General features: G+C 40.2%; 1 protein-coding gene across 7 annotated transcripts; it reads right to left on the reverse strand.

The window, feature by feature from the left end:
• Positions 1 to 12,428: 12,428 nt before the first annotated feature.
• On the reverse strand, positions 12,429 to 55,811 carry DOK5 (docking protein 5). 7 transcript variants are annotated; one of them, XM_082773144.1, is made up of 9 exons: positions 55,150 to 55,811; positions 34,030 to 34,137; positions 23,081 to 23,195; positions 22,861 to 22,980; positions 21,925 to 22,114; positions 20,487 to 20,622; positions 15,037 to 15,099; positions 14,687 to 14,822; positions 12,429 to 13,063 (listed from the first exon to the last, which is right to left on the reverse strand). In XM_082773144.1, the coding sequence occupies exons 1-9, from the start codon at positions 55,213 to 55,215 to the stop codon at positions 12,996 to 12,998; spliced, it is 1,002 nt and encodes a 333-aa protein (XP_082629270.1). In that variant the 5' UTR covers positions 55,216 to 55,811; the 3' UTR covers positions 12,429 to 12,995. The 7 variants fall into 7 exon arrangements, with proteins under 7 accessions (XP_082629270.1, XP_082629269.1, XP_082629268.1 ...); XM_082773143.1 differs by having other exon boundaries at positions 14,687 to 14,807; positions 22,861 to 23,001; XM_082773142.1 differs by having other exon boundaries at positions 22,861 to 23,001.
• Positions 55,812 to 72,089: the final 16,278 nt, after the last annotated feature.

Genomic DNA, 72,089 nt, shown 5'->3' on the forward strand with positions numbered 1-72,089 from the left:
TACCATCAAAGGACAGCTTAAAAGCACATTTCAGCAGGACCTTGCCAGTTGCCAGTAAGCGATAAAGAAAATAAGATCTATCTAGACCTTCCAATTCTTAAATATAACACTGTTTGTGAAAAATGACAGCACATGGTGGGAAAACAAGTGATACTGCAATATTTCAGCCAGAAAACTCCACTATCATTCGGGCAAGAAAAAAACCTTCTGGCTTTCTTTCACTCCGAGGTAGCTGACTCATTCTTTATTTTAAAGAAAACAATTTGAGTTGCCAGTTAGTCTAGTTTGTGTTTTTAACAGGTGTGTGGCATAGCACGTTGGCTAGCTGCCACCGCTGAGGCTGGCTTGGTCTCTGTGAAGTTCCCACTTTGCTGGACAGAGGGGTAGGAACGTGGTTCTGACAGGCAATTATAAAATAAGATAATTTTTACTGCTCTTGGATTTAGCGCTTGAATGTGTGCAGAGCCCCTTTCTTCCTTTTTTTCATAGGAAAAAATAATTGTAAAGTGCCATATAAAGGGAGAGCATGAGAGAGGAAGGAGCACTCACTGCTACCGCTGCTGAAGCCACAGAGCTCGGTGAGATGCCTGGTGTTGGGTACTCACCTCCCATTTCCATCCTTTCCTCAATTTTCCTATGGAAACAAGCTAGCCAAGAGTTAGGAACTGCCAAAGGAATGCCTTTGTAGGGTCTGATTTCCCACATTCAGTCTTTGATCTTCAAACCAGATCAGTAAGGACAGGTCACTGAAAAGCCCCAAAGCTCAGACGCTCCCGATGCCAGCACTCCCAGTTACCGAGATGGTCATTAAAACGTTAATGCTGTGTGGTTCACCTGCCTTCATCCCATTTCTCTTTACCCTAATCAGGATTTGGCACTTAGACAATTAAAGTACTTCCAGCTCCAGCTGACAGTTTCCTTTCAGAGGGCATCGGGAGAGTTATAAAAGAAATGTTCCCTTGCAGAAAGAACCAAAACAAGCCGAGTTCGAATGTGTTGCAATGTCAAAAAGTATGTTCTGCTTCATTCAGCAGCAAGAGAGCTCAAACTTGCCTGAACAGGAAAGCTGGCACAATTATCTGTTTGAGTAACTCTCCGACTTCTTCGACTCAGGCTTTTCACATAGGAAAAATAAAAGCACGTAAATCTGATAAACGAACCGCTCCGTCTGGAGGAAGAGCGGCTCTTCATTTCCCATCAAGATGTTGTTATGAAGCACTATGAAAACACGCTATACCATGTCGGAGACAAAGTTAGTTGGGATTTTGGAAGAGCAACTGTTCATTGGCCTGTTTGCAAGCTGCAGAACTGATGAAAAGTAAAATGCAAGAACACAAATTATAAAGTGATGATGGTTTGGGTCTTATTGCAGTTAAAACAAACAAACTCTGCTAAATGACTTCTTCCTAATGACATTCATTAGAAAGTGCTTTGGATCAGGTTATTCTCTCTAGTGAGAGGGAAATAAGGAGATGTCAGAGTTTAGGAAGCTAGAAAAGGAACAGTGCAATCTGCAGGAAACCGCACGAAGAGGCAGCAGACACCTCACACACAGCCTGTACATTTCAGCTCCTGGCTTTCTCCCAGGAATTGTCTGCTGGTTTGTACAGTATTTCCCTGCCCACAGAAGCAGCAGCCAGGTTTCCTATCCTATACACATTTGTGTAGCAAAACAGTGCTTGATGCAACTTAGCGCAAGCCAAAAGTTGATTTAACCTGCAGCTGCTTCTAATAACTCCAAGCAGTCAAAGAGCAGAGGTTGCACATTGCTGGGGGGGGAACTAACAGAGGCATCCAAAGGATCCAGATGGCAGCTTTGCTGGTGAGCCATCACAGTAGTAGCTACAAAAACAAAACAAAACAAAACAAACAAAAAAAGGAATTAAAAGAATTAAAGAAAAAAAAGCTTGCTCATATTTTATGGTCATAACACAACTTGTCTTCAGCTATATACTTACTATACCACTTTCGCTACAAGTTTCAGTCCTTGATTATGTCCAGCTTTCTTAGACGAGTTTTGAATGATTTCCCTCTCCCTTTCCGACCAGTCTATTTTTGTCTTCCTTCTCATTTGCAATAGGTCTGGATGACATATTGCTCCTGGGAACAGAAGCAGCGTCCCAGCTCAACACTAGAAATCAATACAATTAGGAGATGCTATAAATCTAGTTTTCTGTGAAAAGCGGGGAATGTATTTTGCGTTCTAAATAGGTAAAGCTTTCCCACATTTTGTAAAGCAGGTGAACTCACATCTGCAAGTACCTGCTGGGTACCAGGGTTTGCACTCTGGACTCACGGAGTAGAAAAGGTTCAGACAAATGAACATATGTCAACAGCAGAAGCAGTGCTCACAGTCTTTCATCAACAATGATTCTTCTGAATAAATAAATAAGTACTATTAATAAAAAGGCAGCATTACTTTTCAGAATCACCTAACCTTGACCAAACAAATTAAATAGCACAGCGATATAATCAAATAATATATTAAAAACTCTTACCAGCCTATTAGTAGACTCAAACATTAAAAATAGCTCTGTGAACCTTCCTCCCCTAAGATTTTCTTTCTTTATTTCTACTGGACTTGGATTTCTTGACTCATTTTATGCATTTCAGACCTAATGTTCACACTGACATTAGCAATGACAGCCGGTAATAATGCCATTGTCATTGGATGCTGACTTCCTGTAATCCCAGGAGTGCTAATAACTGCTTGCCTGAGCCAAGCCCGGCGATATCAATGGGGAGGATTCCTGCCACCTTCAGTAGCTCCGTTGTTCACTTTCCCAGTTTAAGGTTGAATCAAGAGGTGACTATTGCAAATAACACAAACATCACCTGGGCTTGCTCAAATGTCAGGTTTTATTTTGGGCTCTGCAGCACCAGGAGGGAGCCTGGAGGAACTCTGACACTGAAGGCAACCTTTCCTTATGTAATCTGCTATACTCTCTGATTTAAATACTGGCTTCTCAGTAGAACAACATGCTGCCACAGGAGGATCCCTGGGGGAAAGAAGACACGCAAAAGAGCCAAACAATTTTGTACAAATGCATCTACTTAATGGGTCCTTAATTCCAGTTATCTTACAGGTAACAATTGTTTTCCAGCCAAATTCTCCCCAGCTGACAAGAGAAAGTCTTGTCAAAAATAAAACAGCATAAGCCTGTCTGGTTAGAAGTTAATGAACAATCCTATTGTTTGGCAAAAATAAAGTGACACTTAAAAAAAAAAAAAATCCATAACTTGAGTAAAACTTAAATCCAAAAATGCTTTTGATAGCAAATCAGAGGCAAAGATTTTCCATGTCAGAATATGCCCTTGAATTTTAACACATGCCTTCTCTTTGTTTCACTTTGGATTCAGACAAGGATTCACACCACAACCCAACGATCTTCATAAGCCAAAATAGCTGAGCACCAACACCAAAGGAAATTGTCTGCCTTTATTTACTCCTGCTTCTATTTTGGGGTTCTCTGTGCCAGCAGCCCTGGAATGAAGATGACCTGGGAACTAAATTCAAGTTAAACGGACCTAACAATAACCTGCCAAGATGAAACAGTCCCCAAACCCAAGTGCAGTCTTAAGTAGATCAGATTTCTGTTGGAGAAGACCAAATACCAATGGCCAGAGACAGAATGTGGGGCAGAAACAGAGATTTACATCAAGGTACAGCCCTTTTTATTTATTTTTTCCCAGCACCCAAGTGAATGTGTTTTGGGATTGGAATATTCTTAATATCTGGCAGCACATCAGCATTGTAGGAGCCTGGTTGCAATAGAAACCTGAGTTGTAGGTACCTAGGATGTCCTATAGGAAAAATTTATAGGAAAAACCAGTCAGCTGGTACCAGATCAGGCACTGTTGGGAAAGTGGTGGCTTTCAACACCAAAATCCAGAGTTATTGAGTGAATCCTATCTGCCTTAACAACATTGACTGAACCAGAACATACATGTAACATTTGGTTGTGTGTAAACCCATCATTTTTTTGGTGGTTGGTTGGTTGTGTTTTTCTTTTTGTTATAGGCACCACCTTTAAGGATGGTGTATTCTATTTTCCTTGCTACAAATATATGGGTAAGCATGAGAAAATTAATTCATATGCATTGGTGAACTGTACAGCTTCAGTCTGTGCACCTGGTTCTGCGACAAATGATGGCACTCTTCAACAGAGAGCACTGAGCAGTTAAAGAAATAAAACAAAAGCAATCAGAGAGCTTCAAATCTTCCAAAATAATTAAACTCTAATTAAGCATTCTGTTCTCGCTTTGATCCATAGATCATGCAATTTAAGCAATTTTCCACAAGGATTTGACAGTCACGTATGGCAAAGGAAAAGCAACTTTTGATTGATTGTTTCACTCTGTAAGCAAGTAAATTGAATAATACATGGGATAAACAAATACTATAAATAACAGCCCCCTCAGAACAAATCCAAACAGAATTTTTATTCTATATATCACCGCTTTAGGGCAATATATTGGCAAGGCAAGGGCCCTTGCCTTTATCGATCCTTATTGGCCAACTGTAAGAGGTCAGCAAAGGCCTGTTACAGAAATACTTCTTTTCTTACAAATATTTGTTACCTTTGCAGAGTAGAGACAAGGCTAGACCATGCTGGAGAATTGCCACAGCTTTTGGGAAGGAGGATGACTCAATGTCTCTTAAAATGATACATTCTGCATTTCTTTGGTCTGATACTGAAAAAACCTTCTGTAAAACTTGTGAGTGTCTCAGGGAAGAAAGAAAATAGCAATAATGTGCAGTTAGCTCAGGTCAAAGCATGTCACCCGACAGTATTTTTAGTAAAGCACGCCTCTGCCTGGGTGGTACACCAAATCAGACTTCTTTTCCAGCTAAAAAAATGCTGCTTTGAGGGACCCACATGTGGCTTTATGTGGGCATCACTCCACCACAGCTACCCTTGCTCCTCCTCACTGCCTATGTCCTGGAGTGTGCCAGCGTCCCAGCACACTGAGCTTCTCTGGGACTATGCCAGTGCACTTAAAAGGCACATGGAACTCTGTCCTAGTCTTCATTTCAGAACTAATACAGGAAGAAAAAGACAAATTACTTGGTGGCACTGAGGGGACCCCAGAGCTCTCCAGCACCTCTAGCCATGATAGGCCCCTCTGGTTCCCTGTCTTTCACAGCTGGTAGAGGAGCTGTAAATCTCACTCTGCTGCCTTTTCCATTCCTGCACTGCAGAAATATATTTATGTGTTGCATTTATGCTAAATGTAGGTATACTTTAATTTTGCTAAATGTGCCAAAAATAGAGATCATACATCATTAACACTGTGTGGCTTTCAGATGAGTCATTACATGTTTATGGAGAAATAAATATTTATGCAACTATTTACTTCAGTTTTATGGACGATATATTCCAAAAGGATGCATCGCCTTCAGCACAAAAGGTTTTCTATATCATTTGGTCTGTAGATATTTTATCTCATTCTGTAAAATTAAGCACTCTGTTCAGTCAAACAGAAAGATACAATAAATAAAATTTGCAAGTGAATTTATCTTTGTCATCACTCTTCTGTTTTGTAATATCTTTTTATCCAGTGATCTCAAAACATGGGCAGTATCTTATAAGAAGCTATAATTTCACACAAACGTAATTGCATGCACTACATATAGACAGTCCATCCACCTCTGCAGTAGAGCATGCCAGATTTTTTAAGTTCACAACAGAATATAAAAGTATAGGACAGGAGGTTAGGGAAAGTCAACCTGGAAAAAATGAGAGAGAAGATTGAGGCAGTTTAAGGGGGATTTTAAGTGTGGCTAGGGTGCAATTCTCTTCCAAAAAAGTACCAAAAGTACCTTAATGAGCACAGGTAATTAGTCTCTTTTTTTATGCCTCCTCTAAAGTATAATTTGCCTGATAGGAGCAGAGGTCCTCTTCACACTGCTTTATGGGGTCCTTCCTGTATTGTTTCTGAGCACGGCATGGCTGTTCCTACACGGTCATTTTGGGGACTCCTGCCCACAGACGTGCCATTCCCATTTTTACAATATGGAAGGGAAACCAAGCAGGACACCCAGGTCATACTGGAAATAGAGCCTGAGCTGTAAACAAACCCATCAAGATAACGCTATTTTCCTCACCTGCAGTTATAAAAACCTTCACTTGCGCTGTAACCTGTACCTGAAACACAAGGGTAGGGTAAGTCACCCACATCCCCTGTTTTCTCTGCTCAGGCATGAGGAATTTGCTCAGAAATATGCTGTTCCTCTTGCAGTGAGGTGGATTTCAGCAAGCTTTAAAGATGTCCCACTGCAGCTGGGTGGCTATGACCTAGGTGGGGTGGGTGCAGCAGCACCCGGCCATGGATGCTGCAGAAGGTGAAGAGCACAGACTGGAGGTCACACCTTGTGCTGCCCTCCAAAGGCACATCCACATTCAGATAGCGCATCTGACCTTGTGTGGGAAAAATAAATAAATAAATAAATAAAATAAAATAATAAGATAGTACCAGAAAGCAGGAATAATTTAATAAGAAAACAAGCAAGCAAACCAACAGCCTTCCACCTCAGCCCCTTTAGTGAGATGCAGCAGGAGCTGAAAGCAGAGGGTTGGGGCTCATTTCCAGGCTCTGATTTCTTGAATTGACATAAGTGGCAGGAGAAATCCAAGCAAATTCAGTTGTTCATCAGCTTCGTCCACCCTCGGTTTCCCTGGGCAAAACCTGTCAGGAAAGGTTTCAGTCGTGCAGCCCAAACACCTGCCTCGGGCCAGCAGCAAAGTGCAAACCGCAATGCCCCTCAGCCCTGCTCACCTGCTGCACGAAGGGCACCAGCAATGCTTGTGAAAGCATTTTTAGTCACGGTTATTGCTTGTACAAAGAACTCAGAGCTCTCCCGCATGTTTCCATAAGGTTTAAGCTACAGAGAATATTATTTAGAACAATCACCTCGCTTCTACTGCTGTGCAAGCAACGCGTGCACAGGCTCGGTGGGGAAGAAACGCTGGAAAGTGGCACCAGAAGGACCACGAACGGACGAGGACGAGCTACGGGCTCGGGGGGAGGCAGCAGGAGGAGCCCCGCGGCCTCCCCGGCCTTTGCCGGGGCAAGGCTGGCACCCGGCGGCCGCGGCGGGCATCGCACCCTTTGGTGCTGCGCCGGGGTGCAGTTTTTTCCTCACATCTGGTAATTCCCCCGGTCGTGTGTGGCTTAATTAACAGCCGAAATTAATCTCACCAGAGATTAAATTCTGTATTTCGTTTTATTTATTTATTTACTTACTTGCTTATTTATTTAATTACTTACTTACTTTATTTACTTACTTACTTACTTATTTATTTATTTTTAGCCAGCTTGATGCATGATGAACTCCTTACACCTTTAATTTCTAGGGTTTCCAGGGTATTCAAAAGACAGACAGCAGGAAAAAATATTCACACACAAAGCCAGCCATCCAAAAATAATGTCTCAGCAGTTAATTCCCTCTTACAGGCTTGTCAAGAAACAGAACAACACATAGGCTAAATACTGAAGAGAAAGCCACAACAGCAAACTTCCTGGCAAGTTTATTTGCTGGCATTTGTAAATCCACAGAGAAAGTGTAGTGCAATCAATACAGCTGAGGCCCGAGTTCTAATTAGAGCCTTCTGTTTGAAAACAGGTTTTCTTTAAACACTCCATGGCTAGGGGTAGTGATAGAATATTCCCTAAAAATAAGAAAATGGTTCATTAGTGTTCCTGGAAACAGAAGATCAATCTGCCCTTGTGAAAGTTAATGAATACGCAGAAATATCACATCACGACCCCTGATCTCAGCGCCTGAGGCACCACTGTTATTATGCACTATCCAGGATTGCTCAGCAACAGGACTCAGATACAACACTTATTGCATTAATTTCATCTGTGTGATTATTTAAATTAATGACATTCTGGCTGCGAGTCACAAACTTCAAGAGATGTTCATCTGCTTAAATATTAATTAATCATGCTTTTCTGCTGTAAGGTGTGATAAGGGTAAGCAGAATTAAATGCTAACAGTTTTAATAACAAATATCAGCAACAGCCCAAACACACACACAAAAAAACAAAGCTGCTTCGCTCAGAGGAGTGCTGAAACAACTCACTTAAACCCCTACCCCCCCCCCCCCCCCCCCATCCTTCCTCAAGGAATCAAAAAATGTATTGTTAAATCTTGGTCAAGAAAAAAAAAGTATAAGATCTCCTACATAAAGAAAATGGAAAAAAATGCATTATGATGAAAATACCCACTTATTTTTTTATTATTTTTTAAAGCCCCAGGCCTCAGCGCTATCCCCAGACACAACCAGCTTATCAAGCATGAAGCTGCCTGAAATGCAAAGACACAGTTCCAAAAATATGGCCTTGAGTAGCCAGAATGCTACTTGCTGTTGCTCCATGGGATGGCCAGAAACACTGGCAGAGCCAAGGAAATCACACAGTTTCTTCCCTTAATGAGGGGGCAGCAGCCAAAAGTGTCCCACCAGCACCCATCCTTCCCAGGTTGTCCTTCCTTGGCTGTGCAGGGCAGCCTGGGGCAGGCTGGAGGTGCCCCTCTGCACGGCCACAGCACATCTGCTTCCATCCAAAAAGTTCACACAAGGGACCAGCTGTTTGTTTCAACAGTGGCTTAAAGCAGGCTCTTGGGAATTCTGGACCATGCTACTGGACATCCCCTGGCTAGTCATTTCAAACAGTTTCAAAAACAACAATAAAAACAACAACAATAAACACATTCTAGGGCTTCTACTCCACGATTCAGAAAACTGAACGATACTGCAAAAAAGCTGGTATGATATCTGCATATCCAAAGTAATAGGAAAGCCAGCCATTTCCAGTTGCTGCTTACAGATGAAGTTCAAGTACCTGTTCAAAAAGACTTTAGCAACCACAGTCTAGTGAAGTACCAAAGAGGGAAAAATAAAAAAAAAAAAGTATTGCCAATTCAAGAAAATATGATAACTAACTTAAGGGATCTCTACAATCCTTTTGAAGAGATCTTACCTTGCATTGGGCTTTCCTCCAAAGACAGAAATCAGCCTCAACCTTCTGTTAATATCTAAATAGTTGAGGAGCCCCCCAGCTAGAACTGTTGGGCAAGGATGCCATGGGGATGGGAACCATGGTGTGCTATAAGGTGGCTGGGCCAGGCTGTTCATCTAGCTCAAAGGCCTCGATTGACACCATGTCCCTCTGTAACATGAAATGGAGAGGGCGTCATCCATCCCATTTCTGTAGCAGCACAGCAATGAGCAGTACTTCCCACTGCCCTCTATGCTATTTTAGATAACAGCATTTGCATTCTGTTACCTGTAATGTCTAAGAAAAAGCAATGCAATTTGAAGTCTTGACATGATGTGTTTTTTCATTTCCCCTAATGTACTTGATTCCAAGATTAGCCTTTTAAGATCATTACCCGCCAAGTTCTGCTGCAGCAGCCTGGACTGTCTCCATCTACCACTGTGCTATTATCTGCTTGCTGGTTCTTACCTGCTCAGAAGACAGAGGAACTTTTCTTAGGATGGATTTGAAAAGTGGGGTAAGCAGCTCTACACTTGCTTTTCAGCTTCTGAAACATTTCTTTTAGTCCTGAAACATTTCTTCCTTCTCCACTATTATAACTTGAAGACCGGTCACTGGTCTTTTGTGGGATTAAAGGGATGGGAGAAGACGACACTCCTACCTGGTCTTTGAAATTGCACAGCATTCCTTGGAGTTGTATGAATGGGACAGTTTATAGAGAGCCAAAAAGCTGCTCTCTAGGATGATTTTGCAGAACACTTTTGCACCTTTGAAACATTTATCTAGGAAGATCTGTGCACATTTGAGAAAGAACAGGGTTGAAGGATACAAAAGGGCATGCTGGAATTTGGTGGAGCAATTGAAGCTACTTTGCAAAATTAGGCAAAAGTTAGAGAAAAATCCAGAGCTTTCCATGCACTAATCCTTGAATCCATGGTAACTCTGAGGCCCACGGCTCTACAAACTGATTTGCAGCATATTTTCTGATGTATGTCTCTGAAGAGTGCAGCTTGGTTACCTGGAAGATTTCCACTCCAGTTCTGCATCCATCTTCACCAGGACACCAGGTACCACTGGCACCCACCGCACACATGATGGCACAAACACAACTGCTGTAAAGTCTCAACAATTCCAAATACAGTGAAAACCTTTCCTGCACCAGAAAGCCAGTGATGATAGGAGTAGAAAACTGGCTTCCTTTCTTCAGCTAATGACCTTGCTAACTAAGCAAGGCAGTAATGATGCCAAGATTAACGTCAGTACAACAAATCAAAATGAATTTCTTGATATCGCATCATACACAAAGCAATCCAAAGCAAAGTTACTTCTAGGACTTCCCCCCCATCCTTCACCAACAGTTTCATTAGAAAGAATAATATCAGAGCTGGTTGATTTAATGATCCTTCATTTAAAGGGCAAAGTTAATGTGTTTTTTTGTTGTTGTTTTCTTCACAATTTGACTGTTCACCAGTTGAAGTCTTAGTGTATCAATCACAGCATGAGTGAGAGGTGAATAAAAGCATTTACTGAACTGTCATATCCATGATAAAACAAAAGATGGTGAGATGGTGTTGCTGTCAGCTCTAAAAGGAATACATTAGCAGGAGCAAACCTGAAAAATAAAGACCTATTAGTCGTAATATGCCTTTCAGTCACTTCTTTATGTTAGCAGCTCAGCTTTGAAATAAAGTCAACATAATCCTTATTCACAAATTAAGCTTATCTTTGCACTAAGGTGTAAAGCAATAATTTGTGTTTTGTTTTTTGTTTTTGTTTTTGTTTTCTGTCTAGAAAGACATTTACCTTCACTACACTTATTGGTTTGCTTTTCTGAAAGGCTCCCTCACCTTCGGTTCTTTAATGACAACCCTTTTAGATGTAATAAACTCATCTATAATGAGTTTATTAAACTGATTCACTGATATTAAGCCCATGCCAGTTAAAATTAAAAAAAAAATAAACAAACACTTACTAGAGTGACTGCTTACATCAGGACACTGTAATAAACAGAAAAGCTGAATCGACTTGGAAACATTTGTTCCTTCATTATTCCCAGTGCACATGTAAGTTTAATAAAGAAAGCTAAAGATATTGTATAGCACACAGCAAAACCAAGAGCTGAACTATCCCCAAGTGTCAGCACTGTACCAGGGCTATTTGTAGCAGCTGAGCAGGTTAGCTCGGGACCAACCACCACACATGGCTCCAGCTGAGACCTTGCAAGGCTTAATAGAGCTGAAGAATTATTTCAGCTGTCTTGAAGGCTAAATGCTTTTACATTCCCTTATGACGTCTACATGTTCTGCAGCAACATAGTCTTGTTGCCTCATGTTCCATTTGCAGTCTGCTGTAACACTTCACTTCCTAAAGTGCTGCTGCCTTGGTTTTCTTTCTGTTATGTATTTGGGTAGTCAGTTTGCCTTGCACCTGTCCCTATGGAATTTCTCCAATTTGTCCAGATCATTTTGAATTCAGTCTGGATGTCCTTTTTCTCCAACATTGAAAGCATTTCTCTGAAACTAAGTCTACTTCATGCATGTCATGATCAACACCCCATACTCCCAGTCTGCTTCATATTCAGAATTATGAATATCTTCAGCCAAGCTTAAGATATTTGCTGTTTTCACTCAAACCATAAGACCTCTGTCATAGGAAAAAATCAGCTTGTCCTGAACCATTTCACTCTCTACAAATCTTCTTCAGTCACTGTGTTTTCTTCCAGGATATCAGCTGAAAGAATAACTGCAAACATTGTACATACCTAAAAAAACGCAACCATCATTAGAATTTTATCTCATTTTTTCATTTTAAAATATGCAGAGACCAAACTCCCCAGACAGGCAACCGAAATAAGACCTAGTCCTTAAGCTTATAAAGTGAGCAGCAATAACATGGTTAGAGATGATCAGCTCAACTTCAAACCTGACAAGGCATTCTTAACTCAAAAGCCTTTTAACAAAATGATTTAACTATGCTCAGCTGAATGCAGTATTTCACTTGTATTCAGGATAATCATAGCTTTCTATCTACAGCTGCTACATGTTTCTGACCATCTTGTACAGCATCCAGCAGTCAACTAAGCTATTTCTGAACATATTTTTCCTGTTAAACGAAGATGCCAGTGCCAATCTATAAAAGTAGTACCTAACATGGATGCTGTCACAAACCAGAAAAATGTTTTCTGCCACAAAGTGATTTGTGGCATTGTGAGATTGTTGAATCATTGCTCTATTTCAGCAGCCCCAGCCCCCTCCCCCCAGTTGATAGTGTTGCCTCAGGTAGGAGGGGAACCCAAGGCAACCCACTGCCCCCCTTCATGCTCTCTCCTAGTGCCCCAGTGCCCACACAGTAGCCCTGTTCATGAGGTTGACAGTGACAAGAAGTGCTGTACTACAGATTAAGTCGGAATTATTTTTATTTTAAACATTTACAGAGATGGAAATAAATACAGGAAGTAGAAGATAAAGTGTGTGCTTTCAAAAGAAATCAATCAAGTTTCCATCAGGCTTCAAACAGGGAAAAAAAAAAATGTATCCAATAGCTGCTCAAAACTGGCCACTATTTCAAAGGTCAGGGGTTATGCTGAATGGTAATGTTAATAACTGAAGATAAGCATTACAACAGACAAGGATGACAGCTGACATCAGGGAACCAACAGCCGTAACAGACAAAATGGAACCACACCACAACAGGAGAGTCTCATATTTACAACATACTTATACAAAAAACATTTGGAAATATTTAGGGAGTGACTTCTCTGTCCAGCTGTAAGATACAAAAGAAACACTGGAGGGCCTGATGGTTGCATTCCCCTCCTCAGTATCTACAGAATCATTTTAACTTTTGACAAAGTTTGAAAAAAAAAATTGTACTGCAAGAATTTTTCATCCAACTTGAACTTTTCATTGTTTCTATCCTTGCTTGTCATCAGTGTCATCCATCAGGGCAGTTTGTCAGAAGACAGAGTTTGTAAAGTTCTTCGCAGTCCTTTATCGATGGTCTGATCTGTAGGTCGGAAAAGTGTCCGTCCGATGAAGCTTCACTGGGCTAGAAACATCTTGTCCAAGTCAGATGCAAAAAACAGAACACTCAGTAAGGCAGAGGTATCGTACTCAGCACTTTATAAAGGACTATGTGAAGTACGGATTATGGTCTTTTAATTATACTTATCCCTGCTTTCCCTCCTGCAGAACCAGAAGTTGTACAATTTTTTATTTATTTATTTATTTATTTTAAGTTGACTGCATGTTGAATGAAAAGCATACTTTATTAACTTTTTTTTTCTTTTTTTTTTTTTTGGGGGGGGGGGGGTACATCAGAAAAGGGAAAAAGAGCCAATTCAAAAATCATCAGTTCCAACTTAGGTAGAATAAAGTTTCTGCTTACAAAATTTCAGGTGCCTCTACCTTCCAGGGAGTAAAATGTTTCAAAAATTATGTAACTCGGTGTAAGAATTATTTTATGTTCAATATTTATTTCTCCAATAATTGAACCATTTCAAAATTTTGGCAACCTAATCTAATTAGAGATGTTAAGGCTACCATGTCACTGCTGAATGAGACAATGACTTCAGTGTCTTTCCTAATTACAATAAGGTCTGCATGGCTTCCTCTCCACACACCCCCCGAGGGCCAGGGTTTTTCAAAGACTTTTACCACATTCTCATGACTAGAATCCCCAAGGATCCCTTTTTAGTTTAACAAGCAAGCTATTTTTCTAAACACAAAACAAGTGGTTTGTACCCATACAATCTATTTATCTTGTGTCAACACAGTGCTGAATTATTGTATTAATAAAGAACTCTATAGTAAGGCACAGTAAGACCAATCCCCTGATTGTGTCAGAGTGCTGTAAGTAGTTTTCTTCTTGTGTGTCACAGGCTGCCTCCAGCAGGTCATCTTCCCATGCCCTAATTTGTTGAACAAATTTGAACAGGCATATAAGTGCTGCTTTTATTATTCATTCCTCCATCTGAAACGTGTGGGATGTTTGGCTTTTTATGTGCTGCCTGCCCCCTCTAGTGTTCAAAACAGGAAAAGGAAAAAAAATATATGGTTGGCTTTTACTTTGCAGATTTTTTGAAAAATTAGAGGATAAGAATGTAATACGGCCACATACGGCAGGGATGACAAAGCCTGCCATTTTTAATCACAATTTCTGATATTTCATGTTCCAGAGGTTCTGACCTTTAGAGTCTCCAGCTTTATTTAAAAGACTAAATATCTAAGATTCATTATTCCTTGATAAACTCCTAATGTCTGAGGGGCTAACAAAAAAAGAAGCAAAAAAAAAAATCCTCCAAAAGATTTCCACAGTGTGCTGCCTGTCCCACTTCTATTAAGTGTTCAGTCTGTTTCCTGCTGGCTTTTCCACATAACTGCCTGTGCGCCCCTCACTGGCCACCCTGTAACAGTAATGTCTCCTTGGTTATCCGAAAAAAAGGTCATAAAATTTGTCAAATCAAGGCTCCCTCCCCAACAGGAACTGAGATGAGCATGTCCTGATAATAACAAGTCATCCATCTCAAGGTTGGACTTGTGCTTCCCTCCATCTGCTAGACAGCAGTGGCAACTGGCTTCAACTGAGCACGAATGTTTCATGGGATGGAAAGCTGCTGAAACGCTTCAACAGTGTTTTTATCTGATCTGTGCCTTGACCCTGTCCAGTCCCAGCCCCTTACCTTGCAGGCCGTAGAGCTGGCCAGTGCTGTGCTGTCGCGTGATGTGCTGCCAGTAGGCACTGCGGGGCAAGGGCACCATGGTGCTGAGGGACACGGCTCGCTCGCTCATCTTCATCTGAAGCTGCAAAGCAGTAAACTGATGTGAAGGAGACAGTTGTGCTTATCACACATCCTCAGAGAAAAGGCACAACCACACCCTGTAAAGATTTCTAAGGATGTTGTCAACACAGCCTCTCCCTCCATCCATCAGCCCACCCTATACCAGCAGCAGTGACTAACCCGGGTTAGTCTCCACGGGCACACAGCACTCGGGTTAGGAGGCCACGCTATTATTGCGCACCAAAGCTCACCTTTGTGCTCCCCTGGTCCTGCGCTAGCACTGCTTCCCCTGAGGGGAGTTTTAACTCAAGCAGCTGAAACAGAAACGGGGAGTCAGTGGAAGATAGGAAAGTACTCCCCCTTCAGCAACAAAGCCATCGGAGGGTCTCCCAACTACTTCCCAACTTTCCAAAGCTAAGTACAACCTTAGCACACCTAGAACCTGATTACACATATTTCGTGTGAATTCATTAACACACATATGCAAACTGACGAAAATGTTTGGATTTTATCATAAGCTTCACAGTACAGCTAAAATTCTCTTTCCAAAGCTCTAGCAAACATTAGTTCAAATATACCAAATCTATACTTGCCTTTGTCTAATTTATAAAGATGCTTTTTACAAAAAGAGCAAGCTTTTTCATTTTAGTTTCACAAGACCTGAGGTGAAAGAATCTCTTACAAGAATTTCAGCATATTTTGGAGCAAAAACAAACAAGTGAACCAAGCACAGAGAGGAGGCAGATAAGAGACATCATTGAAGTGAGCCATTTTGAAGTTCTTCAGAGGTGCCAGCAACCCTCAACCTCCTCTCTGTATTGTGGATGCTGTGCCTGTGATATCAAGGTAAAATACATGAAAACGAAAGCAAACCCAGACCAACCCTTGCTCTTAAAACACCCACCTCCAAGTCAGTAGGATGCAAGTCCCTGCACAATGCAAGTTTCCACCTACGCCACACAGTGTATTTATCACAGCTCCTTCACTGAAGGCCCGGCACCGCCTGCCGGTGTCACCACACACAGCAGCACCACGGAAACAAACAACAACCTCCTACTGGAGCAGAACCAGCAGAGCATTGTGAGGCTGGCATTTCTTAATTGGAGATGCTTCTTGGGTGGTTCGACTTACTGGTGAGTTGAGCAACAAGCTAAGGCAGTTTGAGCAACATGTCTGCTCTCAGGAGAGGAGCAAAAAAACAAAAGGATATCTTCAGAGGAAAAGGAGACGCAGCTAGGGAAAGAAGATAAAAGACATAGAAAAGGGCCAGAAGAGGTGCCCCTCCTGAACTCAGTCAGCATGGGAAAAAATTAAAAAACTTGCAGCTGGAGAAAAGATGCTATGTCCTGAATACACGGCACTTCATCAAAACACCTCGGACTGTGAGCTAAAGCAGTTTAAATGATGATTGATTTCATTCTCACAATTAACCTACTGTATCTCTGTGGCAACTGAAGAAGTAGGAATAGCTTGATAATGACCTGGCTTTATTCCTTGGAAGCACCCACCACCGTAAGCTGGTCAAAACCTGCCAGAATTGATATGCTGGAACACGCACAAGCACTGGCTGCAAGCAGAGGACCAAATGAGACATGTAACTCCACATATCATTAATATAACAAATAATTTGTTAACTGGAGGGCACCTAATCCATAGTCTCTCACCCTCTTCCTCCCAGGGGATGGTGCTGAAATGGTATCAGGATCCCCAAAGCGGTTCAGATGCAACTCCTTCCACACATGTCAAGGATCAAATTATGCCAAGTCATGCTTAAACCAAAGGAGAAGCAAAGAGGCAAGAAGCAGTGAGGGCCAACACAAAGCCACCTCAGAGCTCTACTGGCTACGAACAATCCATGGAGAAAGGGGATGGAGAAGCTGCACACCCAAGCAGCAGCAACCAGGGCTGAAAACAGCCAGGGAACTGCGATGCCACCTCTTGGCACCTGAGTGAGAGATGTGCTGAGCTACACTAAGGCAGCTCACTGGGGCTGGGTCAGGTGCTGTTCGTTCCCACAAGTCCCACATAAGTCCCAGGGAGGGAAGAATAAGTATCTTCCTTTTGTGTCCTGCTTTAGCAAGCAGCAAAGCTAGCATGAGACACACACTTTTCTTTAAAAGAAAGGAAAAAAAAAAAAAAAAAAAAGGAATTAAAGAAAGAGAAAGAAAAAAGTTTTTTCTCTCAAGATGGAATACACAATTCTCAAAGACTTTGCAGGGCATGTTGTTTTTAAGCAATGTGCACTATGTAAACCTTCATCTTGGGACACCCACATGGAGAGTGTTGCTATGTTTTTGAGGTGATTTTCTTCCTAATGAAGTAAATTTATTAATACTATTAATACTCAACAGTAATTAAAATAAACAGCTTCAGAAATTAAAGGGCACTAACACATCGCTGTTGTTTTGAGTGGCTTTCTTTTACTGTTTTACGCTATTAGCCAGTATTCTTTCACTCCAGAAGTTAATGAGCACCTTTTCCACTCCTAATTATCAATCTCTCTGGAAATGGTCAGAGAGGATAGCAGGCCCTAGCCAAGACTGACGCACTCGTACATCAGATGGATCTAGCACAAAGCGCACTCCTCGGTTCTAGAGAGGGGAAGAGTCAGCCAAAGCTGCCAGTAAACTGGCTGATAATATCTTTCTCTGAAGCGCTGAGCTTTAGCTGCCAAAACGGAGAGGTTCACTGTTATTACTTCTTAGCGAGATGTCAGGCTGTAATGTCTTTTTCTAAAGCAACCTAAACCGCGACCAGGCAGAGATGACAGCAGTCAAGTCACAGCACTACTCCTGTCAGTTTTCATGGCAACCAAATATTCATGACAATATGTCTACAATTTGAATAGATATTTTAATTTTATTGTCTGGCAGTGCAAAAGCGAAGGGAAAGGAACAGTTGGGCGAGGTGAGTTACCACTGACCAGAACGGCTTCTTGCATCGCTAAGCAGAGCCAGCTCTTTTTTGCCTTTAAAAGAGAAAAGGGAGATCTCTGAATTTGCTGAAAAGGAAAATAAATAACACCCACTTGTGAATGTGTGCCAGACTCCAGTCAGCATATGCTCAAACCTCACCAGAAAGCCACAGCACATGAATAGAAAGTGTCAGGCCAAGACTCTCAGCTGAGGAACCCCTATCACATCAATTTTCCACGTGCGTTTCAGCAGCCAGAGTCTGTTATAGTCACAAACTGAACTATAAAGCAAGTGACTGCTAGGGAGGTGACAGACACATTATAGCCCACACTCTCAACAGTACTTGGCAGCTTTATTTGCTCTATCAGCATGGGACATTCAACTCCCATTTCTTGCACAGGCTCCAGGAGCCCTCAGGTAGCTTAATACGATCTTCACCTCCATCTCAGATGATCACATCAGTGGTAGCAGAGGCCAGGATTTCAGCTTAAAACAGAAGATGCTCAGTGAAGACTTAATTTCTCACCACCAGTCTTCTACCTTTTACTTTTCTTTACCCTTTCAGTAAACAGTAGCTCAAGCTTCACTAATACAAAATTTCACACAGGGTTAATAATTCTTAGAGATAAAAACAATGTAAGACAGCTCAGACAGCTGAGCATGAAGTGCAAATATCTAAAATAAACTCCTTTTTGATGTTTTCAAACAATTAAAATACAGGGGAAATAAATCAATTTGAATGATGAAGATGACCTTTACAAAGTATTTTGTAAATTGCAAAAGTAGCTACCTGATTTGTACACTGATATAATGGTCCTCTGTCCAAAGCCATAAATCTGAGTATCCTTGAAACCCAAAGAAGGGACTAAGTCTTGCTGAGCATTTTGGAATCAGACACTTCTACGACAGACTTGGGAAACTCATGTTCAGGGGCATATGGACTCATCTGAAACAACTATATTCAGCTACTAAATTACAAGACTTTCAGTTCGACAGGAATATGTTCTTATTCCCCATTTAGTGCTCTAGTGTATATAAAACTAGATTTAGGGGGGTGGGGGTTGGACACAATATTCATGAAAAAGCTTTTTGAGGTTGTACAGCTGCTCTCTATTGAAACTATCCATCTGTTGACTGTATTGGCACTTGTATATCGGAAATTTTTACTGCACAGCATCAGACACCACATATTAAAAGATGCTATTACACAAATGTAAAACCACCATATATGAAATTGCCCAAAAACCCATCCATTTCAGGAGGCTACAATTAATTAATTTCTCTCTTCTTTGGAACTGAAATTGTACTCTCAACAGGTTGTACTGCTGCTGGTGTGCTACAGATGTTTGCTAGCTAGGCTGACCTAGGCTAGGTTAATTTTAATCTGCTTAAATTAATTACTAACGAGTGTTCATCATCTACTTATCTGTCTCACATTAGATAATTTTAGATAGTCTTGAATAAAATTTGCCTTCTCTAACTGGAAGTAGAAAATTCTTTGTTTTAAACAGAAGTCAGAGATAGCAAAAATGGCGTTAGATGATACTTTACCAGGAAAGGGAAAAATAACAGCAATGCTGGCTGCAGATCACCTGCTAGCTTTAACATTTTTTACTGAAAAAAAAAAGCAATGTGTCAAGCTTCTTCCTAGTAAGCCTGGAAGGGTTGAAAAACTTACGAGTTCCACAAGTTGTAATGACATTTTCTGCTTTATCTCCACTGAGTCATCTGGTTAATACTGAGATAACTCATCATTACAACTTATCCCTGAAACCAAGATATTAGTAGAATTACTAAAAGGATTAGACATGGATGTGGTTTTGTTCATAAAAATGGAAAGACATAATTCTTATTGCAGATTACATAAATCTATTACTACTGCCTGGAATAGAGATGTTGTTTATGGCCAGGTTCTTGCACAGTTTTCCATTCTGGGCATTTTATACATTCCAGAAAGTCTAATCATCAGGATACTAGTTTTACTGTCAGAGTCAACCTGTGAGCCCTGACATGCAGAGACCAATTGTGATACGTCATTTACAAAAGATCCCTTTTGATTCTACAGGTTTCATGAGAAAACAAAGAAATGAAATGGTAATATCTGGAAACACGTAAGGTACAAGTGCCATAAAACTGCCATTCTTCAATGGAATGTTTTTGGAGATCCCACACCATCTCAGTTCTCAGTCCATATGTTAGTTTGCATCTTACACTCCTACATCTCCTAGCAGTAATGAGTGTTATAAAATGAGTTTTAGACACAAAAACCATTTGCGGAAAACAGACATCCACTGAGGGATCAGACAAACACGTCTAGTCCTCCCCCACAGTTTAATCTGAACCATATGACTCTTTCCAAATCATCCTTCAAGTGTAGACATAAATAACAAATGAAAAACTGAGCATGAGCCATAACATTTTGCAAATAGATTGATGATAAATGTTTCCAAACAACAAACTCATGATGGTGATTAATTAAAAGAATATAGCGAGAATGCCGACTATGCTGACAGGAGCTTATCATATCTGAACTAAGTCACACTTATTTACAGTTTTCCAAATGCAAAAATCATGGACTAAGTTCCCCTATTGTTCAGATTCTTGAAAAGCAATCCCAGTTATATATACTGGCCTAAACATAATAATCAAGAGAATTTATTAAGAACAATAGTCAGACTGCTTACTATCTGTGAATCAAAAGACAAAGTCACAGTGAAGAAACACCATTCACTGGTGCCCAGTGCAGAATAACAGTGCAGAATAACAAACATGGTGAGCAGCCATACCATTGAATTTTTCACGCTTTGTAACAGGCGCTCATGTTGTTCTGCTATGGCCAGAGCAGCCGAGTGAACCTTCTGATAGATTGCTTCGCCATCTCGTGTCTGAAAGATAAATAGTCCTTCTCCTGTGTCACACATTCTGCCAAAGCAAGAACAGACGGGATCCAAATGTGAGATTTTCACTTGCTCACGGTGATCTCAACTTTACCTTGCGGCTCTAGAAGCGTTATTGCACAAGCGGTAGGAAAGCAAAAGGTTGTTAAAATATGGAACAAAGTTATCTATATGGGCTTTAACAGCCCTAGTCCAACCTCACTGTTTTAATCCATACTGGTATTACTCCTCTCAAACACAGACTCAGGTGAGTATCACTAATTTCTCAAAAGTGCTTAGCCTCTAGAGAGTTCATGCACAACACCCAGGTTTATAAATTTTAGACTAAAAGGTGGGATTAATTTGCCTTCTTTCCCTTTCAGACTTTTAATATTGCCTGTAATGAGTTTTGCAGTTTTGCCTTCCACTTGAGACCCTAGATACATTATCCTTAGCATCCCAATTGCATTGTCTTGCAATGACTAATGCATGATCAATGAATTAGAAACATCATATCCTTTTTCCTGAGAGAACAAAGTTCTGCAGCAATACAGAGTATAGGCATTTAAATGTCTTTTCTCTCTCCAGATAAGTTAATTGTAGGATGAGATTCTCTTTTACTATTACAATTCTTTAATTTGCTTACTTAAAATAATGCAAACCCTTTGAAAGAATTTGGTAGTTTAGTTCAATGAACCGATGCTCCAACTTCAGCCACACAAAGACTTCAGCTCATTAAACATAAGCTGCAGGAAGCAACAGAAAACAGCATCTCTAGAACAAGGAACCGCATTCAAATTTCTTATAAACCCATTTGTCAATTAGATAGAAAACAGGAATCCCTTCTCCATTACTTTATTTTGCTTCTGGGAAACAACTTGGAAACACTAGTCTACCCTTCAAATGCTTATCTTTGCACAGAACTGCTTAAAACCTGTAATTCCGTGCCCAAAGGCCCATGTTGTACAAATTCTGGAATGATGTTCACCTTTTCTTCACAAACCTGTATATCCGATCCACTGTGTCTTATACAACTCTTGATTTAAGAACAAGCCTATACATAATATACAGTGCTGTCAGCCTCCACCTGGCATCCCCTGGGATAGCACAGCTCTCCCACCCCATCATCAGGCACATTTGTTAAGCCATTTCTTCCATTCAAGGTGCAACCTGGATTTAAGAGCTATTTTTATTTGTTTCAAATATTAGTATTAAAACCTTTATTTTAACAGAAGGTACACAACCAGCCCTTTGTCTGAAGATAAGCTCCCACATCCTTTGACAGCCTTCAGAAGCTGTCCAGAGCACCACCAAGGAAAGGAACACACTACAGCAAACACACACCTACCTCCCTGCTTCAAACGTGAACCAAGATGGGTCCCGCCCGTAGCGTCGGAGGGCACTTAATGGCCAAGAGATGAGTTTTAGTCTGGGATTCTGGATGTCCCAAAGACAGATATTCTCAAATGTTATCTGCAAGGTACATTCCCCATGCACATCTAAATTAGGGGATGGCATCAAATACACATTGAATCTCTCTGGGAGAAAAACAAAAGGTTAGTCTAAAATCCCTGCCCATTAACTGTGCAAGTCATTAAAGGAATTTCCTACTTTCCACCTCTATTACAAGATTTTATTTCCACTTTGAACAATTAATTCAAAAACAAAGACTCAATTCCTTCCAATAACTCAATAAACTCTACATTTGGAGCAGTTAGAATGCTACACTTCAAGGGCATCAAACATTTGGTCATGCGTTGAGATACAAAAGAACTACACCATCATGATCTTGATATTTGCAAACAATATAACTGTGTGCATGAATAAATATATTCCAAATGCTTTTGCGCATATAATTAGTTAATTTGCATAGGAAAGTGAAGTAGCCATGGGCTCAGCTTCTGCATGCAATTATTATTATTATTTATTATTCACTTTACAAAGTTGATAAATGGCCTCAGTCAGAGACTGAAAGTGTTGTACAGACATGATACAAGGAAACACAACAAAAAGACAGTCTCCATCTCCAAAATCAGCTAACTTGTTTCAGAAATAAAAGCGTTATTCCAAAATAATTCTAAAACCCTGAATTGCAGCACTTAATCACCATGCTCATTATCTCTGGCAGTAATAAATATATATATATATATATAAACAGGAATAGTTAGGAAAAACAATTTTTGGTACCAATTTATTTTGAATGTTCACATGCACAATCCAAAAGACTTAAAAATAATGCAATTAAAGATTTAAAAGGTCAGTATTTTATATTTTATGTACCTACCACTCTGCTCCCTCTCCACTCCTGATGCCAGCAAGTCAGGCTCTCCAAGACTAATGTCATTAATCCGTGTTCCAAGACACTCCATCTGCAGTACCTTGCACCACTCATCTGCCTCAAGTTCTGTATAAATGCCCAGAAAATCTGTGTGTAGGTATAATACATTTATGATTTCACAATTAATGCTCTTACGTTTTCTTATGTGCATTGCCATTTTACCCACCTGACTCACAAGCAAAGGTTTTGGAGGTGTCATCATTAAAATAAATCCCAACAGCATGTTTCTTTGTGCTTTTTGGCATTCGTGAAATATTCTTCACATTATTGAGCTCTGTGACCTGAAAATAAACACAATTTGGACATTTATGGGGACCTTAAAATATATATATCCATTATTGACTGGAGAAGCTGAAATAAAGAATTAAACCAAGTTGCATAGGATGGAGAAAGAGACGGAGCATGAACATGCCTACGATTGCTGTTAAAGAAATGTATCCTTGATATGAATCACCTCAGGCAATCAACTTGAAGACCCTGGATGCTGAAGCAGCCATATTCTTGAGTCCTTCCCTATCTGCAAGTAAGCTTCAGTGCAATCCAATCTAAAAAGAATTTAAGCCAAGAGGCAGGTAGAATCAAGTAAGACATGAGAAAGACCAATCAGTTGTAACAAAAGAAAAAAAGAGTTCAAGACAGAAATCTAACACATTCACCCATTTGGAGAAGCAAATCCAATTCCAGGACAGCTTTCATCATGGAGGTCAAAACTGGTGAAAAGCTGTTGTCTAAACTATTTTTGATGGGTAGGTTGATTATTTGTTAGAATGGTCCACTAAAAAAAGTTGTAGTATTTAGAAAGCTTTTTATCTTCAAAGATTCACAAAATAAATTCACAGAATTGTCAACACAGATTTCTGTTAATTGGTTGCCAAAAACTGATTGGAAAAATATCTTTCACTCCAACAAAAATGAACACACATATATAGAGAGAGAGGGTATACAGCTTTAACGAATACCTACTATGGTTTCTTCACATTTCTCTAACGTTCAGTTTTCACACTCACCCCCATAAATAACATTCCTAAGTTTGACTGAGGATAAATTCTTCTTTATTTTAATTCTTTATAATATGAAGGCTAATACTCCAACATGGAATCAGGAAGTTATATTTAAATATTCATTATTAGAAAATGTTTTTCTGATTCTTTTACATGTTAAGGACTGAAGAGAGTAGGAATTTAACAAAAACGTTCCCAAAGCTGTAACCTGCAACTTTAAAACTTCATTACTTTGGTCTCAGTAGTCCTGAGGTGGAAGATACAGGAACTGCAAAGAGATATCAGTGTTGTAGAGTCCAGCAAAAGAGACTGTTCCTCTAAAGGACCTTGGGTTAACCAACACACCCATTGCATCTCTCTGGCCCTTCATCCTCACGTCACTTTCTCCTTAGAGTCCATTTATTGCTTTTTCCTTTCAGCACAGGAGTACAGACAGTTAAAACTCACAGTTTGAAGAAAGACCTGAAAAGGTAATCTGTGTATGGAAGGGACGGCAGTCAGTAAGCAACCTATCCCCAAAATAAAAATAAGCAACACACCCATGTCCCCAAATTCACTCTGTGTGCAGTAGCAAAAGGAATAACAAATGAAAGAAACATTCTGTAGGGAACACACCAACCTTCTCCATAGCTGCCAAATTTAGAATTCAGGTTTTTCTAGCCTCCAGGCTCAAAATTTTGAGAAGTTCAAAATTTTGAGAAGTGTCAAAACTGAAAACTTCTTGATTGTACTTAATTTCGCATGAGAATTTTTTTTACTCTTCCAGGAAATCCTATGATGGAAGTACATCCTCCAGTGCTAACAAGACACTGACAAACTCATTGCTAAATATGACAAATCTGCCATAGCTTATTCCCATCATACTCAGGCACATGACAGGTCAAGCACAAATTGCCAGCTGCCAGGTTCAGCTCTCACGTCCTTCTCATTTGCCAAGAAAATATGCAAATACAAGAGAAAAAAAAATGTCTTTTTCATTGAGGACAGTAACTACTCTGACATTTATACTGAACACATTCACATTTTCTGCAAGTGGACACACTAATTAAATTGGTACCAGTGACAAAGTATGTATGAATACAAAAGTTAGCAAAAACAGAATTTGGCCACACATTTTGGTAACAAATCATTTAATTACCTAGGATTTGTCCTAATTGAAAGCTCATTTCTTAAAAATCAGTTGCCTAACACTTCTGCTGCTGGATATTGCAGTAATCGTCTCTAGTGTGATGAATCCTAAAGATGCAGCTGTGGGGCTCAGGGAGCTGAAGAAAGGTTTATACCAGAGGGGAAGCAGAAAACTGCTTCGCTTTGCAATCTCAGGAAACAGAAGTCCTTTGGGCAGCTAGGAGGCTCAGAAGAACCAGCTGGTTCTCCTACATGGTACATCAGCTCCTGGGGCTATGCAGGGCATGTTGCCCCTCAGCCCCAGGCAGCCTGGCCAGGGAGGCAAAGCACACTGGGCTGCGTGGGATGTTGCTGGCTCTTGCACAGCACTGGGAAAGGACAAACAAACCAACCAACCAGTATCACTAATGACCCTATCTTCAGCCTGAGTCATACACTTCCGGGCCAGATGACAGCAGCTCAAAATACTGCTGGGAACACGAGAAGGACAAGATTAGAGCCTTTGCTGTTAGTGGATACTAAAGGAGCGTCATTTCTGATCCCAGCTTCTTTTACTAGGGCTCCACCCCAGTCTCCAGCTCACACCTACATACCCAAAGATTCCTGGCCTTGCGCACCTTTGCTTATGTCTGTGTCATACCCATGTGCAATGCAACATCTCTGAACCCAACCACCAGGACTGAGATTTTCTCCTGCCAGTATCTCGTATACCTGCATCTGCCCTCTGGTCTATGGCTTCACATCAACAGCTGCTGGTCATTCCAATTTGGCCATTCCAATAAGATCTCAGCATATGGAGTAGAACAGAAGCCACAGCCATACCTAGCAACCAAAATTTTTCTTTTGCTTTAGTTCTCCCAGTCAAGAAAACCTTACCATATCACACAGCAGCTCCTCCTTCACCCCATAGCCCACAACAGCAGTCATTTCTCCTCTTCCTGTGTGAGGAAAGTCAATTTATGCTACAATCACTTCAGGGGACCACTAAGGAGTTATGCATAACTCAAGGTGAATAGAAGCACGAGGGCAGATGTCTTGACCAGAAGACAGTGTAATACCCAACTGGATTTTCCTTTAGAAATGACTAAATATAGAATTGTGAATATAATGGCCTCACTGTTTTGGAGCCGAGAATAGCCATATTTTTAGCCTTCTTATAAAATGCTCTGACAGGCTAGGTAGTTACAAATAAGTACTTTCCTACAGTAATCTCAAAGGCAGAGTAATATATTCCAATAGAGATTTTCCAAGACACAGCTCATGCTTGAAATCCCAAAGTTCATCCTTCTGAACACAAAAATTTATTTTCATTTGATTATGCCTTCTCCTACACTTGCTCTGTACTCCCTCTAACCACGCTGTGTTATGAGGCAGACAATGCAGATTACTGGAGACATTACTTATCTTACACATTGCCTTCACAGTATTCACAGAGGTCTATTTTGCTTTTCCGAGGTATCAACCAGCAGTTTATTCATCTTTCTAAGGGAAAACTGTCCCTATGTCAACATGATGGCAGGGGATGGAAACAGAGAGCCCACGAGCGTGCCGCTGACTGTGGTGTCAGTGCAGGCCCAACTCAGACTGGGGTGCTTGTCCCTGGCCTGCAGAGTGCAAGTTTGGGGAAAGAAGAAAGGCCGCAGAGACACGACCGAAGCCATAGCCTGAAAAACAGCTAAATTATATATGGAATTTTTCAATGTTGTTACAAGGCTCTAACTCAAGACTCTTCCTCATCACTTTGTCCCTGCCTCCAAGTACTATGTGCTGGGATAGGTGAGGAGGCAAAGGAGACCAACCCAGTCTAAGTCCACACACTACAGACAGGTGTGGTAAGTTGGTGCCTCCAGGAATCACCTCATGTACTATGTGAACACAGAGTGACTGTACTGAAAAGCACTGCTGCCATGTACCACAAACACGTTCCTCCTGAGAGCTCTGGCTCACAGCCTAGTCAAATAAAATTGCAGGTGATTGCATCCCTTGAGTGATATCTTGAAGATGTACTGAAATCAATAGTGTTGTGTCATTAATTTCACTTATCATCAAATCATTTGTAACTCATGTTTTAGCCATGAACTGGGAGAAGGGGTATTTATATTTGGAGAACTGCTAGCTACAACAATTGGCAGCCTGGGGATTATTTTGTTCTGTACTGACTGCTTCAGAGCTCTTGCATAATGGCATTTCACACCATACAATCTGAAAGTCTTCACATACATCTGAAAACCTCCTGATTGCATTTGTTTCTGTAGAACTTTACGGGCTGAGACCAAAACATCTCACTCAAGCGTGAGGGACAGGCAGCCCTCAAGTCTGACCTCTGCCCAGCTCCAAATATCTACAGTGACATGCACATAGTTTTTGTCTCTTCTCGGGTGGTTTCAGACCAAGGTTTTCTGCAGTACGTGACTTAGTACACACAAAGAACAACAGATGGACCAAACCTGGATCTCTGGAAACCCTTCTGAAGGCTATGGCACAAGTGATAGCATCCAGACAAATTCAGTCATTCAGCTCATGGATGCTTTAGATCCTGGATACAACCCTGCGGCACCTGATTTTTATGGCTGGCAAAAACAGTCAGTAAGCAGCTGCTCTCTCCTCCTTTTGGGGGCTGAGCTGCTGGAGTTGTCTTCACCTCTCAGAGGTGCTCTGATATGGTACCAGCCCCTTCTTGCAAGACCCATCTTCAGCCAAGAAGCTGTTCCTGCTGCCAAGACTCAACAGCGCACCTGTGCTCCTGAGGGAGAGCTTGTCTAAAGATCACTTGTTATTTGACCTGCTGTGTCACCCAGCAAGGTGCTGCAAAATGCCATCATTATCCCAGGTGCCTAAATAGCCTCCCTGTTGCTCACACTTATGCAACAGATGGTTCAAATTGTCTGGCACATATGCACCAAATTCACACTAAGTGGCAGGCTGCTAACATCCCCTCCGCTGAGCTTTTGGAAAGGAGTCAGAAACAGACACCAAACACCTGCAAGTATTCGAGGCTGAAGTTTTATTTTTTGCATTTTTGAAATAACTCTCCTCCTGCTAGGCTCTTGCAACAGAATGTTTTCATAGTTAAATACATTTGTTTTATTTGTCTGAGATTAATAACTAGAGTACCTTCCCTTACATACTTCCACCCTCCTCTTTACAGTCAGGACTCTTTTACATTAAGATGAAAAACCATATAACTGAAGTACATTTCATCAGATTAAAAACTAAAATACTCGTAGAGCTGTGTGGTAAGAGTCCTGAATCAGGCTCAGGGATTAATCATTAATTTCTCGGCCAACAGTACAAACAGACAGAGCTTCACCCTGACCAGATACACTCAAGTAAAAATTCTTCTGTTACCTTCAAAAACATGCCAAACACACAGTTGACTAAAAATGATCTTAGCAGCCCTGTGAATTCAAATGACTGTTTGAATTAGGACATAATTCTCAAATATGGGTAGCCTTTCAGAACAGAACACAAGGGATCATATTTATTGCCTACACAACTGCCACATTCAATGGTTTGCAAGTATCTCATGCTTTAATCTTAATTAAGGACTTTATGCTTCTGTCTCAGCTTGCTGGAAATTCACTCAGTAAGGGCTGCAGACAGAATGCTTCCTGGGACACCCCAAGGAATATTTACTGGTAAATGCCACAGCACTAATTCCAGCCCAGCCCTGTTTATGATGCAAGATTGGCCTGTGCACATCTAACTTACTACTTACACATAACATACTCAAATTTTATAGAGAGATTATATATACATATAAAATCTATGGCCATGCCTGTATCTCCCTTTATTCAGTGGGGAAATCTCTAGTTTAGAAAAGCTGCTAATTTCCACTTGTTCAGGTACAGGATTGCACACACCCCACCATACCCCACTGTATTCCAATGCTGCCTTTTTGAAGAAATTGAAGCCAAAAATAACTCCCAGCTCTAGGGATTCAGTTTTTACCACCGCTCTCAGAAGCTGCTCCTTCACTCACCAGAGCAGAGGAGCTGTACACAATACCCACGGCTGCTGATGACCAGCTTTCTGTCCTCGTCATCCCCTCCAACACATACCTGCCCCCCAGACTTGTGCTGAGCCTTGCTGCATGGCATTACAGTGAAGATACCAAAACACCCTGACAAGTTGCTTTAATTTTTTTAAAGCCTCAAACCAGACATTTTGTTTGTAATAAGTGATAGTACTCATTAAAACAAATGTTTAACAGCCAGTTATAAGTAGAGTGGTCATACTTTAAACGTTTAATTTGCTACTGGTACAGTTTTGCATTAGAAAGCCTGGAAAACAATTACAAATTACACAATTCAATTTTCCAAATGGATTATTCCATAACTAGACAGAAAGACTGTTTAAATTGCTTCTGCTGTTTCAAGGCAAGATTAATACAATCGGATTAAAACTTAGACCCCCTCGAGGAATTAGTGTATTCCTGTCAGCAGTATGCAATTAGTTGGTTCTGTATTGGAATATTAAGGATTCTTCTGGCACATTTCAAAATCCAAACTCACTTGGAGAAAGAAGAATTTCTTCATATCCCCAATATTATTTTGCTAAAACATATGGTAATTTGTGGATGACTGTTTATATTTACCAAATGAAAACTAGAGTTACCTGAAAGGCAATTCTCTGCCCAGATTTTGTAGCCTGGATCCTAATTATTTTCATTCCCTTGTGGGTCCAACATGAATTAAGTGGGCAATTTGCTTTGTGTATGCAAATTTCCAGTTCACTTCCTAAGCTACAGATGACTGTTCTCAGATGACCTGTATTTTAATACGCTTTAACCTTTCCATGTTAAAAAAAAAAAAAAAAAAAAAAAAGAGAGAATGACATTAGAAAATATAAAAAGGTCAATATTACACAAAAGGTATTATTTCTTTTGTTGCTTCAAAGTTCCCTGGACAATGACTTTGCCAACTAACTAGAAGTATTGATACTTTAGATCGCATTTAATAAGAGAGACAGATATAGATGGGCTTAACTTATAATGACTGGAATGTTTTACATAAAAATAGATGTCTTTCATACATACATGATTTCTAAGGAAGCATATACCCTGACAAGCAAAAGTTAAAATAATTTAAGGGGTGAATGTCCAAACCAACTGGACCTAAAGTAATGAATGAATTTCCTTTGTTCCAAAATATACCTCTAAACCCAGGTAGCTAAATGTTATCAACCCTCTAGATGGGTAAGAGTCTTCAGACTACTGGTATGGCAACAGAATGATGACAGCAATGCAAAGAAAGTGAGTTGAGGGAGGCACCAGCCATAGGACAGGGAGAAGAAATGGCATCACATCAGCAAGATGTGAGTGGCAAGGACATCAAAATTAAGCCTCCAGCACAGGGCTGCAGAGCAGGACATAGAAATCACTTGTCTAGATATGAACAACCTGGACCCCCTGGTATAACAGCAACACTGCTGAGCTTGTGACCCAGTCTTCAAATGGGTAAGGGAGAAATCTCGACTCAATGTTGACAAGATGATGTACATCCCAGCCTGTGCCTACTCCGAGTCAGTGACTGGTACTGCCATAGTGCCAGAGCAAATGCCCCAGACTCCTTCCACTAATAAATTGAAGTAACATTTGCACTTTAATTCATCACAGAAAAAAAGCAACGAAATGAAACAATTTAACACTTCAGTGAAAGAGGCAGGTGCTATTGAAATATTAGCTACATTCATCATTTTTCGTTTTCTACCCTTTACAGTCTGATGATGGATTAAACCCTTCCAGAGATTGATGGGGTGAGCAAGGGCTCCTCAGTTTTCTCAGATTTGATGCTGCTTTCAACAGCATTTGAGAACTACTTTAGAACCCAAGTAGGAAGCTAACAACTGTATTTCTGAAACATTGGTAATCTGTTAGTAAGGTTTTCCTCTTACACCATCATCTATTAGACTGAACTACATTCATCCTTAAATTCATTAGCAGCATCTTTTGACACAGCGACACTTGGTGTGTTAACAGGACTGCCTGGGCTCCTCATTTTTAGGATTAATTTTGTCAGAGATGCTGAGAAGCAGCCTTCTGTCCAAAAGTGACAGAATTAAAATAGTCACCAAAAGGCTCTGCACAACACCAAGCTATTAGAGCAGCTGCTCTTGCTGACCAGCTGTATATAAAGACAATAGCAGTGACTACTCTAGACCCCTGGATGATGTCATGAGCATCTAAGTCCCATTAATACGATACATCAGGAACAGGTGAGAAATAATGTTAATTGAAGACCGCCATATTAATTTTTTGTTTGATTTTTAATCATTAAATATCGTTTTTACAAGACCTAGTTCAACTACAGTGTAACATGGAGTAGCAGTGACATGTTCTCCTCTTCCAACACCTCATATTTAAAACTGCTGGAAGTTGCATCATTCACCATCCTAAAAATTCCACACATTTACAAAGCTTTTTAAAAAGATAAAGTCATTTCAAGCCATGTGTACTCTTTGTAAGTTAACACATTTTAGCCAGAAAATACTAATACTCATTAGCTTCAAGTAAGGTTTGTTAAAAATAACCAGGACCTGTCAACTTTTATAGCTGATGACTCTAGAACTAGACATCCTCAGTTTCCATCACAGTAGAAAAAAAATGGGGACAATGCAGAGCCCCACTGACAAACAGCAACTCTGCAGAAGGACCAACCCACCACCCTGAGCAATCACACTTGAACAGCTCTGCTTGGTTAGCACCATGTCATTTACAGCCTGCCAAGAGCACTAAGTGTGGAGAGCAAACACTGATGGCATCACTCCCAGATCAGCTCACAGGAACAAACACCTTGCTGCCAGTTCTTCTGCCCGTCTGCACCCCAGGGGCTCCCAGCAAGCTCACCAGACCCACAGGCTGACATGGTGCTGGGAAGAGACACCTCTCCATTTCCTACACGAGGCTGGCAGAAACCTCAGCATTGCTAGATTGTTAGATCTACGTGTACATACCCAGGACCTGAAGCAGACAGAAGCTTAGGAGAAGGGCTCAGAGTGACTGAAGCTGGCAATCTAGCTTGGCAAGTCCAAAACAAAATGTGTGTGTATATATTTTATACATACACATATATAAGCTGAGATTGATCATCTCAGGCATTTTCAGCACAAGACTCAGACTCCAAGACACCATCACGCCACACACACAGACACACAGAAAAGGAGACTTACAAAGTAATCTATTAATTCACTCTAGCTGGAAACAATATTCCTGGGAGCAAACATTGCATTCAAGCAACATACATTCAAGTGCATTATACTCTTCCAACAGAGAAGTTTCTCTGCTTACTTCCCCTTGAAACATTTAGGTTTTGGCCTTCATCCTAAAGCAAGCCCTAGATTGGGCTAAATTCTGATAAAAAGAACTTGGCTGAGGTTAGGTGCAAAACATGATATTTTAAAGACGTCTTATGCTTTGACAACGTTTCTCAAACCTTCAGCCAAGACTAGGGTTTGCTACAATACGTATTAATAGTACAGGTCTGACTACGTATAGTTTCAGAACATTCAGATTTTGAAAGCTATACATACAAACTTTACAGCTACTAAAATAAACACTGAATTCCCAGGGAATGGCTATGGAGTTTGCTCATTTATTCCTGTTAAATAAGCTACCAGAGAACTCCAGCTATAGAAGCTGCAGTAGTTGAACATTGACTTAACTATAGGCTAAGCTAAAAGGTAATGGGACTTTCACGGTGCTTTGGTCCACTGGTCCAGATGCAGGAAACTGCTGTTACTTTACACCTGTGACAAATAAGCGATCACCTACATATCTTCTTGAAAGAAAAAAAAAAAAAAAAAGCCTGATTTAGACTCCTCTTGGATTTCATATCCACTCCCTAATCTGAACCTCAAGCCAGTGAGTGCTGCTGATATATTGCATTAATACAACGGAGGAAATACAGATTTGCATCAATAATTGACAGAACTGTACTAATATAAATGCAATGTTTCATACAGCTGGAAATCATCTTATACACACACTATACAACCCTCTCACACATCAAATGAAAAAATACACTTCTCATTACTTTTGAAAGTTCCTTAATAAAAATTTGAATGAAGTATTTCTGGGCATGACTTACTACAAATAGCCACAGGTTTTATGATCAATCAATTACAAATTACATGGCATGTAGACAGACAAGTCTGAGTTCAGATTCAGTATTCCCTCAAGATTTCCTCCTAAACGTATGTCAAAGTGAGTAAGTGCAGATCAGCCTCAAGCTGAGTTGTGCTCACTGACTCCTAGCAATTTATGCACATAATTCCTAATCTTCTAATATATTAAGCTTTTGCCAACAATGATTATAAATTAAAGACTTTCTCATTTTCATCTCTGTGCCCAGAAGAATTACACATGTAAAGTCTCAGATGAATATGAAATGTGCACAGAACACCAGAGAAGTGATTTGAGGGAAAACTGCATTCTTTTTAATACCAGTGAATTTAGCAAAGGTTTTCACATCACTGTTCACTGCCTGCACAAGATTGATTTGCGTGTTACCTATCATTTCTGTACCTGTGTAATGCACAGATGCAAAATCCAAGTAAAACCTCTAAGCACGTGGCTTTTTTGAACTCACATGTTACTGTGCACGTTTGTTACTGCAATTATGAATAGTAGTCATTCTGAAGTATTTCAGATGTGATTTTAAAGGAGAAATGATCAAGATGAGGAGAGGAAAGGTCATCTTCTCCAAAAATAGTCATTTTCCATTACCTTAGCAAGATGGTTGCTACAGAGCAGGAAAGTGAATGCTTAGTCTGCCTCTGCTTTACCAAATGAAGGAACATACATGTACCAATAGGTTTAGAACCTTGATCATTAAAAAAAAAAAAAAAAAAAAAAAAAAGAGTAAAGCCTTGATTGTTTTTTTAAAAAAAAAAAAAAAAAAAAAAAAAAACAAGGCCAATTAATATGTGACAACTTCAGATTTTACTGCTGGTTGTATGCAAAAACAAGCATATAATCAAGCCTTACCTTGTGATAGCATCTAAAATAAGCAGCTCGTTCATCTGAGAATTTCTCCAGCCTCTTTGGCCCTTTGCTTGAAGCTTTTTTGAATACTAACCAGCATCTCTGGTAAATCTAGAAACACAAGAGAGTAAACTTAGCATCTCCAATGACTTGAATATCACTAATATTTGCATAGAAGTTAGACTCATAAATCAGTTGCTGCTCTGGAGCTAAAATTAATGGCTTTCAGTAGTTTAGACAAAAAGTAAGATCAAGCTAATGGACAGTTACATCATATTTCTTTTGAATTACAATACAATCACAAATTCTTATTAAGACAATGGATGCTTGCTTGAAAGGTGCTAACAAGAGCAAGCTGTAATCATCAGGCTTATATACGCAGGGCTATCTAGGAAGCATATTTTCAAAATAAAGTTTTTTTCAACACTTTTCCATGTTAATTTGTTACTGGTTGAGGTCTTCTATGCTTAAGACAGATGTGAGAAAAGCTCAAGCAGACAGGTAGGAGTGCACCTTCCATCAGATCAGTGCAACAGATAAAGCTATATGTGTATACAGTACATAAAAGAGTAAAGGTGGTTACACAGGGAGAAAGAACCAAATTACTGGCTAATGAAGATGACAGAACATTTAACTGTAGAACCAAGAATTTTGAAAGTGGCATTTTGTTTTCAAGGTTCAGCTATTTAAATTCAAGTCACTCGGGACAGATTCTGCCTGTGCAGAGATTGAAAAAAAAAATAAATAAATAACTAGTTTTCTGCACCTGGAGCATTACGCCAATTCATTTCTCAAACTTCTGCCCCCATTTCTTTCAATCTTCCCACCTAGTCCTTAACCGTGCTGCACTTTCTATCATCCTTTCACATTCAAAACTTAGATAGCATACTGTCTGCACAGGGGGAAAAAAAAAAAAAAAAAAAAAGAAATTTGAACCTTGCCAACTGTTCACAGCCTATGTTTAATCAGTAATTCAAAAGTAACACCTGGTAAGTTAGAAATAAAACAAAACTGCCACTAAAATTAGTGTGATTTCAAACAAAAAAATTGATCAGCCATTATCAAGTAGTGCACAGCTCTGGCAGAACTCCAGGCTAGCACAAATGGACTGCTCAGTGATGAGATCCATCAAAACATCTCACTGCCTCCAACTACACCAGCACCCAACAGGCAACCAGCAGACAAGGCAACTCCATCCTTTAATCCTTTGATGGGTTTCTAACCAATGCATTCAGCACAAAACAATTATGCCCATGAAAAGTACCTATAACTAAGTAGCTGTGCATGAAAATGATTGCTAGTTGACCAGTTGTACTTTCACTGGCTTTTAGCTGTTTCTATAAAGCTGTTCAGGGAACCATATTATTCCCCCCAGCTTTGTTATTCTGCCTTGCATGTGGACACTCATACTCCTTGCCCACTTGGCTGCAGAAATATTTAGCATATGGACAGGCTGCTCTGATGCCAGGCACCAGCTGAACCTATCAAGATTTTCTTCCAGTTTTCCAGATTATTGGCCAGTCAACATGTCCTGTTTAATGCAAGGGTTTGAATTGAATTATTCAAGAATTACTAGACACTGACCAAAATGAGAGCTTACTACCAAAAATTCAGATACGTACCCACTTCTACTGGAAGATACTTTTCTAGATTTACCTTCTGAGAAAATCTTGTTTGTCATGTCCAGATAATCTCAGCACATCTGACAATAAAAGCTTTCCTACCCTCCCTCCCCCAAAGTTATTCAAAAGTTTGAAGACCCACCTTTTGCTTTCCAAAAACCTACAATTTTTAAGTTTAGCAATTAGTGAACAGAGTGCTTTAGTAATTAGTCACTATACAAACATGAGGATAAGAACTATAACATGATGATGTCCTACTCAGACAATTTGCACTCAGTATTGCCTCTTTGGGGCAGTAAACATCTCAAAGCTGTGGCTCCAACATAGAGCTCAGCAGCACATGGAATTAGACACCAAATGAGAACAATCTTCTGCAAAAACACAGAAATAGAGCTTTGTTCTGCCTTCGGTCAGGTACGAAACCAGGACAGTTATCACCTTTCCAAATGCCACTGGAAACATAAGTACTACTAACACTCAACTCCACTCAAGCATGGTTGGTGGCTATAAATTGGTGCTACTGGAATTTGTTACTGTAGTTCAACAACAACTAACCCCAGACTAATTCTTGGATTTAGATTGGGATCATGGCACAGCTGGGAGGGAAAAAAAAAATCACACCAACTGTTACATGTAAGCACCTCCAAGGATGCAAAAGCCAAATTATCCTCCAATATAAATACTGAGTATTTGAGTTGTGGTTCTGCTCCCATATTACAACAGTTCTCTGTCATAATATAATATGCTAGCGCCTTTAGGACAAACTCATCCCAACCCAAATAATTACAGCTATGAAGAATAAACATCATTCATAATGCTAACTGGAGGAAAATCAGGTCATGAAGGTTCCTTCTCTGAACTTAGTCCTCTTTCAGTATCAGAGAATCAGGTCTCTCCCCTTGTGGTATCTATAGGGGAAAGCAAGGCCAGAGTAATCGTGTTCTGTACTGCCAGGTTAAGGTGTTAAGCTGCTTTTTTGGCACTAGATTAGAAAAAAAAAAAAACTTAACATGAGCTGCAGTTATGCACAGAAACATGGCTGAGGCTCACATCCCTCTGAATTTATCCTCTACTATTCATACTGTACTGCACAGAAAATAAACAGCTTCTTTTTGCACTTACGAGCAGCACTCTCATCAAAAGAGTTATTCCCCAAAGAATGGGGTAGTTGATGAGTGAAGACGTACATGGCTTGCAGCAGAATTAATCACATAGGTACTGAAATGCAATTAGTTAGGTGAGCCATTAACAGACCACCTGCATAATTAGAAAGACTCCATTGCCCAGTTAATACTATTGCTACTGCATCTTATCCAATGTTACACTTGCACTACAAATGCTTACTAAGAATGAAGCATTGCTTACTTAGCTAGCTCAACACCAGCAGGAAGCTTGCTTACAGTTTTCAAGGGATAAGCTGTAACAATGAATCCTCAGTTCCCATATATTTTATGTAGCCAGTCACTTTGTCTAAGGAATTGTCATTACTCATCTATCATACATCTGCCTCTTTCCAGACTGAAAAGTTTAATTGTATGTTTGCATAGTACCTGAACGTGCAATTTGGTGGCACAAATAGGGTTCCAGGATGTTCAATTAATAGAAAGATGTTTAAATCTCTCACAAGAAGAGTTTTCAATTCTCCAAAACAATACAGAGAAATACTAGAAACATCAATAGCCTCTGTTAGACCTTCTTTGCACCACTGACTTCATTGTGATTCATCCCTCACTAGATCTCTCTCCAGCATTTCCAGCAACAAAACAGATACTGTTATTCGATGTTGTGAGTAAAACTAAGGCAAGGTAAAGCATTTAGAGGCAGCACTCAAATGCAGTTATATACTGGACTGTAATAGTAGCTAAAAGTAGTATAAAGTATTTTGGTTTTATTAGAGGTAATACATAAATTTTTGCCTGAATATATATTTTGGTATTTCATTAACATAAGTGATCTGATTATTAACTCTTGCCTGCTGAGCTTATATGAACAAATTCAAAAAGAAGATGCATCCATTCACTTAAAACCTGCATAGTATTTCATTTCTGAAGATGCTGAGATAATTGCCATCAACAACTTATATTATCACTGTATCATTTATATGGCCCCATGGCATGAATACCTTGCAGGTAAACAGCCAGCACCAATCTTAACTGAGCATAAACTTCATGATATCCTAAAACTCTAGAAATAACAAATCCAGCAGCATTTGCCTAGAAGCACTGAAAGCCTTTCAATGCAGTCAATGCACAGAAGAGCTGATGATGTGCCCAAGACAGAGAGCTAATCATAGGTCCTGTTATGAGCATATACAAAGCAAGTAATTAGGTCCTTGATGCCATCATGATCAAGTAAGTGTCTGAGACTTGTCAGTATTTCTTCAGGTTGACAACAGCACATGAACTGTTTAGATTGTTAGAGCTGTTTTGACAGCAACAACAAGAACCAGCCCCAAATCCTCTCAGGTGCCTATTCAGCCATGAATACTTAGCTCACTTATCCCTCAAAATCAACATTCCCACTATTACTACATGAATAGGAATTAGTTGAAAATACTGCTGCAATTACTTCCATCCCAAACACTTGGGCTGACAGTGATTAGATAATCCAAACAGCAAATCAGGATCTGCTGTGCTGAGAGGGAACAGCAACAGCTGTCATTTGCATAACACCAAGAACTTCCACAGCCCTCCCTGTGATATATTCTGAGAAGCCAAACCTGAAGTTTCATTCAAGCAGCCAAAATCAGCATCTCCTTCCTATGGCCTCTTCTGACAATTTCAGCCTCCAACATGCCATTGAGCAGACAATAACACAAAATGCAAGGGAAATAATGTGACTGTTTATGAAGTGGATCGTCTGAAACCATATAGGAGATCTAACATGCATGTCCAAGGTCACATCAAATCAGTTCTATTTGTGGCTCCAAGGATCAGCTGACATAAATCATTACCACAACTGAAGTCAAAGAAGGAGTGACTTCAAAAGAATGATGCAATCTGAGTATTTGGATCTCTGCCTCTCAGTGGTATGCCTTGGAAACCAGGCAGGATTGTTTGGCCACCCTCACGCTCCTTCAGCTGCTGGAAATACACTGTGAAGCAAAGGAGCTATTAACCTCAGCTGGAACTGGTCAGCATCTGGCTGACTGTAGTGGAAAAATTTCTTTTGACTTTCCCAACTTTCATGGTTCAGATGTGGTTTGAGAATACTCTCATGCAGAGATGGAAACTGAAACCAGAGGCCTCCTGCCCTACGTGAAGGCCCAAACCAGTGGTCTGTCCTCAAAGTGGGTATCAGGAGAGAACTGTCCATCTTCACTGCCTCCAAACTGATCAGAAAAGCAAGGCAAAAGAACCAGATTTGAGTTCCTAAAATGAACTAAACTAAAATTTTCTACTATACAAAGTACAAATTATTCTACACAAGAAACAAGTCTCTGAATTCAGCAACTAAAAATTACATTTTGGTCCAAGCAAACTTTAAACCAACTTTATCCCACCCCTCAGTATTTTGTTCAGCAACATACTTTAAGAAGTTTCCGCAAATAGCCTTCCCCCAAATTTCTAAATATTTAGCTGTTTTTCATGCCTTGGGCCAGAGGACCTTAACACTGGCTACTTTTAAAAACTAAGCTGAGGAACTGTATGCCTTCCAGTTCACTAAGGCAAAGCAAGAGTGTTTTCCCTTGAACCAAATGATCTCCTGCCTTCTTTGTTATTTAAGAGGGATGTAGAAGTCAGGGACAGTAGTACAAAGTCTCACCCGGCAAATTGTTCTTTTGCAAACAAGAAGTGAGCCTTCAGGGAAAGCTGCCCTATTTTATTTGTGCTGTTTTTTTCTGGTCTGCCCTAAAACAAATTCCAATGAGTTACATTTATACGGACCCTGAACTTGTGGTCAAGTAAACACAAACCTGGCTTTTTTAAAAAAAGAGCTTGATGAAAGTGCTATCAAGCAGCTTAGGATGACTACAAGAAAGCCTGGGCTATTGCCAGGAACTTGTCTTTTATGACTCTGATAACCTGTAGAAATAGGGAATGTAACAAAGGCACAGTACAATAACAAGAAGTTTCTCACAGTACAGTCTCAATATTTCTGTAGGAAAAAAATGCTGTCACTTTATCCAAGGCCAGTAGATAGCTCACTCACTGAAGTACCTCAGCTGCACATGGAAAGTCATCTAAACCTTTGTGATGAACATCACCAGGGAGTCTCCACTAGACTTAGTTCTAGAGAAAAGAACCCTTCCAACAGGGTCACACAGAAAATTAGCCAGGTAGTATTAAACTATTTGGAACTTAATTCCTGTATTTAAATAAATGTATTAATATTTCACTTTTAATTCAAACTCTGGTAAAGAGCCCTGACATAGAATTCCTAGCCAGAAGCAAATTTTGAGAAGACTGGTCCTAGAGCTTTGCATCAACAAAAACATTGCCACATATATAATAGCTTATAACTCTTTTAATTATACACACCCCTCAGACACTTTTGAAGCAGTAAGCCTCCATTTAGTAGGTGTTTGTGTAAAACTCGGGTACTGCTTTCAATTAAAAGGGTCTAGACATCAACATGATGATGTCTCATGTCATGTTGAATGGGATTGTGTGGATCTAGGGAAGATCCCTCATTTTCTACCATAACTTCACAAAAGGCAAGCGCTTAATTCAAGTGTATTTTTTTTCTGTGAAGTTGCGAGTTGACTCTTCTTTTCCAGTCCAGCTTTGACGCTTGCACACTTAATCCCCATATACTATTGACAGCTGTTCAGCTCTATTTAACTCCGAAGAAACACGATGTAAGTAGAAAATGATTACAAGTAGGTGGATTGCTAGGAAGAATCACATAGCTGTAAACATACCTAACTTGTACTGAAACATATTTAGCATGATGTATTCCACAATTCCAGTGCACAGAAATGCAGACCAGTTCCCTGGCTCTGTATAGTAAGGTGCAAAATTGACCACATTGTCTGCAAAGATATAGCTGTACTTGGCAACAAGACGATTTCACTTTCCCAGAATACCCATTTAATGTTAGTGTGTTATGAGTAAGCTACATTGCATTATTCATTGTGATCAGGTTATAATAACTACATAAATCAAAGTTGGTTTACATCAAGCTATCTTCTGTGGGGGATGAAAGAAAATAATCTAGATTTCACCTTCCCTCGAGAAACACATTTATAGAGACAGACCTCAATCCTTTTTCATACTCAGTATACATCTCCAGAAACAATATTTTACAATAAGAATTCATCCACAGCTGCTAATAGGGAATGAAATAGCAATATTGTCCCTGTGCCTGTTCGGAATGTACAATATTGCTCAATATTGCAAAGCTTTTTCCATGAAGTTACAAAATCCATCTTTGGCACTGGCCAGAACTGGCTATAAGACGTGCACAAAAAATACTTGGCAGAACTTTGAGTCTACACACCTTGTTTTACACTCAAGCATATTAATGCAAGGCACAGAGAATGCCCACTGCTCTAAAATATGAGCCATTTTAATCAGTCTTTCCTCTTCAAAAACTCTTCTCTTCTTAGCCCCCTCCCTACCAACTGGAATTACATCAACGAGAAGTCAGATTTTTGTTAACGATTCAGGCTCAGAACTCAAAGCCATTTCTCTAGCCTTAGTTTAAAACATTGGACAGCTGGATTTGAGCCTGCAGATGCATTCCCACTTGGCACCTTAGTTAGAAGGTAACTTTGTTCTACAGAAAAATATTTTTGGTCCTTCATGACTACAGAGGATTAATTCCACATGCAAGATTTACTTACTGCCAAATATCCTCAGTAACCAAAATGCTGTGTGTTGTGATCTAGGGTTCATTGTCTAAGTCACAGCAGGGTGGTGAGAGGTGCAATCTAAGCACAGACAGTAAAATGACTTGCTCAAGATTACTTAACAACTTAGTAAAGGAGCTAGAAAAGGATCCTTTGTTTTATCTTATGTCTGTACCATGCTCTGTGGCAGCAGATGTTGACAGGCAGACACGAGCAGAATTTTACAGGTTTTGTTTATAACTGGTATATATTAGTCATCGGTTCATACAAAGGCATATACGCTCAATAAAAGTCTTGCCACTGCTGGCACAGATCACCTCCGGCAGATTTCAAGATGGGATGTGCTCATTCAAGGATGAGAAGTGATTTCCCAATATATTCCAGCTGGGTAAGAGATTTATTTGTTTAAAGAAAGGGTCCCCAGGAGCATATGAGAACCCTTTCCAGCAAATCACTGCTAATGTCAATACAGTAGTTTAGAAGCAACACCCCTCTTCAAATTGTTGATGTGCGCTGGACACAGAAGGTCCAGAGTTCATAGGTATTTTAATTACAAAACCTGGCCAGATGCTGAAGCACATTCAGTGCTTTCTGCCATACATCTCTGAGGGCTTTGGAACCATGGGTTTAGCCCAGCCTGGGCAAAGAAGCCACCAGACTCAGGGGAAGACCTAAAAGACCATTCTGGACCTCAAGGGCTGGGCAAAGTGCTCAGAGCAAGCAGGACACCTGTAGCAGAACAGTGATATCTGCCCTGATGTAAAAAGACTATTCAGATGACAGGACTAAGGTTTAGGACTTGCCCACCCCACAAAGGTGTCCTAAGCGTTCTGCAAAGGAGTAATTTATTTCTCATCTCTACTCAGAGCGAGGTAGCTTGAATCTGCAGAAGGAACAAGAAGCAATGCTGCTTGATACAATGGAGGGCAATATAGAAGTTGATTCATTTTTTTGAGCTTCTCTAATGACTACCCAGAGTTTCATGGCCTGGAAGATACTAAAAGCAAGACTTCAACTTCCAGTTTACCTTCTCTGCAAAAGTCCTATGTTGGATGCAGTATATTTAGGAAGAGAGCATTACCTGAAAGAAAGCATTATCCTTCTACTTCCAGGCCTTCCTTTAACAACTTACATCTTTCACAGTATAGCGGTTTGGGTTTTTGTTTAGAATCTCTCCCCACCCAGACCCCAATACATCAAAAACGGATAGTTTTGTACTGTGTTAGTCCATCAGAGGAGAGTGCCTCCAAGCACCAAGAAGTATTTACGGTAGAAGCCCTCTCTTTCTAGTCACAGGTTAAAAAAAAAAAAAAAAAAAAAAAAAAGTCTGACTGAAGCTAAGTATCCAATCTAGTTCCTTAAACACCTGCTAAGCTTTATACATGGACACAGTTAATTCTAGGCATGAAACTGGATAGGTGAAAAAAAATCAGCCTAGGACTTGTAACTAGTAAAGGAAGAAAATAGTAAGGGCTTCAACACAAACTGCAGACTGACCCTGTGCAGCCAGCTCAGGCAGGCTGAGCACTGCAAAGCACACTTGGATGTGCTGTCCTACTGGGTCAGGCCATTAGTGCAGTCCAACAAATTAACACCATTTAGTACTGTATTAGAATTAGGTAACTTCCTAGTAACTTGAAATGACAGCAGTGAATTATGGTTTAGGATTTTTTTGTTGCTATCTGACTTGGTTACTTTAATTACATGGCATACAGGGAAAAATAGTATTGATATAGCTCATTAACAGTTCATGAAGCTCACTAATTAGTACATCATATGCAAAGAGGCTGCAGAGAACGCACTAACCCTTAGTAACAGCCAGTCACAGCTGTAACAAGAACATGTGCAGCTGTTAAAGTGGTGGTCGGGGGATATGCTCTCCTAAACTCTGCTGTCCAGAAGGCCCAGATGGAAGTTGCTTTGTGTTTGGAGATGACCTGTACTTGTTCACAAACCCTCAGCAAGAGGCTTTGCTTCAGCCTCCCATATCACAGTTTTGTAGGACTTGTATTTCACAGCTGGACTTGCAGTTTTAAGACTGCACAAAATGAGAGAGGAAAGGCAGAAAATGCACACAGACCCAGCCTTTATCTTAGGAGAATGTTCTTCAGCGGTGAGCTGCCAGCATCCCAAAGCCAGACACAGGAGAAGGGCTTTAATTTCTCAGTCTTCAGTGACTGACTTGAGCAATTCAGCTGTACCTGTTGCCACCTGCCCACCTATTAAATGGAGTTAATGACGCTTGTTAAGTGCTGCTTGGAGAGCCACAGATGACAAATGTCCTGCAAGCACATTTCTGGCCTGCTGTCATTCTTTGCCATTCACTAATTAATTTAACTGCAAGCTTTGGGAAACATCACAGGTTTGCTGCAACAAATGTAGTTCACATTACCTCCCATCCCCATATACACCCTCCACACATCTCAACAACGACTACAGATATCCTTCAGTCCATCATGCCACCCCAACAGAAGGTAAAGTTATCTTGTTCGTTCCACATTTTTCTTTCACTCCTGACAACAAAACTATGCAGTGAACCACCGGTCATTCCCCCAACCTCTCTGGAGGTTGGATCAGTTTTAAAAATCAAAGTGAATTTACATGAAAGAACAAATAACACTCCCAAGTGAGTCACTGCAAGCTGGGATTCACCAAAACACAGTGCTTCATTAGAATGGACAGAATTACAGCCCATTATATCATAGTAACAAGCACTTCAGCATTGCCTTACAGGATTGCAGCAAAAAATTCAAGTAATTTGGCCTAGACTGCTAGACGGACTGATGCGCTGTTCAAAGCTGCTGCAGGGGAGAGCCCACAGCAGTCAAAACATATTTCCCTTTTCAAGCACTTTAGTGAACTGACTTCAGAGTGATAACCTTAAATGTATTCTGAATTACTGAAGGTATGTGCACAAAAGGATTTGTCATAGCAGAGTGCCGCCCAAGGGCCTACGGTAAGTAGATGGACTCTGTGCTTCATATAATCTGATGATCCTCCATGTAAAAGCTCAGTTGCCCTACCAGAACTTTTAAAGCTGTGACCAGATAAAAAACTGTCACCCATTTGTCCCAAAATTGTCTCCTCTCAAACATCTTGCTTCTCTCCAGAAGAGTCAGCTTTCAGACAGTATATGCTGGAACTTCCACATGTGCTTTTCACTGTATTATAAAAAAATAAAAAAAATAAAAAAAAATCAGACAACTTTTTAGTAAAAGCGCAACTGAGGCCAGTTATTTTGTTGTTAGTTCAGTCTTGCTTCAAAACAAACATTAAAAGCAGGATTGTAGAGCCAGTATTTCCCTGGTACATTTCAACTTCCCTCTTGTTCTTGCAGTCCTCTTGCATTTGTCCAGGCAAATCTACACATCAGCTCAAACAGACAAACCCAACTCCTAGTTATTTCTCATGGCCCAGCTGTGTAGTGCTAATTAAGGAAAGAATTCAAGAATTCAATCACATTTAGGTAGAATTCCTCCTTATGAAAGTATGGCCGTTGCCTAGAAAGCGTCTAGGAAAACGTAGCGGGATACTGTCCTCATATGCACTGCTTCATTTAACAGAGAACAGCCACTTGTATTTTACCATAAGCACTGTGTCAAGAGTACGCCACTCACTAGCATGCAGTTAATTCAGTGCAATCAGCTAGCATCCATCCTCAGTGGTGTACAGCCATTAGTGAGAGCATTAAGACTAATTTCCCTTCGCTGACCATAGGGCATTGATAATTCCCCAGATAAACATTACTCAGTAAGGAAAGGAACAATTTTATCTTCTACATTAATATTACTGGGGAGAAATACCACTGAATTTACAGTATTGATATTTTGAATTGAAATGTTATGTTATCTTCAGTAGAGGAAAGGGGAAAAAAAAAAACTTAATTCTAATAGCTTGAACTTTCACTGGTATTTCTGGCAGCACTTGATGAAGTCAGACAAGAAGATAATAGGAGCAGTCCATCAACTTCAGTGGTATACCTAAAACTAGAGAAACTTCAAATTAAGATGTCAGTCCCAGGTGCAGACCCTACATCTGTTACTTTCTTTCAAGCGTCTCCACAAACACTGCAAAATGTTAATTTATCACTGATGCAGCTTCAGAGTAATGCCCATACACACAGCAGGAGAATTACCTTCACACTGAAACAGATTCATGATGAAACAGCATCAAAATTAGGAATGACTATAACTTCACTTGTTTGTAACTGGGTTTTTCTTTCACTGCATTTGCAGGCATTCTTGGCATACCTTTTCACATGCCTAGCAGCAGTCACCTCCAGGAAACTTACAGACCTCTCTCTGTCTGACAATGAAAGAGCAAATAGTGAGAATGCAGACCTGGAAACCACAACTGGCAGATGACATTGTTCAAGATAAAGGCAGAAGAACCAGGGTGTTTTGGTCAGGTTTGCTTGACTTGTTAAAGTGAAAACTTCGTAACAAGGTGGCAAGTGGGTAAGAACAGCTTGTTTACGAATTACCATAGTTTATGGGAAAAGGTAAACTTGGAGTCTCAGAGTTTTGCTTAAAAAATGCTAAGCCCATCTTCCAAAGAAAGACATGAAGAGTTATTTCATGGAAAACATATGCTGGAAAGCACAAGAAAAGCTGTTTCTACTTCTAAAATGGGCCACCACCAAAACAGGAATTTCTGATTCCAAATGATGATCTCCACAGTCTCCCACCTTGTCTTTCAGAGAAACACTGGAGAAGTTCTTAGGCCTGGTTTCTGCTTTTTGTTTGTTTTGTTGGGGAGATGACAGGACACCATGCAAGGTGAGGAGCAGCTACAGAATAACGAGCTCACTGCAACACAACTAGGCTTTGAGGATCTTTGCTTCAACTCCAGAGGTAACCCCTATCATGACAGCAACTGCCTTGGCCTCAAGTCACATTGACTTTGTGCCAGACGAAGTCCAAAGGGAACTTGCTTTTGGGCTGACAGACCTAATACCAGCAGCCAGACAGAGCTGCATTTGGCCTGATGATACTCCTCCCTGCCTAGCCCAAGGGTAGAGGCTCACACTTTCTAAGCAACGTCCTGGATCCTATATCTGCCACCACCACCAAGTTCTAAGCAGCAAGAAATTTTAATATCTGCGAATATGTTCCAACACCTTATTTAACAGTTTTCTAAAAATACAAATCCAACAGGCTTAATATCTTGCAGGTTGAATTTGGTACATATGAAATCTGTTCAATTTTTCTCTCTTGATACTTCCAGACTGAAAGGAGCCAAATAGGCAAATGCTAGTTTGATTACTGAAGCTGCTTCAAGCGTAGATAGATATAGGCAGACTTTTCCTTCTCCTGCCCCCTGCAACTCTTACATCATTCTTCTTTCCAGTTTTCACAGCTCTTACTCTAAAATCCTCGTGCTAACTCTCTGGCATGCTTATTCAAGCACCACTCTTTAACCATATGGTTCTAGTCCTGCAGATTGTCTCTCTCCCACCTTACCTCTCCTCCCACAGGGTTTCACAGAAACATTGCTATGCAAAACTTGTAAAAGTATATGTCATTTTACATATTCAACACCAATCTTCTCAATGAAGTTTTTACAGAAGTCAGTTTTATTAAAATCAAGAACAGAAAACACAAAATTCCCTCTATTTTAAGTTTCTCATAATTTTATCAACAGTTGAAGCTTTGGGTTAAGAAAATAAAAATAGTCAAGCGTACAAGTCCAAAACTTTTGAATAAATTTTTTCCAAACTTCTAAGTATGGACCAGGAGTTTTCCCATCCAGTCTTAAAGCACATTTAAGTACTAATGCCATACTTCCTGAAGAACAGTCTACAATCTGTTAGGCTGTTCTTTTGTTGTGCTCTAGCATAAAATTGTTGTGTTTTCCTTCTTAAAACTAGCATGCAGACACCATCCAACAACTGAGTTCTCAAGCAATGCTCAAATACAGAAGAGGTTAAAATTCTCCTGATTCTTTTTTTTTTTTTTTTTTTGCTGATTTTTAAGTTTCAAATAAGTACTTAATATTACAAACAAAGCATTAATCAATGTAAGCAACCAGAAACCTAATAACTATTTTTCATGGAGTTTTTAAATCAGTCCAGAAATATCTAAGTACAGCTCATGTTATTCCACTTACACACTTCCTAGAAACCAGCACCTAGTTATAAAGCTGTGAAGAAGTCAGCTCCCTTCTTTGCCCCCCTAAAGGTTGAACTATTACAAGTTCCTATTCTGGGGTCGGCCAGGAGAGCCCTAGTTCTACACTGGAGGACACCACTTATATCACGTTCCTTCACACTGATGTGATTAGAGTTTTTGGGCTAGTCAGAACCATCTAAGAGGTGACACATATCTCGTTTCTGTCCATTAATATGGTTAATACTAAAGATGGTACAAGTCTACTGCTGTAGTTCCAGTAGTCACATCTTTCACACAAGCCTCAGTTGCAGTTACCCACTAAGTTTTACTTCCCCAACTTCTCTATAATTAGGACTTAACCCAATTTGGTTAAGATCAGTGTTAAATGGTGTTCCGAACAACAGCACCCATGCAAACATTTTCTCCAATGTTAACACGATCCTTGCAGCGGTGAAACCAATGCCATCAGCACAGTTGCTTTCAGAAGCGCAACTTCCTTCTTCTCTGCTTTCCTAAAAGCTGGGTCCTACTTGGCAGCCACGTTTCCAGCAAGATTCAGCACTTGTCCAAGGTCACCCTCACTTAATCACACCCAGGTTGATTTGGAGAGGTGCAAGATCACCTTGGATTGGTGAGAGCAAGGACACTGAGGAGGAAAGGCTGAATGCACCCCAGTGCTCCTCCCCTCAGCACAGACAGGAAAGCGGTTGGAAGGAAGAAGTCTGGACTAAGCCTGTCATTTTTAGCTCTTTGAACAACCTTACCAATGAGGTATAGGCACAAGTTCTTCCATCTTTAACAAAAGTGGTGAAAGCCATTGTTTAAAATTCCATGCTATGTGTTTGTTCACACCAGATCAAGACCAAAGGACGGCAAGAGAAAACCTCTGGGCAGGACCACAGGAATGCACCAGATGCTGGACAAGACATGTTTGCTGTGGCTGAAACCGTAGGAGACACTGACTGATCCCAGTGTCCTCATGAACCCTCAATGGACAAACACAAGTGCTGTCAGAATTGCACTTTTGGACTGCCTCTGCTGAAATCCAGCTAACCCTGGCACGGGGTGCTCAGATCTTTTCCTTGGACCTGGCCCAGATTTCCATGGAGGACCCACTCTAATATACAGTGGAAGCTGATCATTCCTTGCATAACAAGGAGGTGCCTCCAACAGATGGGGTTACACACAACCCCAAGAGCAGGCTGTGGATTTAATTAGAAGTGTTGTTAAACAGATATGACTGCAAGAACAGCTCCGTGCCTCGCCTGGTAAGTGCAAAGTGGAGGACACCTCATGAGGCAGGTTTCTGCAAAAATCTGTTAGCAGCATTTCCTTTGCCAGACAGAGGTACAAGAAACAGATTGTTGGGTAAAAAAAATTCCACTTTACTACTCACTTCATATCCAGGAGCTTTATTCTCCGACAGATACAGGAAGTCTCTGCAGAGACCTGCATTTTTTAGGAATGGATACTTAGCTGTTCACACAGCTCCATTAAAGTCAATGGATCCTCCCAAATGAGTGTTCTTAATAGCCTGTAATAATTTGATAGCAATACAAACTGGAGAGCAGACTCCCAGACCTCCATATGCAGGAAATACCTCCACAAAATCATGGCAATCATAAAACAAATCAGACTGCCTGCTAATAATGCCCCATTTTGAAAGTTCTACGCATTATTGTTAGCGTGCAGATTGTTTTTCTGGGTTGTAAACATCCAACATAGCTAGTTAGCAATAGCATATGTTCCAGAAAGATAAATACTTTGTAAGGCTTTTCTTACAAACAGCAAATTGACATGGCTGTTTTAAATACTTCTCTCATGCAGAAGCAGTAATCTACATATATTATTCAGCAGCATATGCTGTCCTAGACTGCCCTAATTTTAATAGCCCTGTTTTTAAGAAGAGAAAAAAACTTCAGCCTCTTTTAGAATACAGGTCATCTCAATGCTCAGGTACAAATTTCCTATTGTGTTTATAGATACACATGATTTTTTATTATTATTATTATTTTTTGGAATCTGTGAGCTAAAGTTGTAATAAAAAATAAAAATCACACACCACTCCAATTCTTGCATCTTCACCACAAAATTAAGAGACAGACAACCTAAAAAAATGTTGCCTGTAGCCAAGGAACATAAGTAGTTTCAATGTTAAAAAGAAGCTTGCTGGAGCAAAACACATCACAACTGTTATACTTTTTCTTTATAATGAAAAATAAACAGAAGTATGCACCCAACTGCACATTCAAGTTTTTACCTGTAATTCACTACTTATTTCAAACTGGATAAATATTGGCTTAGGGTACAGAACTCATAAAAAGTCTTCCAGAATAAAGACATTTTAAGAGCTTTATTAGGAAGACCAATAAGAATAGACAAAGGGAAGTTTATGACAGAAATATGAGCACAAGAGCACATACTACTGTAGATGGCACCCCATCTTTCTTTAAGTCTTCAAAACTTAAGGCATACCACCTATCCTTGCTGGATTTTTCCTGGAAGACTGTCCAGCTCTGCATATTGCCTAGGAAGAGCTCTGAACAGCCTTGTACCACAGCAGATAAAGCACCGCAGTATACAGAATGTAGTTCACATTTTGATATACCCGTTCTATTAATGAGTTTACAAGTGATGCTATCAGATAGAGAGGGATGCAATGAAAATACTTGCATACAAGTCAGATGCATTCATAGCAGACAAAACTTGGGAGAAAAAGTATAGTTATACTTGTATCAGCTCAAGGTCCACATGCTACTCAGATACTCAGAAAGGCATGCTGCCCTCCTAGAAGGCAACAGCTCAAGTCATGGCAGCAAAAACCCTTATCAGGGAGATGGGCTCAGTTTCGAGGAAAGCCATAGGGGAGAGAAGGTTTTCAGATGCTGATGTTTTCCAATCAATTGAGCGTGTGCAGAGCTAAGCCAGACTCCGCAAGGCTTTGTGCAGCTCTGGCTGTGTGCAACTCTTTACCAGAGACATCTCTGCGCACCACCAGCACATCTCAGCTGGTTCTTTAAGACACTTCTGTTTGATCAGCACTATCTTGCTTTTAGCTGCAGACAGCTCAAGGCAGTTGCTGTTCATCGAAGAGATTGTTTCCCTCTGACGCCAACAGTGCTTCATCACTTAATGCAACAAGACACTCCAAGCATGTTACTGGCATACCAAGGAGGGGGGCTGACAGCTAACCCCGTGGCATCTTGCTCCAGAAGTCCCCCATACATCAAGAGGCAGGGATGGGATTGGGTCTTCCATGGGGAACAGCCTCACCTCCAAAGCTTCCCGGTGCTGTTACATGCCACAAGCACTTCTGATGCTGGTGCCTATACCCTGAGGAGCAGGCTTCAGGGACACCACCTGCTACCATTTCAAGCCTCCACCACTTACTTCTGCGTGCACCTTGATGGTGGCACCAGAGAATACCCTTAGAGCAGCTTCTGTGCTCTATAATCCTTGAACAAATTGAAATGTTGCTTCCAGCAACCCCAAGTTTAGGTGTGGATACAGGAAGAGTACATAAGCTGTAAAAACAGGGAGCTCAATATAAGTGTTAGGCCGCAAACAACATGTGCTGCCAGGAGCCTCCCACCCATGGGGACAGGTGGGTCCCCTTTTAATGCTCTTCAGGCAAGTTATCATCTCGTGATGGAAAACAAACACACACCCTTCCCAGTGTGATATATTAAACTGCTTTATCGTGCTCTTCATAGAAGCAGGATTCTGGCCTCTGGGGGAGGGAAAGGCTACGTCAGAGGCTGTAGCCAGAGTTAACATTGGACCCATGAACAGCAACAGCTACAAAGTCAGGCTCACCAGCCTAACAAAGGTTCTTGATTTCAAAGATTCATTCCTGTTTGATTCTTAATTGTTCAGCGAACACTCGGTTGACCCAGTTCACCCTAAAGTGAAGCCCGAGTGTATTCACAAGCACTGCACATTCACCTGTCCTTAAGGTGAGAACACAGGGACTGGCCTTTTCATGAGAGAGAGGAAACACTCCTGTAAAATAATCCTCAAAAAGGTCACATCTGTATCACAGAACAAGACCTTACTTGACAATCACAATAACAAAAAACAAAACAAAACAAAAAAAAAACTTTTCAGGCTCAGAAGCCATAAAACAACCCTGGTGTTTTATGTAAGTAGACACAAAGCAGTTAATCAGATGAAAGTTGATGGCAAGAAGCCCTCTGTGCAACAGTGTCTCCTCCCCCAAAACACAGGTCCACTGGTCATCGATGGAAGTGCTGCTCACAGAACAAAGCTGATTTGTTTTGTTTTAAGGAACTCTGTAAGGTCGCACATTTGCGCTGTCAGCAGTTTTCTGGAACACAATCTCCGCCGTGTCAGCGCTAATAACAAAACAGGGCCAGATCATTGGCTGAGGGAATTATTTTTCTCCCTATAAGGATGGAAAGAATTGGGAAGAGAGCTCTTTCTCATGAATATATTTGGCTCTGCAGAAGACACATGTGATACAAATGTTGCTATGGAAACTATTCTATTAAATAATATTAAATAGAATTTACATATTTAAAGTGCACATAAACTGTTCAGGTACAAAATGAATTAGCCTACATGTGATCTTGAAATTACAAAGTGAGGCCTCTCAGAATTGAGATTTTTCTTTCAAAAGAGGTTCGATTTTGAGCAAGCTGCACCCCTTTATATCCAAATCTAGCACCTGCACCCCAGTTATTCAAAAAAGCATTTCTTGCGATAATTTGTAGATACAAGTGCTGCTCCTAGTTCCCTTGGTGATGGAATTACCATAGCGTTACAGAAAAAAAAAAACAGGAGCTGAATTCAGTTTGAAAAAACAATGCCCTCATTACAGCTATGCCACCATAATATTGAAATGTATTTAAATAACTCCCACTGACACCTCCCCACACAGCACCAGATCTCTTCTCCATAGGCAGGAGCAGGTTTCACCTTCTTAATGCTTTCAGGGCACGGGAAAGTTTTTTAAAAGTTTCCAGGTTAGTGTATTAAGGCTTATGCTATTTTTTGTTTCCTACCTCCAAACCCCTGGTTGTCCAACAGCCCTTCACAGCTACCACCACCCAAAAGAAACAAACCCAGAAGCTGCTTACACAGTTCCTTCTCCTCTGAAGGAGCCAAACTCCCATTTGCCACTGAGTAATATTGAATTCAAGCTTTTCTAAAATCAGGTGGCAACCCCAGGTGCTCAGTCAGCTTCAGCTGTGCACTTCCACACCTGATCAAGGAGGAAAACTCACCACCGAGCAATGAGACTGGGTAGCTGGGCTGTGTACTGAGAAGTGGGTACCAACAGTTGCACCACTGCTGCAAGCAAACAAGCCTGTCCTTCCTTTAAAGGACTCAGGTTAATCATAATCAACCCAAGTATCCACTTTCACTGGAATGTTATAAATAAGGACACCGGTCTCCTCAGCAGCTTATAGACAATGCAAGTTGCAGAAAGAAGCCTGCAGCTATAGTTCAACTATCTATTCATAGTAGAGGCGCAATAGCCTAAACTGAAAACCAGGAGAGAAAGGCATGACCGTTAGTTAAACTACCAATTCCCAAACAAGTGGAGCATCAGGATTTGAATAGGTCACCTCATGCTTGTAGCACAGGCACCAAATCTAACCAGTGACAGACAGATAAAAGCAGCCACAGCTCCACAGCTTCCCTCCTCACCGCTTCCACACTGCTGAAAAGTCTAGGGGACAATATGCCCAGAGCTCAGGGAAGCCAAGGAAAATGAATTCTGGGCTCTTCACTTGAAGAAATCTATAGCCATGGCCACTCTTTGCTCTTTGCTGAGACTTTACAGAAACATTTGCCATCAGCCCTACCACCTTTTTGACGCTTTCCAGCCATTGATACAACAGAAGCCATTGGAACAAGAAGAAATTAGATCAAATAAAGATTAGATCTGTCTTTACAAAGAAAAGAGTTAACGGTTCCATTTTCATAGACTCCGTGCCTTTCTCCCTCCTTCTCTCCCCCTCCCCCCCTTTTATTTTAAACATTAAGCTGGCAAACGTATCTCTACTAAGAGGACATTGAACATCTCACCACCACCTCCAGAGAATTTTGGAAAGCTTTAATAACAAAAGCCAGAGGCATTGACAGAATTTATGTCCATCTCAGAATAGATGCACCTTATTCATGTACCTGTTAGGTTTCACTGTCACAGTACAGAAAGATGTACCAAAGTTTAATCTTGCCCTTTATTTATGCAGGCACAAACTGAATAACAATATATACCCAGTGCTGAAAAGATAGTCAGAATACACTAATCCTGCCAACTTCACTACAAGTTCTCTCATAATGACGTTATCTCCATCTGTCACTGAACCATGTGGTTCTTAAAGAATAAACAATGCCCATACATAAGGTACAAGAAAAGCAGCATCTTCCATTTAGCGATGCCTGCTGGAATATGTTAAAATGCTTTCTACTTTCCAAACAAGTCAGGGAGATGCAAGTTAACAGAACCATAGAGAATCCATTGAACATGGGTATAAAGAGAATGAAACTTTAATCGTAACAAGCCAACAAAAACTTTCAGATGACCACACACGCCATAATAAATCTTGATGTAAAACTCATGCTATGCACAATTTGGAATTGTCAAATTAATCACTTCTCAGTAAGTACAAGAAATGAGTTGCTCTCCCGTCGTGCAAGGCAGATACACCAATTAAAGCATTTTATATGCAAAGCCTCCCTCCTGTTTAACCCCCCCATAAGCCCTGCTGGCTCAGCGAGGGAGCCAGGAAGCATGCAGCTCGCAAGCCCCGTGGTTGGAGAAGCACAGGTAGTTTGCTCAGGGGAGCAGCAGCCCATGGACTGTTGGAACCAACCGGGCTTTGAGAAAGCACATGCCAAAGAACCACAGGGAACTGGCCTGCTGCTACTGCTGCACACCTAGCAGCTACAGCTGAAACTAGGAATGTGTCATGGAAGTACATGGTAAGACTTAAAATAAGTTTAGAATGAAATAAGGAGTCAGGGGGCAGAGGGAAGAATTTTTCATTTTGTGAAACTTCAAAGCCCTAGAAGCTATCAACAAAATCTTCTATTGTCCCACACAAGAGCTCAAACCCCTGATTTGCAGCAACCCACCCCGGCACCCCGAGCCTCCCGCAGCCGCAGCCCTCCAGCTGTGCAGAACCGCTGCCCAGCCCGAGCCCCCTGCGCCCCCAAAACCCCGCTCCCCGGGGGCCCTGGCACCTCCACCCCTCGCCTTGCCCCCGGCCGCCCCCTTCCTCACCGGGGCTCCGAGCCCTGGGCGCTGCCCCAGCCCCGGGGACATAGGCAGAGCCGGGAAGGAGGCAGCATCCCCATCTCCGAACGGGAGGGAGAGGAAAAAACAAAAGAAATAGATATATATGTGCACGCACGCATGTATATGGTACATAGATGTATGCGTTTAAGACGCTTTGATTCTTCTCCACCCTTCCCTAAGGTATTTTTTTATTGTCTCCCCTGCAGAAACACCCAGAGAGCACAGTCTGCAAAAAGAGGAGGACAAAGGAGAGGAGGAAAAACGGGGGAAAAAAAGACCCCAAGGCAGGTGCCCCTGGGGTAAGCTCGGGAGAGGACCAGCACTCACCCCCAGCCTCCTGCTTCGGATGCGCACGTAGCCCTGCTTCACGATGTCGTTGAAATTGGAGGCCATCCTTCCCCGGGCAAGTTGGCGGCGGCTCAGGCAGCCCGCATGGCGAGCAGCAGCCTCCGCAACCGCGCCCCGCTCCGCACCGCCCCGCGGAGCGCCCCAGCCCCTGCCCCGCGGCGGGCCGGGCCGGGGGAAGGGCTCCGGGAGCGCCCGCCCCGCGCCCACCCCTCGCAGCCCCCCCGGCCCCGAATCCAGCCCTAGGGAGCAAAGGGCTGGGGGGTGCCCCCGGCGCGGCGGGGGGGTCCGGAGAGGGGCTCGAAGCTGCCTGCTGTGGGTGATGGCGCCCCGCGGAGCGCCCGGCCCCTAGGTGCGCTCCTGCAGGTGGGGCAGCCGGGAATAATCAGATCTGCTCATTTGGGGAAACGAAGCTGGGACCCGTGGTTTTCCCCGGAAAAAATGGGTTTCCCAGAAAGTCTTGCAGATGCCTGAAAGTCTGCCAAGTGGCTCGGCTCCAGCATCTCCTTCTAAAGACCCGTAACCCGAGTGGTTGTCCTCTGGCACGCTTCGAGTCATGGAAATGTCACACGAGCACATGCGGCATTTTCCAGGCAAGGTGCGGTTGCAGTAATGAAAGACCTTCTTCTGGCACTGGGCCCTGGGGTTGCCTTCTGCATGCCCCGAGTTCTTCTCTTCCAAGAACATGCAAACACTGCTGAGTACGCCAGTGAGCCCAGGAGGCGGGGGCTCCAGAGATTGCTTGTTCTACATGGGTTACCTGTTAGTGGTACGCTATAAATACTACGTCCTGGAAAGAGGGACATACATCATAACATCTTTTAATAGCATTCCAAATATAAGCAGTCTGAGGAGGAGGTCAGCCAGAGGACTTTGAGAATCATCCTGCCCTGAAAATTACAAACCGGGTAGCAAGAAGGAAGGCAGAGCAGAGAATCACCAAGGAACATAAAAGAGAGAAAGCCTCACATCTGTGCCAAGCCCAAGGCAAGGTAGCAGCAATGTTTGTTTTTGTTTAGTTGTTCAATGACTACGACACTCACCTGTGATTAAAACTGGCCCCTTTCTGGTTTAGATGTATAGCTCCTTCATTTTAGAAGCAGCCACAAATAACACTGGTTGCTCTGCTGTGGTAACAGTGTGGTGTTTTTTGTTCTCGCCTGAAGAGGTGGTTATGCCTTGTGAGGTTTTACAAACCTTTAATTGAACAGGTGGTTACAGAGGTAGAGAGCAAGACTTTCTAGCTGGAGGGCTAATTCACTTAGGATGAATGAAACAAGTCTGCAGTCCTTGCCTCAGAGTCTATGCTATTATTTTACACTTCCCTCTCTTTTTCACTAAGCTATTTTACAGAACACATAAAATAACACAGCTTCAGATAGAAACAAAAAAAAAAAAAAAAAAAAAAACAAAAAAAAAAACTTCAACACCTTTGCACCAAATACAACAAATGAGAAGATTATTGAGACAAGCCCTTGCAGTAGGATAAAATGTCCCCAAAAGAACTCAGAAGTTGCATAGGCACTTCATTGTCAAACTGCTAAGTTATATAATCTTCTTAAGTATGTTGTATACAACCAAAAACACTGTTAATACCAGTTCCATAGCACCATTTGTTAGATCTCGTTACTGATTGAAAGCTAGAAGAGTTAAGACACTCAGCCTGCTTCATCTTGCATAGACACATGAATTCAGTGCACAAACATATTTCACAATCTCAAGTACCATAAAAACACTAATGCTGGAAGAATCAAGTATATTCTAAAAACAGAGAGCATTTATTTTGATTTCAAAGGCATTTGTGGCAGGAAACAAATTACAGAGCCACTTTAGATGTTTTTTTCAGCAAGTTTAGACTTCTTTTCTAATCTCTTCCAGTATCTATAAACATATACTGCTGATTTCATTAGCCACTAGCATATTCTTGCAGGTAAACACATTCCTAAGAGCTTTACTAAGTAAAGGTTGACTTAAGCCTGTGCTTATTCTTTGATGAATTCAGATATTAGTGTCCACTTACGTTTTTACTTTGAATAATATAAATAAATCCCTTGCACATGCTATGGTTCAAAGAAAAAAAATGAATTTTAATTTCCATGTGTGCAATATGTTTCAAGAATGTGCCAGAAAACTCTATTGTTTATGTTTTCAGCCCGGTACTATCACTAGGAAAAAAAAAAAATTGTTTACCAGGTTTTCAATACCAATGCAAATGTGTTCTCTCACTGTTTTGACAGGAGTCCTTCTTTCCTTCCTCCCCCTAGGGGTCTATTGACCATTTGCACTCCCAGTGAGGAAATGCTGCACGTTTATCTGTACTCAAAACTGTATAAAACCTTTTTAATAAGCTTTCATTGAAATGCAGATTCTTTTCCTTTTAATGACAATGTTATTACTGTTATTTCTTATGAAGCTAGAATCAGGGGTCACTTTGAAGTACTAGACTGCTGCTAATAATTTCAGTGGTTTATTGTTATATCCTAATCTCATAGTAATGTATCATTGTATAAGCTCATTTGCTATTAAGGCTCTGAAAACAGAAATCACTGTTACACATTTCAACTGAAAATGAAGGTATCATTTTTTTCTAAATGCCATACTAACATTTCAAAAAGAATTACATTCACCTTATTATATTTGCAGCATGCCATCCCCTGTGTCCATGACATTATTTCATCACAGTCTAAAGGCGATATTTGACAAACATCTCTGACACTTACCAGGTTAAACAATAAGGAAACTGCAGAGGACATTTTATGGAAGCAGTATTTTCTGTGAAAGTTATTTCCTTGAACAGATGGAGCTGGTGCTAGTCAAGCATTGCCTGACAAAAAAAAAGTTTCTGATTTGATCACCCTGAAATGATTTTCTGGAAACGTACAACACGCATCAATATTTTTTTTAAGAAAAGCTCCCATAACATTTTGTTTCCATAAGGTCAAGATGCCAACATTTTTCCACTATTGTTTTGACTTTTTCAGAGTAGCTTAGAAATGATAACGTCACAATGAAGTGTTCTGACCTTATCAAGTACTTTGAGGTTACCAGAATGCAATATTTCAAATCTAGTACCTCCATGAAAAGGATTTGACGTTCCCATGTCTAATTTTACTTTGGAGTCAGATAAATTTTGACATTTAATTTTTATTTTTGCAGTGGAAATTATGAATTTGGACTAGTTCTAACTGCAAGTAATACAGCAGATAATGAACAAACATTTAAAAGTATCATTACTATTAAAAAAGGTTTATTTTTTAACTATACTATTGCAAACCTTTGATTATTTTTTTTATTTATTTAAAGCCATATCTGTAGAGCTGCCTTGCATCATGAAGCAAATCTTGCTCGCTCATATTTCATTTTGAAAAATAATAATAATAATTAAAAAAAAATTACTCTGAATTTACTGTATTTTGCAATGTGGACATTTGATTAGTTTTGTCTTACAATCATAGTTTGTTCTGCTGCTGGTGCTAATGCAAAACCATACACTGAATTCACAGTACAAAACTGCTCTGGAATTCCCATCCTTCACCATTTGTGTATCATACTAATTGATTTTGAATGAATGAATTCCGTAGAAATGGAGGGACTTCTCAGATACATTTCTCTATTCTCACATCTTCTTCTGTGTCTTTATTTCCAACATGCCAGTAAGGCTGCACAGCACAGCTTCAGGCAGAAGAGCAATTGTCACAGAATTTAGGAAACCTTTGTGAGATTTGGGCTAGACTGAGGCATCTTTCCTGGTAACTGAGGGCAGGACCCTTGGTTAAAACATCCTCATTCGCTACAGGGATTTTTGAATACATTAGGTATAAAGTTGCATTAGAGAAATGCACTCACAGGTCACTGGCAGAATTACCATGCAGTCAGTGTCAAAACATGAAAATTCATGAGACCAAATGGTTAACTTATACCTCCACTGCCACCGCCATAAAATAACAGAAGCATGTAGACACTTTAACAGTAAACAGGAAAGTGCTGTCAGCATAAGTAACTGGTAATCAATATTTAATGAAAATAAATAATCTATTAACCTGGCTAACGTGTAATTTTGTATAGCAATATTGCAGCAGTAGGCACTGAAATTACCTTGCCTCTGCACAATTCATTCAAATAATTTTGCTTCATGTAGGCCAAGGTGGTGAGAGGCAGAAAAGATAGTGGGAGAAAAAAAAAAAAAAAAAAAAAAAAAAAAAGCAGCAAATGAAATGCATCTGTTTACTGGAAACTCTGTTTCTGATTGAAATATTTTGTCCCTAACAAAATTACTGTCAACAGAGTGCATGTTAAGACAGAAATAAATATATACTGACTGAATCTGCAAGCAAAGTGAATCCAGGGTAACATTAACTACCGAAACACCCAACATTCATTTTGCTTGCTTTGTATTTCTGTGACAGCTACAAGCATTTAAGCAACTTTTTCGTTGTCGCTCTCCTGAAGACATACATCAAGGGACCTTCCTGCATCTGCAGAACATGGCTGGAGGGATTAAGCAGGACTGAGTGGCAGGTCGCAAGGTCACCATCCATCCTTCCTGTTCCTACGTGTAATTTATCAGAGTCTGCAGTGTATCAAAGCACAGCTCTGAGACTGACAGCTCACTCTGATCTTTGGCTACGGAGGAGCTGGAATGTTATAATCTGTGCAATTGCAGCCTTCCCTGGCTGCCTCTTTGGTATTTCCAGTCCAAGCCAGCACAAGAACATTATTCCCAGAGGGGGTCCCAAAATACACAACTGTAGTATTTGTTGAGCTGTGAGTAGGCAATGCAGCAGTGCCAAAGACCGAGACCTTAGCAACAGGTTATGCAGGTTATGCCATGGGCCCAGGCAAGACTCATTCACATTTGTGTTTTTGGACTTTGCTGCACTTCTTGTGGAGGTGGGTTTCACTGGGGATGGCCCAGCTACACCTGACAGCATGTTTTTTAAAACATATCTGCTAAGTAGGATTACCTGACATAGCAGTGGTATCGTAGTGCCTGTGCATGGCCTAGTCCTCTAGATGCACAGACAAGGGGATGGAAGTGTGGTCAAGAGTGCTGGGCAGACCTCCTAGGCCCATTTCTTGCCCTCTTGGCTGATTCTTCTGTCAAGGAGTGAAATCTCATCCTAAAAGCTCTAAATGACAGCAGATCTCAGCTATTGACTGCTTACTTCTCTATAATTGTGCCCCTCTTGCCATACTGGCTGCTGCTGCCAAGACAGACCCAGTACAACCTTTCTTGAAATACAGTCATGACACTAAATCAGAGAAAAAAGATGCAAGTCCTTAGTTTCCCCTCTCATGGAAAGCATTAGCAGCTCATGCAGAAGGCTCTCAGTAGGGTAGAAAGTCCAGAGCTCAGTTCTGGAGCTACCAGGGACAGCCTGAAGTTGAACAATTTCTCCAAGAGATCCTCCAAAACAGGCCCTACCATCACTGAGGTTAAAAAATAAATACCTTCTGGGGCAAGGCAGCACTTTCCAAGACAGTGAAAAGGTATCTCAAGACTCAAATTGCCAACATCAAGCTGTGAGTGGGATTTAGCAGACAAATTTCTATGAACCATGACATAAACAGATGTCTTGCCTATTGTGTGCTCACTGAGGAACTTGTCTGGGACAGTGTTAATGATAGCCAGGGAAATATTTAAGCCAGGCCCTATATTTAAAGTTATCTGAAAATCTGTAGGACATCCTATAGGAACCTAAACCTTGTCTCTGCTAATGCTGTCTAGGCAGAGGGTTTGGGGTTACTACTAGCACTGAGACTGTACTAAGCCTCATCAGTATGCTGGTTGCTATTGCAGTGTATTTAAATAAGACATTTTTTATTATTATGGAGCAAGAAAAGCATCCCCCAAGTTTCAGTTTAAACCCAAATATTAAGACTCTCACTTGAAAATTCAAATAGAAACTTCTTTACATTATATCACAATTTTAAATGTGAGCTGTTTCCAAATTAGACTTCAATCTATGTATTCATGGATATTCCAATAGCGATTGATCGCAGTGAAATTTATTTTCCATTGTTTTGCCCGAAGTACTAATTACTGAGCTCATGTCAAGCTAATTTGATGTCTATGTTAACAATATGTCTACAAGGCAAATTCTTATCCTGACTCAGTGCATATTTAAGGATTTATTGCTGCATGTCTACTGAAAATTTATGCCTGAAAGTTTTTTGATCTTTTTGTTGCTGTTAAATGAGTTAGAAAAAACTCTGTATTCTAATTATAGTATTTGCAGATGGCATTTGGAAAAGATGTCAAGTAGTGTCAGTTTGCAATGCAGAGTTTGATATTGTGTGCTGCCTTCTATAATCAGTAGATTTGCGGGCTGGATTTTAATGTTTCATTTTGCAGTTAAGCAGTTAAATTTGTGTAAGCATTTACCAAAACGGGGCACCTGGACAAAATGAATGAATGAAAAACTAAATATCATTCTCCACCGCAGTATGACTTGCAGCTCAGAAAAGCTGAAGCTCTCCGAGAGCCCTACACGTTGGAGCTATTGAATGAGGAAGGTATGAAGGATGGATTTTGTTCTCCGCATCATTCTTCCAATATGTCAATCCCTTTACATGGAACTAGTGAACGAAGGGTTGTGCTTTGTGATGCACTAAGAAGCAAGCTATTTCCTTTTAAAAGAAAAACAAAAGACTAAGAAAGAATGATGACTGAATCACAGTACCTTTATACTGAAGTATTGGAGAAGATAGCTAACTAAAAAGATGTACTTTCTGACTGTCCTTAACTAGAGCCGAGACAAAAGACTGCATCAATCACCCTCCTGCACATGCAATTGGGAACACTCAGTTCACATAGAAAACCAGCATCTCATTTCTTTAAAAAGGTAGCCCATATTTACAGATTTCTTAACTAACTTTAAAGATGGAAATTCAAAACAGTTGTTACTAAACGAAAGACTAGCTCAAATAACGCAGACTCCAGGACAGTAATTCATTCTTTATTACACAGAAACAAATCTAGTACTTGTAGTAAATCTAGCCCTCTCCTCAAGAAATGATCAGAGACATTTGCATAACTCCATAACACCACATAGTGAGAGGCTCTGTATGGAAAATAGATTTTGTAAACTTCTGTGAACTACCCATCAATTGCAAGTGCTTTAAACTGAGTCACTTGTGACCTTTCTTTGTGAGACACAATTTATTAATTGCATTTGCACTGACAATGCTGAAGATTTAAGGGGACTTGTCTGGGTTCGTTTCTTAGTACAGTGGCAATGTCAACTACAGCGCTTCCTAGTCTATTTTCCCAAACCACAAAGACAAGTCTAGACCACAAATAGGAAAGGCTTCTCAAAGACTACTTGGCTCCTCAGATTTCCCATGGTCTTGGTCAAAAATAGTGTGGGATTTCATTCCACATGCCCTCAGCCCCTGAGGGCTGTAAATATTGCTGTTGTTCAAGACTTTGAGGAGGAGATGCAAAAACAGGCTTAGATTGTCTAAAATAGCAAAATGTTGCCAAAGGGTTAATTTCAATTATGTGTCAGGTCACTCAAAAGTAGTGCAAAAACGTGCATATATATATATATATATATTATTTTTTTTTGACTGCAGGATGTGTCAGTAAAAATATTTGTTTACTATTACCCAAAGTTTATTAAGTTTTCTAACAAAGCTGTGATAAATTGAACATCTGGATGTATTGGGTAGAATACACAGACCTTTCTGATGCAGCTACTTCCCTGAGGAATGGAGAAGAATGACTTAATGCCCAATTATCCTTGATTTTCATACAGTTTACACAGAAAATATTGTAAATTGCATCTCTCATGTAAATTATTTCAAATGAGTATTCATTAACACAGGTGACTTTGCTTGCCAAGGCTCAGCTAGCTCTGGGGACTCATCTGTTGTCCTAAATGGGGATATACACATTGATTAGCAGGGAGAGAGAGGGGGAGAAAAGCCCAGGCATAAACATTCAAAGAGCATTCATTCATAAACAAAAACAACACAGACAACTTGAGAAACATGCACTGCACAACATTAACATGTCTTGTCAGCAGTGTATTTATTTCCTTACTGACATTCAAGTGTTAGATTAATTCAAATTTAACTTTGGCATTATTTGTGGCCAGACCCATCTATTTCTTGATTTTAACATTCTTTAAATAAGCAGTCTGTAACATTAAAAATGTTCAGTGGATATTAATAACATGTGAATTTAGGTGATAAAAAGCACTAAGCTAAAATGTTACGTTATTAAAAAATGTAGTACTGAAGAGTTACTATCATCCTGTATAACCTGTGTGCTCTGTAATCAATAACAAACCATTTGGTTTAGTTAAGGTCACTCAGATCACTATCTGAAGCACAATAACATGCAGATTCATGTCTCTTCCAGCTCCTACCCTTCAGAAGGGAAAACTTTGGTACGCAAAGGTTAACGAAGAGCATCCACACAGTTCTTTGCAAAATAAGTATCTGAAAGTTGAAAATGAGTAAGTCCTCTGTGCACATCTGTTATGTTTTGGGTCTGGTCGCTCTTTGACATATGCATGAATCCAAACGACATTACATTTTTGTTTAAATAGGTTATACTGATTTTTCCTTTGAGAGTGTTACTACTGAATTGTCGTACAACATGGGTAGTTTGGGTGTGTATTGCTTTTTTCCCCTACTTTATATTTTAGCTAATAACCAGCCATCCTGAAAATGATCTACTCAGCTTCATATTGACCTTTTTCCATACATTTTAGAAAACAGGAAAATTGATAGAAGGATTCTTTGTACAACTTATGATCAAACTACACTTGCCATCTGTCTTACTGCATTGAAATTCAAATTGTGGTCATTCAGAGTGAGTCCTTATGAATTTATACATTCAACATCAATCTTTTTGTTTCAAAACAAACTAAGGCCAATGGATGGGGGAGAAGTCATTTCTAAATGGTGTCTAATCTTACTGTAACAACATTACCTGCTGCCTTTGATTGCCAGAGCCTGAAGCAGGAGTGAAAAACTGGCAGTATACTCTGCTCTTGGCACTATTACAGAAATTCTGGGTATCGCTTTCATGCTTCACAAATAGTTGTGTGGATTGAGCTTTTCAGAAGAGCTTAAAGAAGTCCAACTCGTAATGAATTTTCTGTGGGATTTGTATGCCTAACTGTCAGGTTCCTCTGATAGTACGTTTATTACATTTTGAAGGAGGCTTTTACAACATACAGGCATTCAGAATATTTCCATTCTGCTGTGGATGTAGGAAGCTTTAGGCAGGGCCATAGGGTATGATCAGCAGGGCAAGGGACAAACCTACTCCAGAAACGTGTATGTCTCCAGGTCTTCTGGCAGTAGTGAAAGCACCTGCCTGACCGGGAAACCTATTTTTCCACACTTCTCATCCTTTCCTGCCCCCTCAAGAAAGTCCAGCCTTCATATGGGATCTGTGTGGGGAAGGATTAGTTTCTCTCTCGAATCTCCTTTCGGTAATTTTTGACCCTGAGCCCTAAAATGCTACAGCCCTGACTCACCACAATCCTTAACTGCAAACCTAATTTAAAGCAGCTCCTTAGTGACGTTACAAATTAATGGTCTTACTCATGTAATAATGCTTGCTGTGTGCTCAGGCTGTTTCAGGGCCTAACTCCTCAAATGACAGATGAGCACTTCTGAGGCCTGTTTCATTCTCTATCAATAGCACTAGTTCCGAGTTTTTCATGGAGAAATTGGTGTCTGCTCATCGTAATTTTATTAAACACTTTAGTTTAGTGTCTCAGTGAATCTAAACTGTCAAAATTTCGTTCCTTTCAGTTGAATGATACTGCACCAGTGGGCACATTGGTCTTCAGCTTTTGCCTTGGATGATTTCATCACGGTTATGAATCCCAACACATGCTGCAAAGTTTGGATGACAAGAAATTGTCCACAACTAAACTTTTACTGCAAGAATTCACAAGTTCTAAAACTTTAATACAGAAGGTGCACGAATAATGACATACAGGCTGCAAGGGCAACCCATTTGGTTACCAACCTTCTGCCAGGTTTCTTGTAGCGAAGACCCTTAGGACAGTTTGTGACCTCTCACAGGGCCTGGCATGGCTGTGGCGATGCGTGGTGTGAGAGGGTTGAAGTACTTGGTTAATTGTAAAGCCTGCCTAGTAACATTGATAGATTGGTAATGCTGATGGGCTGTATTGAAAGAAAACTTGAATTCCCAGCTGTGGTTCAGTTCAGGATAGCAAAAGTGCTTATATTTAGTCATGGAAATAAATAATGCATGAGTGTTACCATGGCATTTCAGCAGCATTTGGGTCTGAAACAGGCGTTGCTGTCATCCCTTCTCAGTCTGTTCAAGCCTTATACTATGTGACAGTTCATTTCCTTAACATTAAACTTTAACCAAATGTTATTTCCTTTTTAAGAAAATCAGTGGTTTCCATTAGATTTGCTTGGGATAGATTTGCTAAAGAGTATTTATGTGTAATATTTAGTGTCATCCTAAGGCTGCTCATCACATTTTCCTCTTTGTTACAAACTGCAGAAGGAATGTTTGCCAATAAAATTAAATGTATAATTGCAAATCTAATTGCTCATATTGTTTTCATAAATATTCTTGCCAATTGGTTATTTTCATGAGCAAAACACATGTACAATTACTTGTTTTAAAAGGTCCAGTTGTGAGATTTCCAGTTTTAAAAGCATAAGAAGTTGTTAATTCTGTTGACTAGAATTCTTCAGCATTTTTCCCCATGATTTTTTTTTTCTGTATATATCCATCTTAAATTAAGTAACTTGATTATATTGCATTGTTAAAAGCTCCTTGAAAACACTGAGAGATGAAATATATAAAATGGAATCTCTAACTTTGTTTTAAATGTGCAAGCATTGTTGCCACCTCTCAAGACTGGATTTCAAGTGTTGTAAGAATTTGAATGTTTTTAATGCCCCAGAGCCCTCTCTTTACTATCACTACTAAATATTTTTTCATGTTGTAAATTACTTTCTAGGCCTTTTAGGTTCGGAGTGATAACATGACCCTGAGTATGGCATGTTTTGTACCATCTTTGAGTTACAGATTAGAGTCAGAAGATGTGTGACTGGAGTTTTGATTTAAGTTTTCAAACAGGTCTGCACATCTCGTAATGGATATCTCAGCCCCAGACAACCTTAATAATTCTGGATGTATTACAACTGATTTTCTGTAATTTTGGGATTTTTTTTTTTTTTTTTTTTTTTGCTCATATCTTGATTTCTAGAAGAAAAATAGTTTAACAGGCAGAATTTTTATGATACTTATGTGCATTTCACTTAATGAATCTTTCTATGGACTTTCAGTTAATGCTACCAGCTAAGCAGAATGAAAACCTGATCTACAGTGTACTTAGCAATGCTGGAATACAGCAGAAGCACCATGAGGGACAATAAAATACTGTCAAATATAAGACACCATGGAAAGAAGGTCAGAGCAGGGGGCAATACTGTCCAATACCTCAAGCTACAATGACAGCAATTTTTACCTGCTTAGGTTGGAAAAACCATTGCAACGGTCTCACGTAAAGGTAACAGAATTCCATCAAGCCAAGAAAACCTGCTACCTCATTTCTCAAAGATGAGCACCATATTAAACAAAAAAAGCTTTTACACTAACAAAACTATTTTCCATGCAAAAAGGTCATGATAACTTGTGCATGCATGCACATATGGAAACTAAATAATACCTTGCAAGCACTGTAAGAAATGCCTTGAGGTGGGAAATACTTTCACTGATAAAAATAGGAAAGAAGAAAAAATAATGTTTCAGGAATGTAATTTAATACAAGCAAAATTAATAAGTGGTGAAATCAACCTGTGTTAATTTTGTAATATTCCTAAGGATATTTCACCAAACATGTTACTCAGAACTGGAAGTCAAAATTGAGTGTGACGAAGCTGAAGATAAGAAGGCTCCTGAAACAGTGTATAAGATCAAATATACAAAAAAAAAAAAAAAAAAAAAAAAAAAGATCAAAAGACATTTTTAGGCTTATTAAAAAGATCTGTTTAACTCAAACTGAATAACTGCAAATGACCATGTTGGCAGTACATTTCATTTTGAGAAAATTTCATATGGTTAATAGTAATTACAAAATATGTGACAAACTAACACAGAACAAGTGAGAATGTATCTGACAAGCAGATAAGAGCAATTACACTATTGCTTAAAACTCCCAATTCTTTCTATGACAAGAATTTTGGAAATATATATAATATATAAAAATGTATGTATTTCTCAATTAGACAAAAGCAGTATTTTGGCAAGATGTAGACACTACAGTTTCAATGGAACTATTCAACTTAATGTCCCCTGATATTACAGATCTGATCAATCTTCATAGCCTTTGGTGAAATTAAGGGGGAAAAAGTCCAAAATCATATTTCTGGGTCACGTTCATTCACTAACTCTCATTCATTGTAATGACAGCAATTGCTGTTTGCTCTTTTAATCATAAATAGGAAGAAAAAAATCTTTGTGTCAAAGTAAAATATTCCCATCTCTATTCCATTGACAACGCATAAACAACATTGCATATTGTACATCTGCTTTCTCTACTGCTGAATGGAAAAATATACTTAGATGCTTACTGAAGCTTAACCCAATGAAGAAATTAAGAGAAAAACTGAATGCAGTGGTGTGCTAATGAGACTGACTCAGTCTGTGGCAGCAGCAAATGGGTAACTATCATGTAAGGACACATGGCTTAATTCGTGTCCCATCGAAGCAACAAGCTGAAGCATTCACCCCCAGCTTTGCATTTCACCCCATGTCTACCACTGCCACCCCAATTGTGGTGGTGCACGTGGTCTGTACAAGGACGCGTGATTGCTCTCCCCCGGTGTGCATCCAGACTTCTCCACCTACTCTGGTTTGTGCAGGGACTTGCTGGTTTGGGGAGCACACTGCTCTTCTTAACCTGATTCCAGGAAAAGCCCTATCATCTGTAGGCAACAACTGGGCTGCTCAGAGATTATGGCTGGTAGCAGTGTGCTCACAGTCCCACAGGCACCCTGCCAACCCCTTCTACACATGGAGGGGGTTAAGAAGAGCTGTGAGGACACCCGTCACCATCCCCAGTCTTCCAAACACAATTTAACATGTTGCAGAGGCTGAACTGTCTGTAGCTTCATTTTATTTCTTGATAAAGCATGCTGTCTTTCCTTTAAACAGTCACCCTAGTATCATTATTTTTGTTATTATGAGACTGAGGAATCTTGGTTCTTACCATGACCTCACCATGTTAAAACCGGTACAAATACTAGCAAAACTAGCAAAAAGGTGATGACTTGTGGTTTTAAAAAAGGTTACAACCTTTTCTAGTTTTAGCACAGTACCTTGTTTGAAAGCAAGAGCCAGAAAGAGAGTCAACATATAGGATCTATTGCCACAAAGACAGTGCAAACAAGCTTCTTGGTGATTCAGAGTTTTCACAAGGGAAAAAGAGCATACATTTCCTTCCTCCAGCACACTGTGAGGTCCTGGTGGAAATACTTCATGATGGAGACATACCTAGTTTATGGTTCAGAACATGTCTGATTACAAAAAATGCCTTACATGAATAATTGTCTGCCAGATAAAGAGTATAAGACAGTTAAAAGCACCATTTATATTGCAAAACACATACCCATATACAGGTTTACATATATGTTTGCAGTAATTATCATATCTTTTGCACCAAATATTCTATGAAACCCTGTAATACCTCTGCAATGTAGTTAGATTGCTGTGTGTAGTTCTTTGTTTTGTTTTGTTTGTTTTTTGTTTTTTGTTTTGTTTTGTAAAGTCACCTTTTTAGCATGATGTTGGTATTACTACAGTTCTGCAGATGACACTCACCAGCAGTTAAAGAGCGTTAGGAGCATGATACCAAACCCGGTCAACAGCTGGTGGAGGCTCTTGCCTCTTCCTAACAGCTTACAGAAGTACAGCAGCTTTGCAATAGGAAAACAATCCAACACACACAGAGTTTAATGGGATTTGGATCAAACCTGTAATTCATGGAATAAAAGAGAAAACAAGACAAACAGCTCCGTTTGTCTCCTGGCTGATAAGGCTGGAAGTCAGTAAAGCTTGGCATCCCACAGGGGAATTAACAAGATTCCAGCGATCAACATCCTTGGTGTTCAAGAGTGAGTTATAAATGAGAGATCAGGAGGAAAAGATGTAAGCAGTTCCAAAGATGGCTATATTTTATTCAGCTAAATGGATACTTACATTTCCCAAATGGGAAAGTAAAAGCTGAACGTATCAGACTATTTTTCCAATGTAAATGTAAGTAAACACACATATGCATCAAGTGGATAAATACGGCCTCTCAGCCAGATCCCTCTCTTGCAATCATTCTTTCAGATGAAGCCATTACTAAACCAAAATGTTTCTTTAGTTTTGCTCCAAATTTTCACCTGTGACTGCAGAGACATTTCTGTCATTGTGTTCGGTATGGGAACTTGTTTGTGTGTGCTCAGAAGTCAAAGGTAATACAAGACCTGGAAAATACCTCAGTGTAGCATCTGCTCTTCTGCACCATTTTTATGCAACATTTTCTCCTGAAAACATGGACATCACTACTAGGATGGATGATGTACAATAGCATGATTTAACCCTGGAAGCTGAATTTTCTATACAGGTTTTAAAATGGTGCAATTAGGACAGACTGTCACGAAGTGATTAATACCACAAGGTGACTATCATTTCTTTTAGTCATAGCAGAGCAGCCCATTAATCTGAAATCTGTACGGTCACAAGTGTCACTTGCTCCCACATTTATCCCTGGGGACCAAGAAGCTGTCTTTATAGGGAAATCAATACTGAGTATTGTTGTGAATACCTTCAGACTAATCAAAAGCATGGGTGACACAAGGGGGGAGAAGGATTTCATTAAACTTAATGAATTATTGGTGTGGCATGATGGTACGATGTTAAATGGATGTCACAGTGCAGACAGCTCATGTTTGAAAAATACTCATTACATTTTGCCCTGGAGTAATGATTTATGTGATTAGGGTGTTTTCTTGATCTAACCTCTCTCCCTGTCTTAAGGTTTTCTACTGCCAACCATCTTCGTTACAGTGGAGCACCCTCAATGCAAAATTAATAGCAATAGCCAATTCTCTAGGAAGTTAATTTCAACATTAATACTTAATTTCAGCAATGCTGCATCTGAGCTACATTCACAGATTCCTTAAGTACCATTATTGTATAGATTTTTATTTTTTAAGCACACAAATTCCTCTCAGGTCAAATGTAGTTCTTCTCATCCCACTCTTTGGTTTTCAGTCCAGTGCATGTTATGAGGAGCAGCGTGGCAATGAATTGAATCACAGTGGTTTGAAACCACAATGTGATGCTACATACATTTGATGAATATGTACATGAGTATGCACCAGAAACCCAGCACTTGCCTTTTGGGCCAAAAGACAGTCATCATGCAGTCATTCTACACCACTACATTCTACACACTACATTCCTCTACCAGTTGTAAAGGAGAACAAGTACAGCAGCATCTGCCAGCATATTCTTAGGCGTATCAGAGAATAGAGAGACTGTATAATTAACAAGTCAGCACCCTGCAAGTATCCTGAGGCAATGTGGGAACTAAAAATGACTCAAGAAATGCAAGGAGTGGCAGAAGAACTGGTTATGATCATTCAAAAAAAAAAAAAAAAAAATTTGCATTAAAGAACAGAGTGGAACTGTTGTCTTAGTAACAGTCTGAGAAAGAAAACATTTCTGTAAGTTGGTATGCAGTCACCACAACATCTGCACGCAAAGGCAGGTTGGTGAGTCCCACATAAGCACCCAGAGTTGCTGGAAATACCTGGCACAAATCACCTTGGAATTTAGCTAGCGCCAGTCTAGATGGAACAAAAGCAGTTTGCTTTTTCCCCCACACCCCCTATTTCTCAAGGAGAGACAGAAAAATAAATTAAAAAATAAAATAAAATAAAAAGCAGGTTAAGACCAATTCAGTGTATTCTGGGCTGGATTTGGGGTTTTGAATAAGTGCAAACACAGCACAGACTGAGCACCCCAGCTTTCACAATTATTTACCAGATGGTTACCTGGGGCAGAGACCCCGGTTTGCCCAAAACCAAAAGGAATCTGCACCAGGCTGATTGCTGAGCCCTAGGTGATGCTGCCTCTCCTCAAACACCTCTGCTACTAGAAAGCATTAGATCCTCCTTGGGCAAAAGCTCTTCTTTCCAGTAATGAAACTAACAAAACTCAGGCATCATGTGTGGCAGGTGCTTGCTATTGTCATATTTGAAAGGATTTTTAACATTATGCAATTGGGGCTGCAAAAGATTGTTATCAAAATATTAAATAAGGAAATATGTTCAAGGAATGAATGGTGCAAAAGCGCTCTGTCACTGAAGTGTGTTTTGCAATTATCATTTGTTAAAAATGCATACTTTCCTCCAGGCTAAATCATTTGCAGTAATTCAACTTACCTTTGTGGATACTTACAGAAAAAATAGAAAGAAAAATCCCTCCACTCTGAAAATGAACCTTCAATAATAAAATTGTTCTTTTAAAACCCCCACTGTTATTGTAAAAGAACAATTAATGTACCAAATAGAAAGATTTGACTAGAGTGCTCAAAATGATCTCTTATGAGCAATCTTTTGTAAACATGTCCATATTTCATTAGCCTGCTCTGCAAATAGCAGAGCTCTGAAAGCTCTTGCAACAACAAATAATCTTTGCAGTAACACTTTGTTCTTCAGTGATCTGATGTATTGGTGCAATAGCCAATAATGAGTTTCAGATCGTCTGTGATCCCTTGTTGGAATTTTAAATGGTGAGAATGGTGCTTGCGAGTTTGAAATTAAAATGTCTTTAGTGGTTTAAATGTAAAAGAAAGTTAATTAGTCATTAAAAAAATGGGACATGATGAACGTGGCACCCCAATTTATATTCT

The sequence above is a fragment of the Aythya marila genome (assembly GCF_965140915.1).
Source record: "Aythya marila genome assembly, chromosome: 16".
Taxonomy (NCBI): domain Eukaryota; kingdom Metazoa; phylum Chordata; class Aves; order Anseriformes; family Anatidae; genus Aythya; species Aythya marila.

What these genes read in the sequence shown, in the direction of transcription:
- DOK5 (XM_082773142.1), bottom strand. Translation starts at nt 55,215, where the DNA reads ATGGCCTCCAATTTCAACGACATCGTGAAGCAGGGCTACGTGCGCATC. An exon ending in AACCTTTGCTTGTGAGTCAG is followed by an intron (nt 23,002 to 23,080) that starts GTGGGTAAAATG and finishes ACCTACACACAG; the next exon opens with ATTTTCTGGGCATTTATACA. An exon ending in AGTGGAGAGGGAGCAGAGTG is followed by an intron (nt 22,115 to 22,860) that starts GTAGGTACATAA and finishes TTTTTCTCCCAG; the next exon opens with AGAGATTCAATGTGTATTTG.